The sequence below is a fragment of the Myxine glutinosa genome, unplaced genomic scaffold (assembly GCF_964187855.1).
Source record: "Myxine glutinosa unplaced genomic scaffold, kmMyxGlut1.1 SCAFFOLD_2372, whole genome shotgun sequence".
NCBI lineage: Eukaryota > Metazoa > Chordata > Myxini > Myxiniformes > Myxinidae > Myxine > Myxine glutinosa.
The window spans coordinates 1-71,995 of NW_027618466.1; the positions used below are offsets into that span (position 1 = coordinate 1).

Here is a 71,995-nt window from a genome sequence, read left to right on the forward strand (position 1 = left end):
ACACAAAAGTCAACTCTCTCTCTCTCACTCTCACTCTCACTCTCACTCTCACTCTCACTCTCTAACTCTAACTCTAACTCTATCATGGCTATGACTTCATGAAGGCAGGGGTACACTATCCTGGATGTGGGGAATATCTGGGTCGCTCCTGGGAGATTGATCGGCTGTCTACGTGCTGCAGGCTTGTTCGAGAGAACTGTCTGGGCTATACAACAACAACAACAACTTCCAACTCCTTTTACTCTGACAAGTTGAAAGTAGATTTTTCTCAAAGCATTCGCCATGCGCTGGATGATGTCACGGCATTCCAGTTGGTGGGCTTCTGCGCCATTCGATCATTGGATTGCTGTTATTGCTGTATTTCCCCACTCCCCATCCAGCCCCCTCTATCTTATAAAACAAGAAAGAGCAATCAGAGATTGCAGACCTCTGCCTAGATGTGTTTTTAGTGGTTTTAAGGCTTTTGTGTTTAAACAAATACCGCTGCCGAACCACGTGACCGATGGCGTCATCATTATGTTTTTTCCTTCACCAATTTATCCCCAGATGACGCTCAATAAATTTCATCTTGATCGGATGAAATTTTGTACTTGTCGAATTATGACGTCATAATGGAGGCACCTATGACATCATTAACAAATGTTATTCCACATGGAGACTTCTTTACAATGAGCCATGTCTCATTTTTTTCTATGCAGCGCTTCCAGAGATATAGAGGTGCAACGTTTTTCGGTTTTTCCAAAATGGCGCCCATACTACGTGACCTATGATGTCATAATTATCATGAAAATTTATACAGGAGGAGGTGCGCCTATGGTGAAAATTTCCTGTCAATTGGACCAAGGGTGGCAGAGAAAATCATTTTAATTCTGTGCAGACAAACAGACAAACAAACAGACTCAAATGCAATACCCTCTCCACTGTCGAGGGTAAAAATCTTATATCGACTAAATGAACATGAATCCAGGTGATGAAACACAAAACACGTTTTATTTTCGAATTAACAAAATAGTGCACACAACTTCACAGCCACAAGTATAATATTGTACAATACCAAAAATCGCTTTTACAATCAATCGCGAAAGCAGCATCAATCCATTTAAAAATCATTCCTTTCAAAAATGGATCCTTCATTTATCAAATGTACATTTATGTCAGAATTGAATTTTGCACCTTCAAAGGGCAACAAAATTGAAGCAATTCTTTCTTAGCAAAGTTTCCCTTTCACGTTTCACTCTCAGGTAGTTAAAAGTCTTAAAACAAGTCAGCCATGCTTACGCAAAACACGGGATGCACTACATTAAAGTATGTTTCCAGTGTTAACATGAAAAAACATCAACATAATATCAATAATAGTAATAATACCGTCGTCGTAATTACACACTTATACCAAGAGCAAAAACATCATGTTCACTGCATCCCACAAAGAATTTCCAGTGACCTAGAAATTTGATGCAAAGATTAAAAATGGAAATGAAATGCTGTTGTTTTTTTTACATAAAGTGCATTATATGCAAGTATTACAAGTATCAAATATATTCATTGTTAAGATAGCACGGTGTGACGTAGCAGACCAATCGAGTTAAATTCATAACTCATTGGGGAAAGTTTTATCAGGGTATAAATACCTGGTGAGAGGTTGCACCAGAATGTACATCTTGTGTTGTTTGAATGTGATTCAACTAGAAATTGTAATTAATTGTATCGACCGCCCTCCTGGTCACACGTTAAAATTCTTCTTTGCCCACATTATGACCATATACAGTCAGTCCTCGCTTAACGTTGTGGTTACGTTCTTGAAAAGTGCGACTTTAATAACGTTAAGTGAATCCAATTTCCCCATAAAGAATTCATGTAAATACTGGGGGTTGGGTTCCAGGGAAAATGTTTTTTATCGTCAGACAATGGACATTATTTACATATAGAGTGAGTATACGTTTTAAATAATTTTAAACAAACAATTGAATATCATCTACTCGTGTTGCTTTTTCTCTCGTAATTTCTAGTTGCTTCAGATCTCTATTGGTTAGCTCTTCTCCGTGTGATTGCAGAAGTTGCGTAACGTCGGCTTCTTCCACCTCATGAAAACCCGCTTTATTGGCCAGGCCGAGGATATCTTTCTTCTTAGCGGGGAAAACATCTTTAAATCCTTTTAAGTCATTGACACATTCAGTCCACAACTTCCTCCACACACTATTCATGCACATCTGAGTAACTTCAGCCCAGGACCACCGATGTTATCAATGCACAGCTCGGTGTATATGAGGCCTATACTGTACATACTCTGGGTGGGCTTATGACTTTAGAACGGAACGGTGAATTACTTTAAACGAGTATGTTCTCTAATACACCAGCGACTTGATAATGAAACAATGCTAACCGGGACGACGTTAAGCGAGAACTTATTCTATATATATATATATATATATATACAGTATATGCATGTTGTTTACATGCATATATGAAGCATGAACCCATCTAATTTGTAAACATCTCATAAGAATAGTTTCTAAAAGTATGCTAATATATTGCACTGAGTTAGTTGTTGTTCAAATAACTTACAAACTCAACACTCTGTAATTGGACCAGTCGATTCAAAATCCATGCCTACTACATGTGTGATCCATGCCTGATAATCCTATTGTTTGACAAATTGCATACAATACCAAAAGACAGATACTTTCACTTTATAAACACTGTGTATTATGCTTGGAACAAGGGATTAACTGGATAGCCTTAATACTGGTCAGAAAACACAACTTTGGATGCAATGCCAATGAAGCCACAGAACGTAGCGTATATATAGGTAAAACGACTTTATAACGGAACGGTGAATGACTTTAAACGAGTATGTTCTCTAATAGACCAGTGACTTGATAATGAAACAATGCTAACTGGGACGACGTTAAGCGAGAACTTATTATATATATATATGCAAACACCGATAATACTATGCAGGTCACATAAGGCAAAACAAGTGAGAAAAGTTTGATGTCTTTTGCAAGTGAATTTTTTAAACCAAAATATAGATGCCAATTTGTAAACCTATTTCCCCAATCGAATAAAACTGGTTTCATTTCAATTATTTACCACCGTGGCCAAAAAATTAGTAAAAGCAAATAAATATTGGAACATGCGTGCTAAGAAGTGATGACGTCATCAGTGCCTTCTGCCAATAACAATAAAAATAGGTTTCAGTCTGCAAGCAGGATGTATTCAAAAACGTTTGTCAACCTTAAACCAGAATTGTTTCTACATTGTGACCACCTAAGACATTCTCACTCAACGAGCAAGGTTTCCGGTTAAAAAGGGAGTTGGAAAACATTTTCATTTTCAGGAAAAGAGAGTTAAATGTGTATAAATTTTAAGACGTATTTTGTTTCGTGAACATACCTTGTATCCAGATTTTGTCGAAAAAGTTCCTTTCGGTAATCGAGCTTCTGAAAGAGCAAGATATCATATAAAAACAAAACCATATGTCCATCGGTAACAATACGTCACTCATGCGCATGCGCATGCATCTTGCTCGATGCATTAACCGACCTACAGAATATTGCTTCTACAGTGCTCTACAGTATTATACAGTATTCTACAGTACATATCATAAAAATACCATAACTTCACATGAGAACTGCTTTTCCTTTTTTCATTAATACATTTTGCCACGGGTGTGATTCAACGGTGATTTGACTGTGAAATGTTTAAATATTTTACATGTATCCACGACTGGGAATGCCAAAAGTTTCTTCCTCAATGCCCAGGTAGAGCATGTTCTACGTATGTACTCAAGTCCACAGGAACGAAACGCTATACGCCATATATGAAGATGTTCTGTGCTCGTGTATACAAAACTAAGTGCGGATTGTCGAGGTACGCCTTTGCTGTACATTTCTTGGCACAACATTCTCTCGGGTGGTGTTGATTTTAGGTAGCTGCAGGTATATACACTTTATGCATGCCCAGTCCCTGAAATGGAAACATCCGGCCTCATAACCGTCTCCAAGTCACTGTCCTCAGGACGTCACAACGTTAAAGAGATCTGGTATATTAGTAAAGTTCATAACATACAGATTCAGAGATTCATTCAGAAGTTTTGGAGATGCGCAAATATGTATACATTTGTCTTATATTTATAATGTTCTACTGAATTTGGAAAATCAATGTTTCCATTCTTCTCGATTATTACGTGGTGGCCATCTTGGAATTCAAAATGGCCACCAATCCTCTGGCACAGTTTAGTAAAGCACTTGCACGATGCCACGTGTATCTTGAAAAATTCAAGTCATATCCACAGCTGACTTGTAATACCCTCTCCCACCACCGGTAGCGCTATACGGTACACATTTACATGGAGAATTGGCGTCCTCCACCCCTTCACTTTCCGAACCCCAGTGACTACAATTTTTTTTTAATGCTGAAAACCTCCCCAGGCTCACCCCAAGTACAGCCAAATTTTTTTTGCTGATTCCATCTAGCAGTTTAGAAGCCCATACATGTCAAACACAGCCACAAACACACACACATAAACACACAAACAGAATTATGTATCTTATGATGTTGAGCATTGTCCCTCAAAATTGCCATCATGGGTTGAACTCACCATGACATTACATTTTCTATCATATATTTAGGCTGTTCATGCAGTGCTGTTACCCCATGCATGCGAAGCGAAAAGCAGGATTAACCAATTGGTTCATGTCTGTTTGTATGTCTGTAAACAGGATATCTCAAAACGTTGTGGATGGATTCGGAGAAAAATTTGTGGAGAGGTTGGGTGTTTGACAAGAACAAAATTATAAGATCTATAATTTTCTGGGATCCCCTGGAGTAAAATAGGCCATATTGTTTTTCCAATTTTTCCAATTTTCCAGTTTTTCCAAACACGATGAAATAATATTTACCGATATGAACAGTGATGTGGCTTTTATTGAAATTCTACAAATACTGTTTAGATTTTGATGATTTGTGTGTGATATGATTTAACGGATGCTTACATATATCGTTTAAAATTTAAAAGCCTTCAATTTCTGATAATTTGCCTTTTCATTTGGGCCTCCCAATTGAAGCCCCGCCCGTAGGGCGGATACCTTTGCTAGTACAGAAAAATATGAAAACACTGGTTTCAAAAACGAATGATGCATCGTAAGATTAACAAGACAGGATTGTGCAGAGGCTGCTGCACACTTACCTCTGATTCAGAGCTGTCTAGTTTTGGTTTGATTCTCCCTCCGACTACAAACTGTCGGAATGGTGTTTCACAAGCAGCATGTTGCAGCAATGAGTGCAATGTCCATTGGATGAGAGTTAGGTATCTTGTGGTGTCTTTCAACAAATAGAAGGTAAGTTATCACTGGCAAAACCCCAATTTTCTGCCCTAATGTGCAGGGATCAGTGATCAGTGAATAGATACAGTAAAGATGGTTAAAAAAAAAAAAAAAACCAGAGTATGTGCACTATAATCAACAGTTATGATGTAATCTATAATAATAATAAAAGGCAGTGCGTGTGTGTATGTGTCTCCTCCATAACTCCGAAACCATGAAAGATAGAGGCCTCAAACTTTGTGTGCATACTTGTCGACCCCCAAATGAGTGCATGAATGAAAACTGGGTGTTTGGGTTTGTTAAAACACCCTTTTTGAAGATGATTAGCGAGGTGTTCATTTTAAAAAACGTAAAAAGCCTTCCCAAAATGGCAGTTCGCCATCTTCGTCATGCCACTGTCATATCGTTGGGTTCTTAAACTGCCATTTTGTTTTGGCCTGTTGTGATTGTTCACCCACTAACAGGGAACCTGAGCTGGGTTTAGACGATTGCAACACAGGTTTCCTGCATCGTAGCTGCGGATACGGGCATGGCTATTTGGAAAAACAAGGGTGTCCAGAGAACAATAAGGGAAGGCTTGTGTTTGTAGCACTTATGGTGTTGGATTTATTGATGTTTTAAAAGATGGGCAAAAGGCCTCGCGCCTCAGCTTGGTATTGGCTAGATATTAGGCCGCGTGGTTATTGGCGTGAATCAAGTTGTCCAACTGAAAGGTTTTGTTAAGGTTATGACTTACTGCATGCCCAATGTTATACGCTTTCGGATTTTATTAGGATGGCCGGTGGATGGCTTATAAATCAGGAATTATGACTTTGTAGAGGAACTCCTTTGGGGAAAACACAGTTTTTCCTTTGAGTGGCCTCACAGGTTTATTTTAACTCGGATTCTATTTTTGTTTTTGGTTTTAGTAGCAAGTTATGGTCGATAAAATCCCTGGTAAAACAAATTTGGTGAAAATATGATGAATTTTGAAGAACTTACAGTTTTTAAGGACAACATGGGGATTGATGGGTCAGATCTCAAATGTTCTTCAAGACCTTGAAGGTTCATTCTAACTCCGATTCAATTTCTGTTTTCAGTTTTGGTGGTCACTGGAGTGGTTGACACTTGACTACAATAAATTTGGTGGAAATACGATAAATTTTGACCATCTTACAAACTTTAAGGTTTTAACATGGGAAATGATGACTATTACAACGTTAAGTACAACCCTCTCCCCTCCTTCCTCCTATCCTCCCCTCCCCTCCTTCCCCTCACCTACCTCTCCCCACCTCCCTTTCTTCCCCCTCACTCCCCATCCATATCCCTTACCCCTGCCCCCTCCCTCCCCCCCTCTCCCACTCCACTCCACTCCCCTCTCCTTCTTCCCTTCCCTCCTGTTCCCCATCCTTTCCGAAATCCTTTCCCTACCCCCCCCCCCTCCTCTCCACCATCCCCTCACCCTTTTCCTCTTCCCACCCTTTCCCTTCCCCTCCCCTCTTTTCTTCCCCCCCCCCCCTCCCTTCATATTGTGCCCGAAAAAGGCTAACCCCTGCTCTGCGGGGAAAAATGGCCTCTAAAGGTGGTTCCTCCCTTCATATTCCCGGCAAGTAGCAACTCTGCATTGCCCTGCAACGCGGAGTACTTTTGCTAGTCATCCAATATATAAAGCTCAATTTGTTTGTTTATATATCCTTCAAAAACTACCAAACCAAATCCAACCAAATTTTGCATGTTGCCTAAGGATACCCCCATTATGGTTTCTGTCAGGGCAGCATATTTGGGGTAGAGGTTTCCGGGTGTGGGGGAGGGGCAGACCCCAATTCTGTCTATGTAATTATGTATCATATAGCGCCACATAGTAGTATCCGGTATTACAAATCATCTTTTCATACAAAGAAAGTTTAAACAACTTAACAATATGCAATACGGTAATGTTGCAATCTGAGCGAGAATAATTCGAAATTTTCAAAATGTTTCATTTCATTCATTTTAAGCAGAGATTCAAACCAATGCATCCAATACAGAGCTTCACAGCAAAGCAGAAGTGCTTTTTGCTCATATAAAAGCAGCAAGGATGGCTGACGAAGGTGATGTTGGCTGACTCCCAAGCAGATGGAAGATGACCTCAGACAAATTATAGAGGGACTAAAGTAGAATATTTGTGAAGTATAACATGCAGTCTTTCTATTAAATATGTCAGTGAAGCGACGGGTACTTTTGTTAGTAGCACAGTGTTGATGTCACCATTGGGCTGAATTCATGATAGGATCCTAGCCCAATGTGCAGTTGCTAACGATGATTGACGACTAAAATTTGTTGCAAATCTCCAAAAATTCTGAAAGAAATTTCAGAAGACACTGGAAAACACACACACACACACACACACACACACACACACACACACACCTCAGTGGTATATACACTCTCATGTGACAGCATGTCAACTCTATCTGTGGGCATCCACTCCATGCTGATGATGAGCAGAGAGGCAGAAACGCATCTGTGGATTGATTCAGTTCTCAAGTCGGTAGGTAATGTCCTTCCAAAAAGTCTCCTAAAGCCACGTAGGCTGACTAATGCTATAAGTAGCAGCGGAGATGCTGATACTGCATAATGCAACAGGTGGTTCTCTTTTTCACAGACTGCAACTGAGTCGGTTTGTCCATATTATGTTGATATATATATATATATATAACAGGAAATACACTTTGCAGTCTTGAGCCCAATACAATGTGCATACAAGCAAGCGGAAACTCTTCAATGATGCAATGATAGCGCTTACAGATCTATGGAAATCCCTTCCAACACTTCAGAAGATCGCTTGGTGAATTTGCCGGTCAATATAATCGACAAATTAATGGAGTATAGGAGTCATCTCGTTCATTCAGCTCAATCCTCCATTCACAAAATGACCTGAATGATGGAGCATATCCAAAATGAACTGATCCCAGTGGATCTCCACATATTTTATTACTGTTTCCAGATTGGCAGGAGAGCCTAGAAGGATGCACACTCACCTCTGAGCTGTCTGGTTTCAAATCTCAGTTAAATAAGTTATAAACTGTCATCCTTGTGTTTCACAGTTGAGGCAATTCTTCAATGCGTGAGCCCTCTGTTGAATGTTCCTTCACGAAGAGTAGGCAAGATGTCGCCGACATCCTGAAACAAACTCCAATTTCCTGCCTGGACTGGGGATAACAAATGGTCTGGTCTTCTTGCAGGGTCTTGACACCAGGTTACGCTACTTCCTTTAACAGTGCGGTTGATGTTTGGGCAGGAGCATCTGCATCATTAATAAATTGACCGGTAAGTTTCCATGATTCATGTGAACAGTCTTCTTCATAAATGAAGGGAAAACTCAATAATGAGTCTTTCCTCTGCACTTGTTGCAAACAATCTAAGGAGAAGGTGAAACCCATAGATTTATCAATCGCACTGAAAGAGCAAGGCATATAAGCTACGGGTTGGTTATAACCCATAAAGTGAAAGATTATAGTGCTATGCCTGGTAAACTGTTTCATAAATTGAAAGAGAATCCTGATACTGATGCTTATTCAAAATTGAGACAAAGTGACCAAAACAGAATCTGAGAGTGAAAGTTTTGATGGTACGCGTGATTCGAGTAGTTGAAGGTAACGCAGGGCCTCATTTATCACCTACCAATTTTTAAAGGAATTGAATGTGTACAAGAGATTGGTATTGATATTACACTTTAAATAAGACTAACACGTTTTAGAGCGTTTGTTTGGGTCTAATTTGGTCAAAGGGAAACCTCAAGGTCGATAATGATGATTTTGGGGGAGGGAAGGGGGGGTTCATCAGTGCTGTTCCGTCCACTCAAAATGTATGTTTGTTTTCAGTAGTATACTTCATTTTCTAAAGGATGTGTCAGAAATCCGTAGTTTCAGTAAATATTCGGATCACAAGATGAATGAAACTTTTCACAGGTTCCGCAGCTCACTGAAAACCACCTGTTTGCAAACCTCTTCTTTCAAGTTTTCCTTCATGATAAATGAATGATCATGTAAGCAAGTTCTCTCCATCAGATCTATGTCAAAGCAGGAATGAGAATGCATTTCCCAGGTACGTTTTCTCCTGTTGTAATAACACCTGGGGAGCGGCATCTGGCACCTAGTTGAATAGTGCGCGCGTGAAGCTCGTCGATGATGTTGGCACACAGCACCAGGTATGTTGATCGGCTTGTCCGGGTCGTGGGTACAAAAACGATGGATTCAGGACCTCCCAGCAGTGACGTCATAATGTATACTTCATGGCAGCAAAATCTGCCAAAGTGTTGGTTTATAAGACTATAAGGCACTGGATTGACCAGCACCCTGCATGGACCGAAGATGGTGTTTGTAAGCTTATCTTGAGCACCAAACATATTGAAAGTTGAGAAGAATCTTTTACTGGGATGTTAAGAGGTCCACTGCACCTTTGCTTTTGCCAAAACATGTTTGCACCACATGCAGAAAAGCTCTCCTTGGTTCTCCTCCGACCGGCAGACTTAACAAAACACCCCACCAGAAAAGCAGCATCCGTTTAGGTCTACAATCCTGTAGTGAAGGTTAGCTCGGAAGTGGTGTCCTCTCCGATGCCAGCCGGAGAAGAGAGCGGGGAGAGCTGCATCGCTAGTCAGGCCGGCGGGTGCGTTTCACGATCAAGTCCCGTGTAGGGAACATCATGGAGTAGAGCTTGCCCAAACACGTCGGCGCTCATGGCACCTGCTCCACCACTCCCACTGCAAGCACCTCCGGTACCCCCGCCCCTCCAGGTTCCTCCGGCGGCCCTGGTTGCCCGCTGGTACGAGGACAAAGACTGCCGTTCCCGCACAGCGGCACCAGGGAAGCAGAACTCTTTGAAGCATCGTTTGAAGTTCTCATCGAGGAACGCGTACAGGAGAGGGTTCAGGCAGCTGTTGGTGTAGCCGAGGGCCACGCAGAAGTGCCAAGCGGTGGAGAATGCTGGAGTACTTTCCACGGTGCTCACAGCCTTGACAATGACGAGCAACTGGATTGGTGTCCAGCAGATGATGAAAACGGTCACCACGATGAGTACCATGCGTGTGATGCGCTGCAGATTCCGGTCCTTATCGCGTGAGCCTGAAAAGAGGCGTACGGTACGCAGGCGTAGGACCATGAGACCATAGCAGATGGTGATGATGATGACGGGTAAGATGAAGGCGATGATGAAAATGCAGATGTAAAACAGCGTTTCCCAGTACCACGACGGATTTGGGAAGTCCAGCCTACAATCTATGTAATCTGTAGGGATGACAAAAACAACAAATAAAAACAAATTTGAAAAATAGAAAACATTCTACCAAAGACTTTCCACTGTATTTGGGGAATCAATCGCAATTCCGAGCTAACACACAGACGTTGGCCCAACATTGGCAAATCAACATCGCTTTTTACACAATATTGGCAATGTCGGACCAACGTTGAAAGTCCACTTGCGACCTTTCCAGCCTTTGCCTATCTATTGCCAACACTGGCCCAACGTTGGTGAGTTACCTGGGTTGTTTGTTGACCTCACAGATCTGGAAGAATATTTCCAGCAAGATTGCTGGAGTGACCTTTTGGAGCAGTACCATGGTTAAACCAGATAATATATCTACCACAACCATCTTGTCAAAACTTCATACACACGCCTTTTAGATAGTGTATTGATACAGTGGAAGGTTAATGCATGCGCAAGGTTCGATACAAAATGGATTGTTTATTACAGACAACTGTGTAATGTTTTTTGAAGAGATGTTTATTCTAAAAGATGAGAAATGTAAAAAGGTAACAAGTCATAATGTTTTAGTTTCATCTTTAACTGGTGTAGAATAACCGTCAGGGTGCGAGAAACTTCCGGTTACTTTTGGATATAGACTCGTCTAGTAAGTTTGTAGCGGGAGGGAATTTCATGAAGGTTCTCTCTTGAGACAGCGAGAGAGGAAGAAGAAAAGCTAGTCAACAGGAAGGGTTATGGGAAGAGGAAGAAGAACAGCCAGTCAAAAGCAAGAGATATGGGAAGAGGAAGAAGAACAGCCAGGCAAAAGGAAGGGACACGGGGAGAGGAAGAAGAACAGCCAGGCAAAAGGAAGGGACATGGGGAGAGGAAGAAGAACAGCCAGGCAAAAGGAAGAGATATGGGAAGAGGAAAAAGAACAGCCAGTCAAAAGCAAGAGATATGGGAAGAGGAAGAAGAACAGCCAGCCAACAGGAAGGGATATGGAGAGAGGAGGAAGAACAGCCAGTCAACAGGAAGGGATATGGGGAGAGGAAGAAGAACAGCCAGGCAAAAAGAAGAGATATGTGAAGAGGAAGAGGAACAGCCAGTCAACAGGAAGGGATATGGGGGAGAGGAGAAAGAATAGCCAGGCAAAAGGAAGGGATATGGGGAGAGGAGGAAGAACAGCCAGGCAAAAGGAAGGGATATGAGGAGAGGAGGAAGAACAGCCAGGCAAAAGGAAGGGATATGGGGAGAGGAGGAAGAACAGCCAGTCAAAAGGAAGGGATATGGGGAGAGGATGAAGAACAGCCAGGCAAAAGGAAGGGATATGAGGAGAGGAGGAAGAACAGCCAGCCAACAGGAAGGGATATGGGGAGAGGAGGAAGAACAGCCAGGCAAAAGGAAGGGATATGAGGAGAGGAGGAAGAACAGCCAGGCAAAAGGAAGGGATATGGGGAGAGGAGGAAGAACAGCCAGTCAAAAGGAAGGGATATGGGGAGAGGATGAAGAACAGCCAGGCAAAAGGAAGGGATATGAGGAGAGGAGGAAGAACAGCCAGGCAACAGGAAGGGATATGGAGAGAGGAGGAAGAACAGCCAGGCAAAAGGAAGGGCTATGTGAAGATGAAGAGGAACAGCCAGGCAAAAGGAAGGGATATGTGAAGATGAAGAGGAACAGCCAGGCAAAAGGAAGGGATATGAGGAGAGGAGGAAGAACAGCCAGTCAAAAGGAAGGGATATGGGGAGAGGATGAAGAACAGCCAGGCAAAAGGAAGGGATATGTGAAGATGAAGAGGAACAGCCAGGCAAAAGGAAGGGATATGGGGAGAGGAAGAAGAACAGCCAGGCAAAAGGAAGGGATATGTGAAGATGAAGAGGAACAGCCAGGCAAAAGGAAGGGATATGTGAAGATGAAGAGGAACAGCTAGGCAAAAGGAAGGGATATGGGGAGAGGAAGAAGAACAGCCAGGCAAAAGGAAGGGATATGTGAAGATGAAGAGGAACAGCCAGGCAAAAGGAAGGGATATGTGAAGATGAAGAGGAACAGCCAGGCAAAAGGAAGGGATATGGCGAGAGGAAGAAGAACAGCAGGTCAACAGGAGGGGATATGGGAGGAAGGAGAAGAACAGCCAGGCAAAAGGAAGGGATATGGCGAGAGGAAGAAGAACAGCCAGTCAACAGGAGGGGATATGGGAGGAGGGAGAAGAACAGCCAGGCAAAAGGAAGGGATATGGCGAGAGGAAGAAGAACAGCCAGTCAACAGGAGGGGATATGGGAGGAGGGAGAAGAACAGCCAGGCAAAAGGGAGGGATATGGGGGAGAGGAGGAAGAACAGCCAGTCAACAGGAGGGGATATGGGAGGAGGGAGAAGAACAGCCAGGCAAAAGGAAGGGATATGGCGAGAGGAAGAAGAACAGCCAGTCAACAGGAGGGGATATGGGAGGAGGGAGAAGAACAGCCAGGCAAAAGGGAGGGATATGGGGGAGAGGAGGAAGAACAGCCAGTCAACAGGAGGGGATATGGGAGGAGGGAGAAGAACAGCCAGGCAAAAGGGAGGGATATGGGGGAGAGGAGGAAGAACAGCCAGTCAACAGGAGGGGATTTGGGGAGAGGAGGAAGAACAGCCAGGCAAAAGGGAGGGATATGGGGGAGAGGAGGAAGAACAGCCAGTCAACAGGAGGGGATTTGGGGAGAGGAGGAAGAACAGCCAGTCAAGAAGTGCTTAATTGTGTACCGAGTCACATCAGAGATTTGAGTTTACTGCTTTGCTTGGACTTTGAAATAATAAAAAAGTCCATATGTTTTATACCTCTCCCACCGCCCCCTTCCCATGCCCCCCCCCCCAAAGCCCTCGCCCTCTCTCAGATCTCTCGATGTCTCCATGTCTCTCGGTCCCTGCTCTCAAATGTTGTGTTTGTGTCCTTCCCCCTCTCTCCCCATCTTGTCTACCGCTCCCGATGTTATATGTTTTATGTGTCTGTTTGTCTTTCTGTGTGATTAATGTTCGCTCTTTCACGAGCCTCGATCTTGTATACAAAAAAACCAAAAAAAAAAAACCCTCATATTTAGAGTTCACCGACCTATCATTTTAGATTAATCGGGTAAAGAACTTTAGGGCCTTGTGACATGTCTTGACTCATGAGTCTCATGACTAATGAGGTGAAGAGGAACCGGTCCAAAATGACCTAGAAAGCTGTTATGTTTATTACATCGATCCAAGGTTCGGTGGCGTAATTGCTACAGAGTGTTCGATCCAAGTCTGTGAGATCGCCGGTTTGAATCCCATCCAGACCAAGTTATACCAAAGACTTAAAAATGGTCGGACTGCTTCCTTGCTTGATGATCAGCATTGAAAAAAAAGAGGATATTAGCACAGATAAGCAATAGGTTGACAGCCATCGCATGGGCCTAATGGCTTCCTCTTCTATTGAATTTCCTTGTTTTAAAATGCTCATGGAGGAGATTGTACATAAATCACATGCAGGACAAAGACATTAGGACACACGAGTGTACTTACGCATGAATTACTAAGATATTAGTTGGCAATAAGCAGACACATTCAGTACTTGTATATACGTATTTGAAACTGCGATCCCAGCATCATGAGGGAGTGATTCATATGGGAACATAAAACAAGCCATCCCAAGATGCTGTTTGCATGTCTCCAATCTCACATCAAGATGCATCTCCAGCATAGGACCAATGGTGATCAATAATGAGAGCGTTCAGGAAAATTCTGGTTACTGCCGGATAGTGAACTATCTTGGGTGAACGAGCAATTTCTTAGCAGCATCTGGCTACAGAACAGCTTAGTACTGGTGGGTAGGCTGCAGAGGGTGGTAAAGGTCTTCCTCCTGTAAAATTTAAATAGTAGGAGAGACAGAGAGAGAGAGAGAGATAGAGAGAGATAGAGATAGAGAGAGATAGAGAGAGATAGAGAGAGATAGAGATAGAGATAGAGATAGAGATAGAGATAGAGAGAGAGAGAGAGAGATAGAGATAGAGATAGAGATAGAGAGAGAGAGAGAGAGAGAGAGAGAGAGAGAGAGAGAGAGAGAGAGAGAGAGAGAGAGAGATGGAGGGGCAAAGATAAGCCAATCATCAGTTGTCTTGTGCACAACGCGGTGCTGGAGTGCTGCGTGCATCGCTTGTGCTTTCCACATTTGGACCTCATCCGTCTGTCAGTTGGACATTGATTGTATGAATAAAGAACGTTAGGATTTTTTGACAATTGGGGGCTCATGATGGGTTTGGTCGGTCCACTAGCGATGTCGAGTGTGCCTGCAATGGTGGAGATGGAGCGGGTTTCTTTCACCTGTCGTTGGTGGTGCAACTCTTCGGAGTGCGCATCTCAAAGGCTGGGAGAAACTTCCGCAGGGTTCATCCTCAAGCAAAAGGGGCCCAGTGTGTTCAGAAGAGAGGGCGAGAAAAATATTCTCGAAAAGCTGGGAAGAACATTTTCACATTTTGCGACTAACAACGGGTGGAACAGGGCATGATGGACCACTTCCCTCTGTGCTTTGTTAACCGAATGATGTGTACTTCAGGTCGTTAGATGTGGCAGCTGTTAATTTCGAGCAGTTGGTAGGAGTGATTTTGAAGCAGTACCATTTAACCGAGGGTCGCTAAAGGACCAGATTCCAGTGTGACAAGCCAGAGTTGGGTAGGGGGGGGGGGGGGGGGAGCCTTGAGCAATTTATAATTATTTAAATTGATATATGTGGGAATTATTACACGCCCAGACCAAGAATCGAACCCAGGTCCTCTGGTGAATCATACCATTGCTCTGCCATCTGAGCTATCTGGGCGAACCTGACTGAGCATGCAATTTTCCCACACAGAATTGCCACTCTCCTTCTGTCAATGCTTCCAGGGCACTCGCCGCCAACCATAGGAGCACGAAGGGGCTGCTCACAAGAGGGTCTTCCTCCAAAAGGGGGACAAAGCCATGTTATGGATTTTGATACGACAGGACATTGTCATAGGTGCCGAAAGATGCAATGCTGTCAGTCTTCATCGACTGCAGAAACAGGTGATCTTCCGGGTTTGTGACCAGCTGCTCAACATTGGCTGGCCACAACCGGAAGGTCACATCCAGTCGTTGCTACATGGCCTGCAGCTTGGCGAGCATGGCCGGGGTTGATCTACACATGGTCGGGATTTCCATCATATTGCAGTTGGCGTGCGGAAGCTCAATCACCACATTAATTTCTCCAGGATTTTGTGGAATCTAAAGCTCTCAAAACTATTGGAATCTCCCGTAACGAGGCCGAAGCAAAACACCTGCAACTCTCACATCAAAAGCAGGTCAGTGGTCTCTGTTTCCGACTGTCTATTCTCTAACATTGGTCGCTCTGTTGTCAGTTCCTGACCCTCCACAACAACAAGAGGATGCAGTGTTGTTCCAGCAACTCCCTCCTGGTTAACCTTCCAAAACCCAGGTTGACCACACACCTCAACTCCTTAATTCTTCATTGTTCCCATCTATGGAACTACCTTCCAGAGGTTGTTCTGTCTCATGCTTCCCTCCAGAGGACTACCTTCCAGAGGTTGTTCTGTCTCAGGCTTCCCTTCAGCGCTTCAAGTAGGCAGTGCACTGCCATTTCGTGTCACCCTCCATCCTGACCCATGGTCTTTATTACACCAATTAACCCTCTCCTATCCGATGCTCTTATTTACAGATTCCAGGGTTTCCTCTCTTTCTCTCGCCTTTCCTTTCCTATTCGTTCATTGTTTCCAGCTGTTACCCTGGTACCACACTATCAACCTAACCTTGCCTTTCCATGAGCCTCACTATTGTAGAGTTGTTATTTTAAGCTGTGGAAAGATCGTCAGAGATCAGGAAATGTCTGCTCACTGCCATATAGTGAGCTATCTCAGGTGAACAAGCAGTTTCCACTTATTGAACTGCCTCGTAATTGTGAGTCTAAGTAGAGGAAGGGGCTTTCACACAGTCTCTTGGTCCGATTACATAAAATTATAAGTGACTAGCAGAAGTACCCGGCATTGCCGGGCGGGGGAGGGGGGGGGAGGGGAACGGGGGGGAGGGGAGAAGAGGGGGGGAAGGGAGAAGAGGGGGAGGGGGAGGGGAGAGGGGAGAAGAGGGGGAGGGGGAGAAGAGGGGGAGGGGGAGAAGAGGTGGAGGGGGAGAAGAGGGGGAGGGGGAGAAGAGGGGGAGGGGGGAGGGGGAGGGGGAGAGGGGAAAAGAGGAGGGGATGGGGAGGGGGAGAGGGGAGAAGAGGGGGGGATGAGGAGGGGGAAGGGAAGGGGGTGGGGTGGGAGGGGGGAGGGGAGCGGAGGGAACGGGGGGGAGAGGGGGGAGGGGAGAAGAGGGGGAGGGGGGAGGGGGAAAGGGAGGGAGAGGGGAGGGGGAGGGGAAGGGAGGGGAGGGGAGGGGAGGGGAGGGGGGAAGGGGAGAGGGTATGGTGGAGGGGGAAGGGAGGGGGAAGGGTAGGGGGAGGGAGGGGAGAAAAGGGAGGGGGAGCGGGAGGGAGGGGGAGGAGGGAAGGGGAGGGGAGGGATATAGATGGTTACTGGCAATTGATCACATCCACAAATGATGTAATCCACACAATTTATGTACTTTACATAACGTTAATAGGAATACATGGCCGTGTAGATGGGAAATACAGTTTGTTTGAAATAAATCACAAATATCAGATGAAAGTGAAAAAAAACCTATGTGGTGTGAATGGCAATGTTCCTCGCTGAAATGTGAAAAAACTGAATTACGTGCGAACGCATAACTGTAAGATTATGGCGGCAAAGTTGGAACATCACGTGATCGCTCTGAGCGAATCAGCACGCTGCTCTGCCATTCCGGTCATAATATTCCTCGCTGAAATGCGCGGAGGTAAAAATATGGTTTAAAAATATTATGAAATCAATTTTTAGGTCGGCCATGTTCTTACCAGGCTCAATGGCCATGTTTGTGCCAAATATCAAGTTCGTGAGCCTCTCCGTTTAGGAGTCTATCGGTAACATTACACACACACACACACACAAACTGTGTTTTATCTATCTATAATTCCATTAATCTCTGTGTGTATGTGTGTATGTGTGTTTGTATGTGTGTTTGTATGTGTGTTTGTATGTGTGTATGTTTGTCTGTGACCGCTGTTTCTCGACAACTACCGGTCCGATATACTTGAAACTTGCCAGGTATATTGCTGGGGACCCGAGGATGTGCCTTTTCAAGGTTTCATATTAATCGGAGAAGTAGTTACCGAGCTATGGCGATTTCTTTACCAAACACTGCAAGCCGTTCGCTTTGGACCAAACCATTGCATGTAAATAGAGGGGGGGGTTCTGTGGTCGTTGCGAATGGACCAAACCATTCATGTAAATAGAGGGGGGGGGGGGGGTTCTGTGGTCGTTACTGCCACGTGGTTTCAAAGTTTTTTTTTGTTGTTGTTGTTTGCACGCATGTTTTTTTGCACCCACGTACGGGCACGCCCTAGGATGTTTACACACACACACCCCTACACAAATTTTTTTTTTTTTTTTTTTTTGGCAAGGAACGGGCACCCACGTACGGGCACGTCCTAGCTTATATATAGTACGGGCATGCCCTAGTCTATCTATAATTCCATTAATCTCTGTGTGTATGTGTGTATGTGTGTATGTGTGTATGTGTGTTTGTATGTTTGTCTGTGACCGCTGTTTCTCGACAACCACGGGTCCGATATACTTTAAACTTGCCAGGTATATTGCTGGGGACCCGAGGATGTGCCTTTTCAAGGTTTGAAATTAATCGGACAAGTACTTACCGAGCTATGGCGATTTAGCCGTTCGCCGTTCGCTTTGGCGTTGCGAATGGACCAAACCATTGCATGTAAATAGAGGGGGGTGGTTCTGTGGTCGTTGCGAATGGACCAAACCATTCATGTAAATAGAGGGGGGGGGGGGGTTCTGTGGTCGTTACTGCCACGTGGTTTCAAAGTTTTTTTTTGTTGTTGTTGTTTGCACGCATGTTTTTTTGCACCCACGTACGGGCACGCCCTAGGATGTTTACACACACACACCCCTACACAAATTTTTTTTTTTTTTTTTTTTGGCAAGGAACGGGCACCCACGTACGGGCACGTCCTAGCTTATATATAGTACGGGCATGCCCTAGTCTATCTATAATTCCATTAATCTCTGTGTGTATGTGTGTATGTGTGTTTGTATGTTTGTCTGTGACCGCTGTTTCTCGACAACCACGGGTCCGATATACTTTAAACTTGCCAGGTATATTGCTGGGGACCCGAGGATGTGCCTTTTCAAGGTTTGAAATTAATCGGACAAGTACTTACCGAGCTATGGCGATTTAGCCGTTCGCCGTTCGCTTTGGCGTTGCGAATGGACCAAACCATTGCATGTAAATAGAGGGGGGGGGTTCTGTGGTCGTTGCGAATGGACCAAACCATTCATGTAAATAGAGGGGGGGGGGGGTTCTGTGGTCGTTACTGCCACGTGGTTTCAAAGTTTTTTTTTGTTGTTGTTTTCACGCATGTTTTTTTGCACCCACGTACGGGCACGCCCTAGGATGTTTACACACACACACCCCGACACAAATTTTTTTTTTTTTTTTTTTTGGCAAGGAACGGGCACCCACGTACGGGCACGTCCTAGCTTATATATAGTACGGGCATGCCCTAGTCTATCTATAATTCCATTAATCTCTGTGTGTATGTGTGTATGTGTGTATGTGTGTTTGTATGTTTGTCTGTGACCGCTGTTTCTCGACAACCACGGGTCCGATATACTTTAAACTTGCCAGGTATATTGCTGGGGACCCGAGGATGTGCCTTTTCAAGGTTTGAAATTAATCGGACAAGTACTTACCGAGCTATGGCGATTTAGCCGTTCGCCGTTCGCTTTGGCGTTGCGAATGGACCAAACCATTGCATGTAAATAGAGGGGGGGGGGGGGGGGTTCTGTGGTCGTTGCGAATGGACCAAACCATTCATGTAAATAGAGGGGGGGGGGGGTTCTGTGGTCGTTACTGCCACGTGGTTTCAAAGTTTTTTTTTGTTGTTGTTGTTTGCACGCATGTTTTTTTGCACCCACGTACGGGCACGCCCTAGGATGTTTACACACACACACCCCGACACAAATTTTTTTTTTTTTTTTTTTTGGCAAGGAACGGGCACCCACGTACGGGCACGTCCTAGCTTATATATAGTACGGGCATGCCCTAGTATATATAGATGGGGACAAGGGGAAGGAGATGGAAGGTGAGTAGTCCAGTTGCCAGGACATGAAACCCGGAAATTGTCAGTACTATAAGGTTTTTTGGTGGATTAGTAATGGTTAAGGGGTATATATGACAGAACCACCTCTTGCCGCTGCAGCAACTTTGGGGAATTTCCGTTATTTGCATAAATCCAAGATGGCCACCACCGACCTTGGTTCAAATAGAAAATCAGCAATAACTTTTGATCGAATCAAACTAGAAGGATGATTTTGGTACCTACACATAGGTTTTCACACATGGCGGATGCAATGAAAGTGTCAAAAAAGTTTTTTGACGTTGCTAGACAACCATAATCCAAGATGGCCACTGGTTTGATGTGGCTAAATAGCTTATCGGCCATCTTTTGATAGCATCATGCTAGAAGTTTGATTTTGGTATCTACCCATAGGTTTTCCCAGATGGCAGAGGCAATGGAAGGCTCAAATTATGGTTTTCATGTTGCTAGGCCCTTGCTAGTCAACTCAAATCCAAGATGGTCGCAATTGACACTTGGTAGGAATCAGATTTCGAAACACGAAAACAATATGACATCCAAAATGTTTATTACATTTTTAAATAATAACCTTGTTGGGTCCACGAACACATATTAATTACAATAAAATAATTCACAACATCTCAATAAACCATTTTAAACACACAACCTTGCACTCCCACTATCAACTATACTTATACATCAATCATCTTTGTGCATATCAGGGTACATTTGTATCTGTAACAATGCGCTAATATGTAGCACACCGCACGTCTTTCTAAAACTAGCACATCATGTCATCTTGAGTATATTTGTCTAGTACTCGAGACGACCAAGACCAGGATCCACTAGCCCTATATCGTTGTCATCATTGGTGTCATCCTCTTCTTCACCATTCATTGTGGCATCTTCCTCATGTTTCGTCATTGGGTTATGGCACGAATCTATTGAACCCTCACAATGACAGTAGGTTGTGCAGGACAGGCCTGCCCCAAAGCAGCTGCAGTTTGCTTGTGCGCAAGCATTTCCTGTGGCTTTGCACTGACAGCTTATGACTTTCATTAACTCAGGAGGTGCTGGTGGTCCTTTGGCGATTACTGGAGACGGTATGCTGTTGAGAATCTCCCAACCGAAGTTAGTTATACAGAGCGAAGGGGCGTTCTGCTTGTCTGCTGCTTTCCATAGTATCGTTTGATGGTGCGATCTGAGCATATGAAGGAGCAAGTTTTCATCTGTGGGAGGGAGGGATTTCACTAGGGGTGGCTTACCCTTATTCTTTGTGTAGATGGCATGTCGGGCGGCGTTCATGCTGGTGCATTTTGGCTGACCATATAGTACAGCGAAGAACTCTTGACCCGTTTTCAGCAGGTCTTCATGTGTAGCCGTCTCCTCTCCGATGACAGAGTAAAGCCCTGGAAAGTCTCCTTCTTGGAGTTTGCTGAGGGCGGTGATCTTTCCCTTGTTGAAGGGATACGACACTGTGTCACACCCTGTCACCACATGTATTCCAAGGAGCTGGAGGCTCTTATCTCTGAGAGCAGTTGCAATTTGGTTGATGTGCAACACACTCCCGTCCCACTTCTCCATCTGCACCAAAGCAGTGATCCCCAGCTTCCAAACCCAGAATATCAGAATGATGAAAACGTCTGTGTCATCACTGATTATGCGAATCACCCTTTTCCCTCCATGAACAGCCTGAAGCATGTAGCTGACCATCAACACATCTGCCTGATCATGGCTGAACGGTCCTTCCTCCTCTCCAACCATCAGAACATCCACGCCCAGTGTGTATGTGCAAAGTAGACATGAGATAAGTCTTGTGTTAGCCTTGCTATTAAGGATGACATCTCGCTAAGGAAGAGGAGACATGAGTGTGAGGTTGTAAGTACCAGCACCAGCACCACCAGCACGGCATGACCTTTCATGATCCTTAGCTGACATATTGCCATCGCGGTCAAAGATCACTTTCGTTGGGATTCCACTGTAGGGCTGCAGTCTGATCCCCATGCTTGTAGCTACTGTAGATACTGTACCACCACAGGGCCAGACGATGTGGTACAGTAGCTGTCCTGCATCAACAATCATTTCTTCTGGGGGACTTGGCTCGGTCGACAGGATCGCAAGTGTTTTCACAAGGTTGGCCTTATTACCTTTGCGGAGAAGACCATAACTTGAGCCTTCCATTGCCTCTGCCATATGGGAAAACCTATGGGTAGATACCAAAATCAACCTTCTAGCATGATTCTATCAAAAGTTATGGCCGATTAGCTATTTCGCCAAATCAAAACAGCGGCCATCTTGGATTATGTTTGTCTAGCAACATCAAAAACTTTTATGGACACTTTCATTGCATCCGCCATGTGTGAAAACCTATGTGTAGGTACCAAAATCATCCTTCTAGCTTGATTCTATCAAAAGTTATTGCTGATTTTCTATTTGAACCAAGGTCGGTGGTGGCCATCTTGGATTTATGCAAATTACGGAAGTTCCCCAAAGTTTCTGCAGCGGCAAGAGGTGGTTCTGTCATATATACCCCCTAACCTTTACAAATCCACCAAAAAAAACATAGTACCAACAATTTCCGGGTTCACATAGGGTTTATCATAGGTGGCAACTGGACTAGAGGAGAAGGAAGTGGAGGCGGAGGACAGAAGAAAAGCCAGGCTTAATTTGCTTGAACACATCAATTAAAGGACCTTAAGGTTTTTTGGCAGCAAATATGGCAGAATTTTTGATAAATTGTACATTTAAAAATAGAGTCAAGCTGTCCTGGGTTAAGTTTAGCTAAAAAAAGAAGATTGATAACTTTCTTAAAGATAAGTAGACAAAATGTCCAAAAAGGATGTGCTCACCTCCGTGCTCAAATGTTGCAGTTCCCATAACCATGACGGGAGTGCAAATAGTCGAAGAGAGGAGCCAGATGGCTACATTGATGAGCTTTGCTTTTACGGGTGTGCGGAAGTCCAAGGCCTTGACCGGATGGCAGATAGCTATGTAACGGTCGACACTCATCATGGTCAGAGTGAAAATACTGGTGAACATGTTGTAGTAGTCAATGGAGACGACCACTTTGCACAGGAGACCTCCGAATGGCCACGATCCCAGGAGGTAATTGGCACTTTGAAAGGGTAGTGTGATCGTAGCAAGGGCATCGGCCAGGGCGAGGTTAAAAATGTAGATATTGGTCGCAGTTTTCATCTTGGTGTACCTATCAGGTAAAGGATAACCAAAGGATTAACTTCTAAATGTTGCCTTCATTATCATGTAAACAATAACCATCAATAAAGTACACATTCACAATCAGTGTTTGAATTAACCGCTTCTTCTTTTGTTTGGGTACGCAGCACAAGGTTGCGGAGTAGCAACATTGGCTGAGGGCAAGGCTGTGCGACTGATGCAATGCCCTCTGTAGGTTAGGGCAAGAATTTGGAGTCTGTTCATGGTACCGGCGAAAGCTTGGCTACTCCTCCCGAAGGACCCCGTGGGATCTTTAACATCCACCAACTAATACGGGCAGATGGGACACCCGTTCAACGTCCCCACCTGAGGGGCGGCACACACATTGATGAATCACCCTGCCAGTAAAAGACCAGGAAAGTCAGTGGTGGCACCAATTTATGCATCACTGAGCAGCATCTGCAGACAGCTGTGTCCACTTTGGACATCAAGAGAAGCCATCGTCATATTGACAACCTGGCCTGGCCAGTGCATCAGAATTCACGTTGCATTTACTGCACCTGCAGCCAACGATGCTCATCGGAATAGAATGGTAGAGGGACAGCACACACCTCTATCATTTTAATCGCTTCTCTGTGCAGGTTTTTCCCCTTTACTGACACCTGCTCACAACCCATTTTTACCTCTACAGACATTGCACGACGCACAACGCTTAGTGAGCCAATCAAGGGAAGCGATTTGTCGAAAGTGATGGCTCGCACCATCATCAAAACACCGGGATGACAATTTCTAGCTGGGTATGGATTCAAACCCAGGCTAGAGAGGTTAGAGGCGAGTCTGTGTACCTCTAGGCCTTCCCATCAGCCCAGTTAACTGCTGAAAACATAAAAACTAGAAACCTCCGCCAGGCTGAACAGTTTATGTTTTGTATCCCACTGATAGGCCGGATCTGGATTTGAACGTGAACCAAAATTGAATCGGCTTGTTCTTCTCACTTAACCAACTCATCCACCAAGTTTTGTCATAATCTATTCACAACATTTTGAAACATCATGCTAAATATCGTTTTGGCCCTATCTTTCAATGGTGAAGAATCACTTGAAAGGTGAGAGTATCCGGATTCGGATCTTCACCAAAATCTAATCATTTGGTCCTTGTCACAAACTCAATCTGCCCACAAAATTTCGTAAAAATCCGTCGACAACATTTTGAGATACCCCCCTTTAACCTTTGGTGGCGGAAGTAACAACACCATTTCATGAGGTTCTTGCTGACATCACTCGATAACTACCAGTGGTATGAGCAATTCTGTGGATAAAACATGCAAGTGGTGCACAGTTAAAGTATTGATGACATCATTTGAAAACGTATGCAGGATCACATGGCAAAGCATCCCATAGGAAATAAGCAGACTTCGAAACACAGCAACAGGAATAATGTTCTAATTACTCGTAATATTCCATTTCTCCATCCATTTTTAGAGATGGAATATGTTTTATTTACATTTCCATTTGTTCCTTCATTTCCATTGTCCATATTAATCAAAGTACTAAATCAATTGTACCACCAGGTTCTTGACACGAGAACAGAATACTCCTTTATGACATGGTAGATATATATATATATAGGAGTGTATGCTGAATCAGCACGTCGCTGCATCCTTCCGCGACTCCTCAGCACCATCCCGACACACACCACTGTGTGTGCTAAGGAATGAGATGTTTTTACGGTGGCCGGAATACAAATCCTGCCACCAACCTCCTCGAGAGAGGACCCAGTACCCTGGTACTACATTTCGCCGACTCGGAAGGTATGTATGTTCACCTGTAATCACAGGCTGAGTCAACCCCACCTGGTATAAATTCAACAGCTGAACGGGATTCGAACTCAGAACCTTAGGATCGCAAGCCCACTGCCCTAACCATTAGGCTAACACCAGGTATCAGGTACAGTGAAAAGTCTTCCCTGGAGATTCCCTCACATGAGGAACCAGGTGCAAGTTACATGGAGCTGAGCAAAGCAAAAGCTCCCGCTACCAGCACTCCAACACTTATCTCTATTCATCCTGGGAAAAGAAATTATGCGGAATGTATTGATGGTTTTGCCTTTTTCATCGGCTACAGAGATAGCCTCTTCCGTCATTTTGAACATGGATTGCTTTCCATCTTGTCATTTGGACATGAGGCTACATCATTGATAACACGGATTGTGAATCATAATGGTAAACCGTAATGCTTAATTTGAAGAGACAATTGGGGGAGAGTGGGATTTCCAAATCTCTTGTGATATCCATCATTATTAATTTACTTTTTTTTAGTCCTCTATAACAGTCCCTAGAGTTTTGACCTTGCCATAATTTATGGATGAGATGTGAAAATGTGTGAAATGTAGATTGAAGAAGGGTGTAGTTTATGGCAAGGTTTCAAAGAAGAGGTTTTGTTGTGTGAGGAAGAGTTTTTCGCATAGGAAACCATTTCAGGTTTGATCGTTTGCACTAAAGTAGGACATCCTTATTTTCTTATAGACGCCGGACAGCTCAGACGCAGTGGTCTGTGTTTTGGAAGAGATCACTTATCTTACTATAATTCACCAAATGTCCGTCCGTCTGTCTGTCTGTCCGTCCGTTCGTTCGTCCGTCCGTCCGTCCGTTCCCAGGTACCGCAAAAACTGCTGAACCGATCGCAACGAAATTTTGGGTGGGTAATCTTGTGACCCCCTGGAGTAAAATAGGCTATATTGTTTTTCCAATTTCAGCTTTGGTCTCCAGCATTTTCAAGCTTTTGGACTCCTAACGCCTAACGTTATTGTCCCGGGTACCGCAAAAACGGCTGCGGTACGGCTGCATCGCCATACCGCAGCCGGATCAAAACGGATCGGCTGCACCGATCGCAACGATACACCTCCATGTCCGTGGGATTCCCACGGGTGACCCCACTCGTATACTATCTAAATCTATCTATAATTCCAGTAATCTCTGTGTGTATGTTTGTTTGTACGTTTGTTTGTTTGTATGTCTGTGACCGCTGTTTCTCGACAACTACCGGTCCGATATACTTGAAACTTGCCAGGTATATTGCTGGGGACCCGAGGATGTGCCTTTTCAAGGTTTTAAATTAATCGCAGAAGTACTTACCGAGCTATGTCCAAAAAACGATTCAACCAATCAGAGAGCAGCGAGCTATCACGTGTGCCGAACGTGGCGAACACACTCTGCCTCGGATGGCACATTTGAGAGCGTATTCATTTATTTCCCGTCGGCAAACTATGTTGCCGTTAAACTATGTTTTAAAACTAATTATAAAACTAATAAAAACTAATTTGCGATTCATCGTAACTGCGATATACGACCTTCCGGACAGTGAGGACTGCACTTCCGGCATCCAATCACAGAACGCGTTATTGCGTAGGCGTGGCCGATGTGAGAGCGAGCTGATGCTGAGCCCAGCGCGTGCGCCATTACGGTACGTAATTCGATTTCTTCCGGAGAAAATAATAATTTCTCGATTTCTTATGCGCATTATTTCTCCCAATTCAGTCAGAGCGAAGGGCGGAAGCGAAGAGCGTTGTTTTTTTTGTTTACGGGCGTACGGGCGGGGTAGAGCGTACGGGTAGCGTTTTTTTTTTTTTTTGGCACATTTGAGAGCGTATTCATTTATTTCACGTTGGCAAACTATGTTGCCGCTATGTTGCCGTTAAACTATGTTTTAAAACTAATTAAAACTAATTTGCGATTCTTTCGCTTTCCTGCGCATTTGTGCACGCTATGGTGATTTCTTTACCAAACTCCGCTAGCCGTTAGCTTTGGACCAAACCATTTCATGTAAATAGAGGGGGGGGGGTTGTCACCGTACTCGCAAGCCGTTAGCTTTGGACCAAACCATTGCATGTAAATAGAGGGGGGGGGGGGGGGGGATATACTTTTAGATATATATATAGTACGGGCATGCCCTAGTATCTATAAAGCTCAGTTGACTTTTTGCTCCACCAAATAACAGCGAAACGGAGTTGAGTAAAAGGGTGAAACTTCTACAGATGCTGTGATAAATAACTACCTCTGTCGGTTTGAATGTTTGAAAGAGAATAGACGTCTGGATCAATTTCTGAATTAAATTTAAATCCCGATTTATATATATATATAAACGCGAGTTGTCTGGGTGTGTCCGCGTTTTATTCAGAGATGGCTGAACGGATCTTCATCAAACTTTCAGAGGTTCATCAGTGAGTGCCTGGGAGTGTTTTAGGCAAAATAATAATAATAAATTGAAAAAAAAAGTTCGTTTTTTGGAGTTAAAAAAAAAAATCGCTCGATAGTGCCGAAGCCTTTTTAAATGAATGACAGTTATATACAAGTACACATTCGCATAAATAAATACAAAACAATTACCAGACATTTGAATACAAATAAATCAAACAATTCCGGAAGTGTACGAATTTGGTGGTATGGCTTCTTCTTCTTCCTGATCGGCATCACACTTAACTCAGAAACGTGAGCCACTCCCCTTCCTCTCCTGCCTCCCCCCTCCCCTCCCCTTCTCCCCTCCCCCCTTCCCCCTCTCCCCACCTTCCCCCCTCCTTACCCCTCCCCTCCCCCTCCCCCCGTTCCCTTCCCCTCCCCTCTCCTCCCTCTCCTCCCCCTGCCCCCCCCCCCGTTCCCCTCCCTTCCCCCGCCCGGCAACGCCGGGTACTTCTGCTAGTAAAATGATAAAGTCATTCATTTTAATGAAGTTTTATATACTAGGGCATGCGCGAACGGCTTGCGAGTACGGTGACAATCCCCCCCCCCCTCTATTTACATGCAATGGTTTGGTCCAAAGCGAACGGCTTGCGGAGTTTGGTAAAGAAATCGCCATAGCTCGGTAACTACTTGTCCGATTAATATGAAACCTTGAAAAGGCACATCCTCGGGTCCCCAGCAATATACCTGGCAAGTTTCAAGTATATCGGACCCGTGGTTGTCGAGAAACAGCAGTCACAGACAAACATACAAACATACAAACATACAAACATACAAACATACACACAGAGATTACTGGAATTATAGATAGATAAAACTAAAAGAAGTAGTCGTGCGTGCATCCATTCGAGTTCCACCCATTGGTTACACAGTTCGCCTGACTCCGCCCACAATCATTATACGACGGCCGCCATTTTAGCAACCCTGTAGAACTTTAGAATGTACCGTTTACAACCCTTTCTCTCAAGCAGGGCTTTTACTGCGGCGGTTAGCCGGTTATGCAAGTTTGCTCAAGTAGCGGCTACGCAGGTTTGCTATTATTTCTGACTATTTTCTCTTGAAATTGTGAGTGAAACAGGCGGGAAACTGACAGGTTTCTGTGAAGACGATGATAGAATATGTCAGGGGAGCAGAAAGCATTCAATATTCTGCTGCTTTGACGTGGGAATGACCATTTGCCTTTACGAGCCGGAGGAGGGTGAGAGTAGAGGTGGGATAGCTTGGAAGGGGGAGGTTGAGGCTTTGGGGTTTAGGTGTTAAGGACTTTTGGTGGGTGCAGGCAGGGGGTTTAAGACTTGAGCATGTGGAGGGGATTGATGCCTTAGGGTTGGGAGGGGAAGGGTGAAGCCTTGGGGTTTGAGAGCAGGGAGGATGAAGGAGTTTTTGTTGAGGAGTTGTCAGAATTGCATGTGTGTTGTACCGTCCACCAAACAGTGATGACTCCATCTACATCTCGCTGTCTGATAATATGGACCAACTTCTATCAACTCATCCCAACTCTCTCTTCCTCATATGTGGTGATTTCAATTGTCACCATGCCAGTTGGCTGGGTGTGGGTACCTCTCTCTGCGACTCACTGGGACTGACACAATCTGTCAATTTCCCGACCCGGATCTCAGTCAACGGAGCATCTTCTCTTCTGGACTTGGTTATGACTAACTTCCCTGAAAATGTCTGCTGCTCTTTTTCTGCTCCAATTGGCTCATCTGATCATGTGCTTGTTAAAGTGGACATCTCTCTGACCATTCTCAGGGAGCCTGCTCAGCGTCGACGAGTCTGGCATTTCACTCGGGCCAACTGGCACGGTCTTCAAGCAGCCATCAATCATCAGGACTGGTCTCCCATCTCTACCACCTCTGACATCAACTCATCCTGGGAATTCTTCCAAAGTAAATTGCTCTCTCTCATGCACAGATTTATCCCATCTCGTCTTCAATTGCCATACCCCTCCTCCCGTCCATGGTACACGGAATCTTGTGGTGAGGCTGTTGCCCAGAAACAACTTGCCTTCCTCTCCTGGAAAGCAAATCCAATGGAAGGAAGTCTCATTTCCTTTCACAAAGCCCGAAACAAGTGTCCACCCTCAGGAGAGCCAGGAAACAATATCTATCCGTTCTCAAGACCGAACTCTCTTATCTGTCTCCCTCTTCCAAATCGTGGTGGCGCCTGGTCAAATCTGTTTCTGGTGTTTGTTCCCCCTCCATCCCCTCCCTTACCTCAAACGGCTACACAGCTGACTCCGCACATGAAAAAGCTGAATGCCTCAACTCTGTGTTTGCCTGTAAATCTTGTGTCCCAAACCCATCCCTCTCTGTACCCACCATACCCAGTCGTACCCAGCTGCTCCTGGACTCCGTTTCCTTTCCTCCTGACAAGGTGGAAAAGTTTCTGTCAACCCTCGACTCTGATTCTGCAACTGGACCTGACGGCATCAGCCCAAGGGTCCTAAAATCCTGTTCTTCCGCTCTTTCACTCCCTCTCTCTGTTCTCTTCACCCTCTCTTTTGCTCAAGGTCAACTGCCATCTGCTTGGAAATCAGCCAACATCACCGCTTTACACAAAAAAGGTGCAAAAACAGATCCTAGCAACTACAGACCAATCAGCGTTCTCCCAATTATCAGCAAAGTCCTGGAATCCATCATTGCTTCGGATATGAAATCTTTCCTCTTCTCCAATGGCTTGATCTCTGATCATCAATTTGGTTTCAGACCAGGTCACTCTACTGTGGACGTGCTGCTTCTGCTGTCTCAACAATGGATGGAGGTCCTCAATGCCAAACAGGAAATTAGAGCTGTCTCCCTCGACATATCACGTGCCTTCGATATGGTCTGGCACCCCGCTCTGCTCACCAAACTCTCCTCCTTTGGTATCCATGGAAATCTCCACGCATGGCTGGCGGACCTCCTCTCTAGTCGTAGTCAACGTGTGGCCCTGAATGGGTTTCTCTCATCTCCTCTTCCTGCTCAGGCTGGAGTTCCCCAAGGCAGTGTTCTGGGCCCTGTGCTTTTTCTGGTCTTCATCAATGATCTCTCTGACTCTCTTGAAAATCCTCTCTATCTCTTTGCTGCTGACTCCAATCTCTGCCGCTCCATTCCTCATCCCTCAGATCGGCAGTCTGCAGCCTCCTCACTCTCTGCAGACCTGGACAAAATCACAGACTGGGTAAACAAGTGGAACATGTCTTTCAATCCTGACAATTCTCACACTCTTACGATGTCTCTCCGGAAAGACCGACTGGACAACCCTCCCATCTACTTTCTGAATAATCCTCTCCAAGAAGTTCTGTCACTCAAGCTTTTGGGTCTCACGATGTGCCATGATCTTTCCTGGGAAAACCACATTAGCAAGCTGGCCTCCAAAAGCCAGTCGCCGGCTGGGCATCCTCCGTCGTGCGAAGTCCTTCCTTGGCACACTTGAGCTCCTCACCACATACAAGGCTTTCATCCGCAGCTCAATGGAGTACTGCTCTCTCCTCTGGGCTGGTGCTCCTGCCTCACACCTAGCTCGTCTTCACGCTGTTTTAACCAAAGCGTTCAGAATCATTGGAATCTCCCGCGATGACGCTATCTCCGAGGGCCTTTCACTTAATCACCGCAGGCAGGTTGGTGGTCTTTCCGTCTTCTACCGACTCCTCTCCGGCCTTGCTCCCCCAGCTCTCTCTGGGCTCTGTCCCCCAAATATTCCTACAGGTCGCACAAGATCTGCCTGCAACCCTCTTATGGTTAAACTGCCAAAATCAAGACTCTCTGCTCACCTTCACTCCTTCATTCCGCTTTTCTCCCACCTCTGGAACAAACTCCCTCACTCTCTTCAATCCCACTCTTCCCTCCAGGTCTTTAAAACAGCTGTTCACCACCATCTCTTATCTTCTCCAATCCAAAGCCTCGATCTTTTGTACCCCCGTTAACTCACCCCAGATCCACTTTTTTGAAATGCCGACTTCTTTCCTGAAATACCTAGTAGTGTTCATTTGCTTTACTAGGGCATGCCCGTACTATATATATATCTAAAATTATATCCCCCCCCCCTCTATTTACATGAAATGGTTTGGTCCATTCGCAAAGCCAAAGCGAACGGCTTGCGAGTACGGTGGCAATCCCCCCCCCCCCCTCTATTTACATGAAATGGTTTGGTCCATTCGCAAAGCCAAAGCGAACGGCTTGCGAGTACGGTGACAATCCCCCCCCTCTATTTACATGAAATGGTTTGGTCCAAAGCGAACGGCTTGCGAGTACGGTGACAATCCCCCCCCCCCCCCCCCCCCTCTATTTACATGAAATGGTTTGGTCCAAAGCGAACGGCTTGCGGAGTTTGGTAAAGAAATCGCCATAGCTCGGTAACTACTTCTCCGATTAATATGAAACCTTGAAAAGGCACATCCTCAGGTCCCCAGCAATATACCTGGCAAGTTTCAAGTATATCGGACCCGTGGTTGTCGAGAAACAGCGGTCACAGACACACAGACACACACACATACACACACACACACATACACACACACATACACACACACACACATACACACACACATACACACAGAGATTACTGGAATTATAGATAGATACCGTGTACTCCTTCCTCCTCCCCAGCCCTCCCCCTTCCACAGATCTACTGACGTCCTTGTTCTCTTCTGTTGTTGTGCTTGTGTGCTTCCTTCTCTCGCTCCCTCTTTTCTCCCGCTCCCTTCATTGTTTGTTTTATGTATCTGTGCATGTTTTCATGTTCAATTGTTAGCTCTTACACGAGCCTCGATTCTGTATACAAAAAATAATAACAATAATAATAATAATAAATTAAAAAAACCCACGCAGTCTTGATATAAAGGACATGCCAAGGGTCTTTTCTACTCTAGCTTTGCGTTTCCAAGCACGATCTACATTTGCATTACATGAACTTTGAATAACTGTTGCGATGGTAACTAACCACACAAAGCCGACAAGTCAAAGGGAACAGTCCAAAGCTGAACCTCCTGCCATATCTAATTAGAGAAACTGCCACGATTTTGGAGCAATCTTTGAGAAAAAGATGCACTAAACAGAGATCTCCATCGTTGCATCACGAAGAGCCGCCATTTTTGCCTCAATAAATTTAATTGGTCAAGATGGAATATCATTTTGCCCAAGTAAAGCTAAACTGAAGGTTTTTGGAAAGTGCAAGCAAGGCTATTTGAGTTCTACTGTGTTCGAATATATCATTCAATTGAAATGAAAGGTTTTTTAAAGGCTGTAAAAACAACTAGAGCAATGTGACTGTTTCGCCAATATGTCTCCGCACGTAGTCCCTGCCCATGACAACGGGTAGATACCCTCGTTCACTGTCCTAAAAATAAACACGCCTGATTTAAATCCCTTCAGCTGTGTGAAGCGGTTTTCAGAGAAGGGATTTTTTTTTAAATATCGACTTTCAAGCTTATATGGCTGCCAAACCACATGACATGTGACATCAAAAATGTGCACGCTGCATATGTATGGGTAGGGGATCACGTTTGTGAAGTTTCGTGTTGATTGGATAAGGTTCGTTTTTCTATCCAAGATGGCTGCCAAATCACGTGACCTACGACATCATCATTTTCAAACTATATGCCACAATGCCGTCAGATGACTGGTAAACTTTCGCATCAATAGGGTAAGCGGTTTCAGAGATATAATTATTTAATATTTTCCTTCAATCCAATATGGCTGCCACACCATGTGACCAATGATGTTTTCGTGATCATCTTTTAATCACCATGCCTAGTCAACGACACACAAAGTTTCGAGTCAATCGATTTGGTGGTTTGGGAGAAGACGATTTTTAAAGGTTTTAGGTTAAATCCAATATGGCTGCCAAACCATGTGACCTATGATGTCATAAATTTAAGATTTTAAAACATTTTTGGCTGGTATACCACTTCACCTATGATGTCATCATTATCATGCTTTTGTTCCCCATGGGGATTACTTGACAATTTGCCAAGTTTCAAATTTTTCCATTCAGCGGTTTCTTTGAATTTTTTTTATTATTATTTGTGTTTAATCAAAGACTTATGACGGCCACGTGACCTATGACGTCACAATTGTCATTAAAAAAACATTCTGCATGGATGTCACTCCTACCCTGAAAGTTTTGTCTCAATCGGGCATGGTGTTGCTGAGAAAAACGAGGTTTAGCCCGTACGGACGGACGGACAACCCAAAAACATAATTCCTCCGGCCACCTTCGGTGGCGGAGGCATAAAAGAGCATTGAATCGGAAGTTCAGCACCGATGACGTACCCACTTTTACACCACCTTATTTAACACGTGAAATTACTTTGTGCCTGTCGTTTGTGTCCTTTATGACATCCCCAAAATCAGTACGTTTCCTGTTTGCAATGGTTTAAAATTTTGTTTGACTGCCAGACATACTGAAGCAATTGCTCGGCCGCGAATGTGCGTGTGCACTTGGGACGAGATGCCATACAATTTTCCAACTCCAAATCCAGGGCCAATCTACTGCTAAGCCGCGGGGTCCTGTTCCGATTCATGTTCCGACTGATGTTATACAGTGTTCAAATTTATATAATTCAATTGAAATTAAATAGTTATTCGATCATATAAATAAAATGTAGTGATTGCCAGTGTGCAATCTTGAACGATTGTCCATTTTGTTAAAGTGTGGAAGATCAGGTCTTCATGTGAAGTATCATGGAGTATGGGTACCCACTCTGGGCTGGTGCAGCAGTTTTCCATCTTGCTCCCCTGGAGGTGCCCACATGTAAGGGTGTTTGGTGTCGCCCTTTCTCGGCAGCCGGCTTGAGGCCTTGACCAAATGTCTGCTTTTCGCCCGCTGCAGGTTGGAGGAGTCAAGTTGCAAAGATTCCGCAAAGCTCCGAAACAAAAGGTCACACAAAACAAAACAGACCGCCAGAGACAAAAGTGACCGAGAGAGAGACTCTTCTTCCTCCTGCTCGAACCTTCTCGCCCTCACGTCACACTCTGTCCACTGCAGGATTATTATACTTTTCTTTCTCCTCAATTCTGGCTTCGCTCTTCCCACCTCAGCTTGCCAGGGTCACACACGTTCTCCCTAAATCCCATGCCAGGTCCCCTCCCTTCCAGCCCCCCGATTTAAGCTCTATTCCTCCATCCCTCTACTCTTTCATCTGTGGAACCGACTTCTCTGCGTCTGGTATCTTGTGCCCATCCATCCAGTCCTCCAGGAGTTCTGTCCATCATCCCATTCTGCCACTCATCCACTCACGTGCAATGTCTTTATCCCTGTTTTTCCTTTCGATCCTCGACCGGTCTGTGAAACTGCTGCCTTTTGTTGTTTAGCTCCTCGATGGACCTAGATTTATGCACAAAAATATGAGAGAAGCAGATGCAAATGGAGCAAACGTTACTCCTTCCAGGGTGTCTGAACACCAATGAGCAGATCCCAATTGTCTCAGGGGGCATTCGGTGAGGGTCACATGACATGGGATCTTTGGTCTCTCAGCAACTGAATTGCATCGACTGGTGACATGAGGCAGAACAACTGCGTGTCTTTGCGAATTGCGATTTGAGTTGTTCGACATGACGGAACTGCAACAAACGACATGGTCAGTCGTAAAAACAGAAAATCGAAATTTTTCAATCGGGTCATTTCAAAAATCATTACCCAATAATTACCAATACGCTGTCTTGGAGGCAGTGACTAAGTTACCCACAATGCACCTTGGTCGTCAGTCTTCAATGCAGCAGGTTTATTGTTAATAGTGTCTTAGGAAGACCACGTGACCTTCAATTTAACTCTTTGTGGTGGCTGATATTGATGTAAAACCCTGAGAATGTGCATTGGTAATAATGATTACCTCCGTCGCCAAAGGTAGACGGAGTGTCTGCTTGTCTGTCTGATTATATTGCGTGTGTGACAATGACGGATTGATTACATTTTAGTGAAGATCCAGATCCAGATACTGAAATATTAAATGATTCTTCGTCATTTTTTTTAATTTATATACTGAATCGAGGCTCGTGAAAGAGCTGACAACCGCGAGGGAAAGACAGTACAGGGGGACCGCGAGGGAAAGACAGCACAGGGGGGCCACGAGGGAAAGACAGCACAGGGGGACCATGAGGGAAAGACAGCACAGGGGGACCACGAGGGAAAGACAGCACAGGGGGACCACGAGGGAAAGACAGCACAGGGGGACCACGAGGGAAAGACAGCACAGGGGGACCACGAGGGAAAGACAGCACAGGGGGACCGCGAGGGAAAGACAGCACAGGGGGACCGCGAGGGAAAGACAGCACAGGGGGACCACGAGGGAAAGACAGTACAGGGGGACCACGAGGGAAAGACAGCACAGGGGGACCACGAGGGAAAGACAGCACAGGGGGACCACGAGGGAAAGACAGCACAGAGGGACCGCGAGGGAAAGACAGCACAGGGGGACCACAAGGGAAAGACAGCACAGGGGGACCACGAGGGAAAGACAGCACAGGGGGACCGCGAGGGAAAGACAGCACAGAGGGACCACGTGGGAAAGCTACCATTGAAAGATGGGGCCAAAAACAATACACGGTACACCAGGGTATTTCAAAAAGATATGGATTATTATAGTGGATGTGGATAGTAGCCGCCATATATCCATGAACCGCAACCTACCCATGAGCCACCAGCTATCCATGAGCCACCAGCTACCCATGAACTGCAAGCTAACCATGAACCGCCAGCTACCCATGAACCGCCAGCTACCCATGAGCCACCAGCTACCCATGAACTGCAAGCTACCCATGAGCCACCAGCTACCCATGAGCCACCAGCAACCCATGAGCCACCAGCTACACATGAGCCACCAGCTACCCATGAACCGCAAGCTACCCATGAACCGCAAGCTACCCATGAGTTGCCAGCTACCCATGATCCACCAGATACCCATGAGCCACCAGCTACCCATGAACTGCAAGCTGCCCATGAGTCACCTGCTACCCATGAGCCACCAGCTACCCATGAACCGTAAGCTACCCATGAGTCGCCAGCTACCCATGAACCGCAAGCTACCCATGAGCCGTAAGCTACACATGAGCCACCAGCTACCCATGAACCACAAGCTACCCATGAGTCGCCAGCTACCCATGATCCACCAGATACCCATGAGCCACCAGCTACCCATGAACCGCAAGCTACCCATGAGCCGCCAGCTACCCATGAGTCACCAGCTACCCATGAGCCGCCAGATATTCCATGAGTCACCTGCTACCCATGAGCCGCCAGATATCCATGAGTCACCTGCTACCCATGAGCCGCCAGATACCCATGAACCGCAAGCTACCCATGAGTCACCTGCTACCCATGAGCCGCCAGATATCCATGAGTCACCTGCTACCCATGAGCCGCCAGATACCCATGAACCGCAAGCGACCCATGAGCCGCCAGGTATTCATGAACCGCAAGCTACCCATGAGTCACCTGCTACCCATGAACCGCAAGCTACCCATGAATCGCCATTTACCCTTGAGTCGCCAGCTACCCATGATCCGCCAGCTACCCATAAGTCATATACCTATGTAAAATTGTTACATGCCCATTGTTACCTCCACCACCAAAGGTGGATGGAGGTTGTGTTTTCACCCCTGTCTGTCTGTCTGTTTGTTTGTGAACAAAATATCTCAAAAAGTTGTGGACGGATTCGGACGAAATTTGGCAGAGATGTAGCGTATCTGACAAGCACGAAATGATTCGATTTTGGTGAAGATCTGGACCCGGCTACTAGAATTTTTAAAGTGATTCTTCACCATTGAGAGATAGGGCCAAAAACGATACATAGCAGGATATCTCAAAAAGTTGTGGACAGATTGTGACAAAATTTGGTGCACGAGTTGGTTATGTGTCAAGAACAAGCCGATTAGATTTTCGTTCGGATCAGGACCCAGATCCGGCCTATCAGTGGATACAAAACGTAACTGTTCAGCCACCCTCAAACCACCCACCCTCAAACTGTTCAGCCTGGCGGAGGTATGTGCTCTGGCGGAGGTATGTGCTCTACCGAGTGCCGTTCATGTTTAAATATGACATTATTGGGTTTATCGATCAATAAAACAACAACTCAATTTATGATTGGTGCCAAGTTTATATCAGCTATGCTAATCTACCAGAGACAATTAAGCACCAACATCATCGCACCAAACTCTTGACAGAGCGTCGTTGGTACAGAAGCAGTCTCTTGACAAGGGGTTTGATAGGTGGTTTGCCATTACCTTACTAGAAGAGACAATTATATGAGTTATAATTATTGTCAAGTCCGTAAGCTGATGAATACCAATAGCCAGACGGTCCTTAATTCCGAGGCGCGTAGCCGAAATTGGCGGTTGGTCCGTCACGCGTTGGTGAAGGAAACAAAGCTCTTACCTGAACGGAAGCCACATGGGTTTATTCTCGGACCCACAAACAAATAAACACACATGACAAATAAAATGCAACAATAATGAATTTAATGAAAGTAAATGTAAGAATAAAATAAATGCGGAGGTGAATCTAATATTTCCTACTTGAGGATCCTCCAATCAGACACAAAGACAAACAAAGGGGAAAGATAAAATAAAATAAACTGTTTTATGGAGTCGACCGGTACTCAGCTCTGGTCCAAAATGCGCTTGGGAGCTGGAAGGCCACCGCAACCCGCACAGCTACCCGCACAAGAAACACCCTGACAATGGTGCCAAAAATGCCCAGGCGTGAAAAAGCAGTCAAATGGCCCTTCCTCACTTCCACTGCCAAGCGCAACGCGACTCCAGCACCGCCAAAAAACACCACAGTCCAACACACCCCCCAACCCTCCAACGTTGCAAAGGTTCAACAAAGCTCCGAAACGTCTTCTCACAAGATCACACAAAACAAAAGCGACCGCCAGAGACAAAAGTGACCGAGAAAGAGAGACTCTTCTTCCTCCTGCTCGAACCTTCTCGCCCTCATGTCACACTCTGTCCAATGCCCGAGCTCCATCAAATCTCCCCATGTCTCCACGACCAATAACGAGGCTTGGGGCATGGCCCGCCGGTTACGAACCTTTGGAGGCGGGGTTTAGCCGTCGATCGAGAATGTTCGGGCTTCTGTCGGAAATTATGCTGGTTATGGTTGGTTAATGGACGGTTGTTATTATTGTTGTTGTTGTTGTGCAAGGGTTTTAATTGCCAGCCTTGTTATAATTGTAAAAACATAGGGAAAAACCACAGAGGGCAGTCACACACTGGGGGAAAACTAGTCTTAACCCCTATCTAATTACCATAGCTTCACCCCTCTTGTGAAGACATGTAAACAGCTCCGATTTCCCTGCTTAAATACATCGAGATGCCTCCTACGTGTTCATGGTCCATGCTATACTAGTACCCGACTGCAAAGCCGCAATGAGCCGGCGAAGCCAAAGCCTCTTGCCACTATTTTACCCATCACTATGGCATCAGTAGTTTCGGTAGTTGGTAGTAGGTAGTTGGTAGTTGGTACCGTACCTGGTAAGACTTGGTAAAAGAGAAGAGCAGCCAGTCCTCCCCAATACCTACATACAATAAATGTCTCAAGAAGCTTAAGGAAGTAACTATACGATGTGCTAGCTTAAGGCCTATTTTAAGAAATTTTAACTGGGCTTAACATACGTTTTCACAGTATGTGTGTAGTCTTCTACCTTCAGTCGCTGTCAGGACTGGTTCTCTCTGGGCACTGCGGCTTCCCCCACCATAACAAGTTAGCTTGCAGTAAGATCAGTGCCGACAGGTCAGCCGATAGCGCCGTTTCAATGGCAATGTGTGACTGTCGTTAATCAAACCGTGTCGATGGCGCTGATTGGCTGACCTAAGCTGATCGCTGATTGGTCAGCTCACAAAATTTCGCAAATTCAGACCTAAAATGACACCATTTGCATTCTGGATGAGATTAAAATTGATAAAATTTACTTCTTCATTAATTCCGTGAATTCCGTCTCAACGTCGGATATTTCCGGCCGTGAAAAACTATCCCCTATGGCCGCGAGATTTCTAAAAAATAATTCTTCATCAATTTTAGAATATTTGACGCCGTTTTCACCCTCCAAAACGCGTAATAAGCTTTTTTAAAATAATTTTTGAAATTCTCGAATCTCATTGGTTCCGGTGTTTGGTGACGATTTTCGTTGAAGATAACGAGGTTGGTCTTAAAGTATTTTAATTACACATTAGAGGTGCATCAGATTGTGAATCAAACAAAGACGGGTGAAACAAACTCCTATTGAACTTTTTCTCAATTTTTTTATGCATACTTCTGCATCCGGATGATGGCGGCCTCCATTGAGTGATTTGGTTTTAGAAATATTTTTTCAAATGCTCGAATCTCATTGGTTCCGGTGTTTGGTGACGAATTTCGTTGAAGATAACCAGGCCCGTGCGGGCCGAGGTTGGTCTTAAAGTATTTTAATTACAAATTAGAGGTGCATACGATTGTGAATCAAACAAAGACGGGTGAAACAAACTCCTATTGAACTTTTTTCAATTTGTTATGCATACTTCCGCATCCACAAGATGGCGGCCTCCATTGAGCGATTTGGTGCGTCACAGCTTCGGAATTCTCAAGCCAAGGGATCCAGCATAATCTGTTTTTTCAACATAATACGTACGCGTTTATTCACAACACCGGCTTCGCCGGCTACAATCGGTCCGTCCACGGTCTATACAATCCTGCCTCCACTATGGTATTTCATCTTCTACCCCCACAAACGTAACATTATTTAATCTCGTGATGATAATGTTACCCAGGTCGAAAATCCCATTGAAACCAATAGAGACCAGTAGGACTTTTCTATGGGTGTCTATTGGAAATCACGGTTTATATTGGTTTCTACAGGAACCAGTAGAGTTTCCGTCATCCAGGTGTTTCATAGTCAGGGTGATTCATCGATGTGTGTGCAGTCCCTTGGATGGATGTTGGATTACACGTCCCGTCTGCCGGCATTAGTTGGTGGCAATGCACCAGGTGTTTATTTACTAATTTAAAAACAAAGTCTAGGCTCAGGACAGGTACTAAACGATAGTGGATGAGGAAGTTTTCCACAAAACAAAAGGGCAAAAAGCCATAAGCTGACATTGAATAAATAGGTAAACATGGCTGCCCTGTAAGAAATGATGGGTTATGACCGGAATGAAAAAGATCATCAATATAAATGAGAAGACCTGACATGGTGGTGAGCTGCAAACCTTGAACAAAAGGTAAAGAGCAACATGATTGAATACGCATAGGCAGGTGATTATATAGGTGCGAACAGAGAGGGACAAAATAATGCAGGTGAGAAATAAACCTGAACTTTGAAATGTTCACAAGGAGGGAGTTGCTGGTTGCCCTGGTAGAGCTGGAGCACGTGACGAAAAATAAAGGGCAGGAGAAGCAAGACCGGACAAGAGATAGTAGAAGATCAAACAAACAATTCGAAGGTGAGCATAATAACTAGATACCTGCGATCACAAAGCGATCAAAAAGAAAGGGTAAGTCTCCCAGGGTTTCAACAACGGACATATTATTTTCAGATCTCCACATGACCTTCACCTTCAACATTAATGGATAGAGTGGAAATTTAAAAGGTGCAAGATAAAATGCCAGCTCGATACGAGGTGCAGTGGAGGGTTCAGCGGGGCGGGTGCGTTTCATCCTTAGTCCTGTGGACTCGGCTCGGTTTTCCTTTGTGGGCGCTGACAGCAGGGAATGGCGGACTGAGAGTCTGAGACTTAGTAGATATTGTGAACAAGGAGGTTTGCGCAAGGGAGACGAGGAGGATTGCATGAGGAAGGTGATGAGGATTGCATGCGGGAGGTGAGGAGGATTGCATGCGGGAAGTGATGAGGATTGCATGAGGAAGGTGAGGAGGATTGCATGCGGGAGGTGAGGAGGATTGCATGAGGGAGGTGAGGAGGATTGCATGAGGAAGGTGAGGAGGATTGCATGCGGGAGGTGAGGAGGATTGCATGACGGAGGTGAGGAGGATTGCATGCGGGAGGTGATGAGGATTGCATGCGGGAGGTGAGGAGGATTGCATGAGGGAGGTGATGAGGATTGCATGCGGGAGGTGAGGAGGATTGCATGCGGGAGGTGAGGAGGATTGCATGCGGGAGGTGAGGAGGATTGCATGAGGGAGGTGATGAGGATTGCATGAGGAAGGTGAGGAGGATTGCATGAGGGAGGTGAGTAAGATTGCATGAGGAAGGTGAGGAGGATTGCGCAAGGGAGACGAGGAGGATTGCATGAGGGAGGTGAGGAGGATTGCATGAGGGAAGTGAGGAGGGTTGCATGCGGGAGGTGAGGAGGATTGCATGCGGGAGGTGAGGAGGATTGCTTGAGGGAAGTGATGAGGATTGCATGAGGAAGGTGAGGAGAATTGCATGCGGGACGTGCGGAGGATTGCATGAGGGAGGTGAGTAAGATTGCATGAGGAAGGTGAGGAGGATTGCGCAAGGGAGATGAGGAGGATTGCATGAGGGAGGTGAGGAGGATTGCATGCGGGATGTGAGGAGGATTGCATGCGGGAGGTGATGAGGATTGCATGAGGGAGGTGAGTAAGATTGCATGAGGGAGGTGAGGAGGATTGCATGAGGGAGGTGAGTAAGATTGCATGAGGGAGGTGATGAGGATTGCATGCGGGAGGTGAGGAGGATTGCATGCGGGAGGTGAGGAGGATTGCATGCGGGAGGTGAGGAGGATTGCATGAGGGAGGTGATGAGGATTGCATGAGGAAGGTGAGGAGGATTGCATGAGGGAGGTGAGTAAGATTGCATGAGGAAGGTGAGGAGGATTGCGCAAGGGAGACGAGGAGGATTGCATGAGGGAGGTGAGGAGGATTGCATGAGGGAAGTGAGGAGGGTTGCATGCGGGAGGTGAGGAGGATTGCATGCGGGAGGTGAGGAGGATTGCTTGAGGGAAGTGATGAGGATTGCATGAGGAAGGTGAGGAGAATTGCATGCGGGACGTGCGGAGGATTGCATGAGGGAGGTGAGTAAGATTGCATGAGGAAGGTGAGGAGGATTGCGCAAGGGAGATGAGGAGGATTGCATGAGGGAGGTGAGGAGGATTGCATGCGGGATGTGAGGAGGATTGCATGCGGGAGGTGATGAGGATTGCATGAGGGAGGTGAGTAAGATTGCATGAGGGAGGTGAGGAGGATTGCATGAGGGAGGTGAGTAAGATTGCATGAGGGAGGTGATGAGGATTGCATGCGGGAGGTGAGGAGGATTGCATGCGGGAGGTGAGGAGGATTGCATGCGGGAGGTGAGGAGGATTGCATGAGGGAGGTGATGAGGATTGCATGAGGAAGGTGAGGAGGATTGCATGAGGGAGGTGAGTAAGATTGCATGAGGAAGGTGAGGAGGATTGCGCAAGGGAGACGAGGAGGATTGCATGAGGGAGGTGAGGAGGATTGCATGAGGGAAGTGAGGAGGGTTGCATGCGGGAGGTGAGGAGGATTGCATGCGGGAGGTGAGGAGGATTGCATGAGGGAAGTGATGAGGATTGCATGAGGAAGGTGAGGAGAATTGCATGCGGGACGTGAGGAGGATTGCATGAGGGAGGTGAGTAAGATTGCATGAGGAAGGTGAGGAGGATTGCGCAAGGGAGACGAGGAGGATTGCATGAGGGAGGTGAGGAGGATTGTATGCGGGATGTGAGGAGGATTGCATGCGGGAGGTGAGGAGGATTGCATGCGGGAGGTGATGAGGATTGCATGAGGGAGGTGAGTAAGATTGCATGAGGGAGGTGAGGAGGATTGCATGAGGGAGGTGAGTAAGATTGCAAGAGGAAGGTGAGGAGGATTGCATGAGGAAGGTGAGGAGGATTGCGCAAGGGAGACTAGGAGGATGGCATGAGGGAGGTGAGGAGGATTGCATGAGGGAAGTGAGGAGGGTTGCATGAGGGAGGTGAGGAGGATTGCATGAGGGAGGTCAGGAGGATTTGCATGAGGGAGGTGATGAGGATTTCATGAGGGAGGTGATGAGGATTGCATGAGGGAGGTGAGGAGGATTGCATGAGGGAGGTGAGGAAGATTGCATGAGGAAGGTGATGAGGATTGCATGAGGGAGGTGATGAGGATTGCATGAGGGATGTGAGGAGGATTGCATGAGGGAGGTGATGAGGATTGCATGAGGTAGGTGAGGAGGATTGCATGAGGGAGGTGAGGCGGATTGCATGAGGGAGGTGAGGAGGATTGAATGAGGGAGGAGAGGAGGATTGCATGAGGGAGGTAATGAGGATTGCATGAGGAAGGTGAGGAGGATTGCATGAGGAAGGTGAGGAGGATTGCATGAGGGAGGTGAGGAGGATTGCATGAGGGAGGTGAGTAAGATTGCAAGAGGAAGGTGAGGAGGATTGCATGAGGAAGGTGAGGAGGATTGCGCAAGGGAGACTAGGAGGATGGCATGAGGGAGGTGAGGAGGATTGCATGAGGGAAGTGAGGAGGGTTGCATGAGGGAGGTGAGGAGGATTGCATGAGGGAGGTCAGGAGGATTTGCATGAGGGAGGTGATGAGGATTTCATGAGGGAGGTGATGAGGATTTCATGAGGGAGGTGATGAGGATTGCATGAGGGAGGTGAGGAAGATTGCATGAGGAAGGTGATGAGGATTGCATGAGGGAGGTGATGAGGATTGCATGAGGGATGTGAGGAGGATTGCATGAGGGAGGTGATGAGGATTGCATGAGGTAGGTGAGGAGGATTGCATGAGGGAGGTGAGGCGGATTGCATGAGGGAGGTGAGGAGGATTGAATGAGGGAGGTGAGGAGGATTACATGAGGGATGTTATTACATGAGGGAGGTGAGGGGGATTACATGAGGGAGGTGAGGAGGATTACATGAGGGATGTGATTACATGAGGGAGGTGAGGAGGATTGCATGACGGAGTCGAGAGTTGAACTGAGTGGTGGAATTGAGTGTGAGAAGCATTTACTGTATAATTTACTTTAAAATTTCGCCTTTTTTTTTTTTTACTTTAGTACACTACATGACCAAAAGTATGTGGACACCCGAACATCTCATTCCAAAATCATGGGTATTAATATGGAGTTGGTCCTCCCTTTGCTGCTATAACAGCCTCCACTCTTCTGAGAAGGCTTCTACTAGATGTTGGAACATTGCTGCGTGGATTTGCTTCCATTCAGCCACAAGAGCATCCGTGAGGTCGGGCACTGATGTTGGGCGATTCGTCCTGGCTCGCAGTCGGCGTTCCAATTCATCCCAAAGGTGTACAATGGGGTTGAGGTCAGGGTTCTGTGCAGTCCAGTCAAGTTCTTCCACACCGATCTCGACAAATTATTTCTGTATGGACCTCGCTTTGTGCATGGGGGCGTTGTCATGCTGAAACAGGAAAGGGCCTTCCCCAAACTGCTGCCACAAAGTTGGAAGCACACAATCGTCCAGAATGTCATTTTATGCTGTAGCGTTAACATTTCCCTTCACTGAAACTAAGGGACCGAGCCCGAACCATGATAAACAGCCACACTCCATGATTCCTCCTCCACCAAACTTTACAGTTGGTGCTATGCATTCGGGCAGGTAGCGGTCTCCTGGCATCCGCCAAACCCAGATTAGTCCGTCGGATTGCCAGATGTTGAAGCGTGATTCATCACTCCAGACAATGCGTTACCACTGCTCCAGAGTCAAATGGTGGCGAGCTTTACACCACTCCAGCCAATGCCTGGCATTGCACAAGGTGATCTTAGGCTTGTGTGCGGCTGCTCAGCCATGGAAACCCATTTCATGAAGCTCCCGACAAACAGTTGTGCTGACGTTGCTTCCAGAGGCAGTTTGGAACTTTGTAGTGAGTGTTGCAACTGAGGACAGACGATTTTTATGCTCTACGTGCTTCAGCACTTGGCGGTCCCATTCTGTGAGTTTGTGTGGCCTACCACTTCACGTCTGAGCTGTTGTTGCTCCTAGACGTTTCCACTTCACAATAACAGCACTTACAGTTGACCGGGGCAGCTCTAGCAGGGCAGAAATTTGATCAACTGACTTGTTGGAAAGGTGGCATCCTATCACGGTGCCACGTTGAAAGTCACTGAGTTCTTCAGTTTGGCCCATTCTACTGCCAATGTTTGTCTATGGAGATTGCATGGCCGTGTGCTTGATTATATATACCTGTCAGCAATAGGTGTGGCTGAAACAGCCGAATCCCTTAATTAAAAGGGGTGTCCACATACTTTTGGTAATGTAGTGTAAGGGAGGTGTGTGTCAGGTAAGGGAAGAGTGAGTCAGTGAGGGAAAGGTGAGGTGGGAAGGGGAGAGGAGTCGAGGGTTGAGAATGAGAACAAGGGGGGAGGCGAGCGGTGAAAGATGTGTGTGTGTTGTGTGTGTGTTGGTGTGTGTGTGTGTGTGTGTGTGTGTGTGCAGATAGGATGGGGACAGCAGGCTAGTCTAGCAGGTCCAGAAGGTCAGCCAGGGCAGCACTGCTGATTGATGACCTGAACGTCCCAAACTATTCAAGATGGTACTATCTCTGTCAGGCAGGCAGTTCATAAGCGAATTCCGGCTAAGCAGTTTGAATGTGGGATCAATTGGAGTGGGGGGGGGGGGGATGGAGGGGGGAGCGGAAGCGGAGTCGGGGTGGTGGAGATGGAAGTGTTGTCGTCGTGTCTACAAGCCCGCGGCACAGAGACAGCCAATCAATCTTGCAGGAGCGACCCAGAGATCCCCCACATCCAAAATGGTGTACCCCTGTCTTCACACAGTCAGGGCTACGACAGAGTTAAAGAGCAAGAGAGAGAGAAAGAAAGAGAGAGAGCGAGAGAGAGAAAAGAAGGAAAGGGCTGGTCGAGGGGGACCGATCAGAACTCTGACCGTGACCGCGCTGCCCTGACGAATCCGGGAAGCAGGGAAGAATAGGGAGGATTTGGCCCCCGATTGCATTGGAGGGTACAACCACCATGAAGAGGTGTCCCCGAGAGTTGTGGATGGAAGTGTTGTGTGTGCATGAGACCACATGGAAAGGAGACAGGGCGTGGAGATCTGTAGGACGGTACAGCTGTTGCACGTGGATGGGGATGGAAGGAGCAATGGCATTGGAATAATAGTATAAGAAGAGATCAACAAGCAGGTGGTCAGAGTGGAAAGATGGGAGGGACGGATAGTTATGGCATAGTTGGTGATGCGGAGGCAAATGGTGTGTGTTATGTTGGTATTTGGGCCACCAACGGGAAGGACTGGAGTGGAGAAGCAGGAATTCAGGGACACACTGGAGAGGATGATGGGAATGGTTGAGCTGGAGGTGATGCTGTGCATTGCGGGGGACTCTAACACACATGTGCGAACAGCAGAGCCGGGTGAAGAGGAATGTGTTTGTAAATTTGGTTAGGTAACGAGGAATAGAGAGGTTCAAGAGCTGGTTTAGCTGGTGGCGAGCAATAGGATGGCCATAACTGGTTCATTCTTTCAAAAGCGGGACAGCCACAAGATTTAATACCTATGGGTGGACAGCACAGAACTAGATTTGGTGGTGGTAAGGTAGCAAACAGTTGTGGAGGGTTAGGGATTGTGAGGCAGTGGTGAAAAAGCAGGTTACCATCCAGCACAAGTTTGTGGTGTTTGTGGAATGGATGAAGAAAAGGAGGGAGGTTAACAGCAGGGGTCGGAAGGTTATTAGGTTGGAAAGGTATAGGGGAAACATCGCCGTAGACAACAAGGAGACCACGAGGGCCAGGTATGAGTAACTTAGCGAAGAAGCAGAAGCTTTGGAGGAGTGGAAGAAGTATGGAGAGGCATTGAGGAGAATTGCAGAAGTGTGTGGAAGGACTTCAGGAAAGGGTGCATCGTCGAAGGGTAGAAACCAGGTATAGTGGACGGAAAAAAGTAGCGAAGACAGTTGGCGAAAAGGAGGTTTGGAAGAGGATAGAGAAGAACAAGGATAGAGGAAGGCATTAGGATGAGGGATTGCTGCACCTGTATGGGCAGAAGAAGAAAGCATCATGGAGAGCTGTGGATAAGGTGAGGAATGATATGGAAGAGGAGGTGTACAACAAGTTGGAAGAGGATGCTGGGAGGAATATTCTCTGTAAATTGGCTCGTGACAGAGATGAGGATAGGAAGGATATGAAAGGGGGTGGGGGAGGTGATTAAGGATAGTGACGGGAGGCTAGTGGCAGAGAGGGTGCAGTATTGAAGGTGTGAGAAGGATTTTTCAAAGAGCTGTTGAACCAGGAAGGAAGAAAGGGAAAGCTGGAGCTACCGAGTTATGCGGAGGGGAAAGTGGAGTTGGTGGAGATCACGGAAGAGAAAGTATGGACGGCATTGAAAAGAATAAAGAAGGGAAGAGTGCCAGGCATTGATGAGGTGTGTACAGAGATGATCATTGCAGCAGGAGAAGTTGAGGTCAGGTGGATGAAGAGGCTGTTGAACGTATGTATGAGAGAGGGTTCAATTCCAAAGGATTGGAGGACAGGATTAATTGTGCCGACATCGAAAGGGAAGGTGGATGTTCGAGATCTGGAGAAGTACACTCCAAAGTCATGTCAGAGGAGTCGCGGTAAGATGGGAGGAGAAGGAAGAGTGTGGAGATGGAGATTGGAGAAGAGCAGCAGGGCTTTGGAAATGGTAGGGGAATGACACATGGGATGGTCATGCTGAGACAGCTGGTGGAGAAGAGGTTGGAGGTGCAAAGTGAAATGGCATTGGGATTTCCGGACATGGAGAAGGCCGACGACACTTTCCTGAGAGAGATGGTTATGGCGACACTGAGATGGATGGGACTGCCGGAAGCAGAAGTAAGGTTGGTGGAAGGGATGTACAAGGAAGCAAAGGGAAGAGTTTTGGTTGATCCTGGTATGTCGGAGGAGTGCAGAGCAAACATCGGTTTGAGGCAAGGAAGCGCTCTCAGCCCACTCATGTTTATCATGGTGATTGAGCTGGTAAGCAGGAACCTGAACATGAGGGATATTCTGGGGAGGATATTGTATGGGGACCATCTGGTTGTTGTGGTGGAGAGTAGGCAGGAGATGCAGGAAGTACTGGGGGAGTAGAAAGAGATATTTGAGAAAAATGGGCTAAAAATGAGCATGGAGAAGACTGAGGTGATGTGGGTTGGGCAGCAGAGAGAAGAAATGAATATCAGGTTAAAGGGGAAGGAGATCAGACAGGGAAATAGGTTTGAGTATATGGGGGGGAACAGTGACTGACTGGGGATGGTAATTTGGAGGCAGAGGTGCGGAGGTGGATTCAGGTGGATGCGAATGTGTGGAGGAGGGTGGAGAGAGTAATGGCAGACAGAAAGATTTCAAGGAAATTGAAAGGGAAGGTTCTGATGCTGTGTGTAACACCGGCCTACCTTTACGGTTTGGAGACGGTGGCAGTGACAGAGAGACAACAACAGACTGCAGGTTTGCAAGAACAATTGTATCAGGAGGATAGTGGAAGTGAAGTGGGTGGATAGAAGGAGAATGGATGAACTGAGAGAGGAGATTGGTGCGCAGGTGAGCTTGACAGGAAGATTGGTGAAATTTTGGCTGAGATGGGCTGGACACTTGTTGTGGATGGGGGAAGAGAGAATATCAAAGAGAGCCTATATGTTGACGGAGCAAGGTAGAAGGAAAATAGGTAGACCTCAGTTGAGATGGGAGAATTGTGTGAAGATTCCACATTTCAAATTTTTCCACAATTCCACCACATTTCAAATCTGACCTCCAAAGCCAGTCGCCGACTGGGCATCCTCCATCGTGCGAAGTCCTTCCTTGGCACACCTGAGCTCCTCACCACATACAAGGCTTTCATCCGCAGCTCAATGGAATACTGCTCTCCCCTCTGGGCTGGTGCTCCTGCCTCACACCTAGCTCGTCTTCACACTGTTGAAACCAAAGCATTCAGAATCATTGGAATCTCCCGCGATGAAGCTAACTCCAAGGGCCTCTCACTCACTCAACGCAGGTAGGTTGGTGGTCTTTCCGTCTTCTACCGACTCCTCTCTGGCCTTGCCCCCCCCCCCCCCAGCTCTCTCTGGGCTCTGTCCCGCAAATATTCCTACAGGTCGCACAAGATCTGCCTGCAACCCTCTTATGGTTAAACTGCCAAAATCAAGACTCTCTGCTCACCTTCACTCCTTCATTCCTCTTTTCTCCCGCCTCTGGAACAAACTCCCTCACTCTCTTGAATCCCACTCCACCCTCCAGGTCTTTAAAACAGCTGTTCACCACCATCTCTTATCTCCCCCCATCCAAAACCTTGATCTTTTCTACCCCCGCTAATTTCACCCCAATTCCACTTTTTTGAAATACCAACTTCTGTCCTGGAAGTCCTTGGTGTCCTTGTGTTTTATACTTCTCCCACCCCCACCCCCCCCCTTCCCACGCCCCCTTCCCCCAAGCCCTCTCCCTCCCACACATCTCCCTGCTCTCAAATGTTGTGTTTGTGTGCTTCCCCTTCTCTCCCCATCTTGTCTTCCGCTCCCTCTTTTTATATATTTTGTTTGTCTGGTTGATTTGTTTGTGAAGTAAATGTTAGCTCTTTCACGAGCCTCGATTCAGTATACAAAAAAAAAGAAAAAAAAAGATGGATATCAGTAAGGTAAGATGGGGATGGTTGGAGAGTGGAGAGATTTGGCTGAGGACAGAGGGGAGTAGAGGAGTATAGTGGTCAAGGCAGGGCAGAAGCTTGGTACCATTGGTCCTCACCTCTTATAAAGGTAAGAGAAGAAGAAGAAGAATATGAAGAAGAAGAATAAGGTCTCCATCTACAATCTATCCATAAAATTCAACATCATGCAAATCGTAGCAAAATTATTCAAGTTGTGATAAAATGTGTTTCAGTTAATTAGGTCACAATTCAAAAAAGTAGGTCAAGGACACGAAACAAATATCAGGTGCTCAACATCAGTCCAGGTACACCATTATAACGCAAGAACATCTTGGAAGCTTAAGCAGTCTTTGATATTGAGTATGTCTTTGGCAAAATTGAACGATGAGAAAAAAAGGCGTTATTTTTTTCAGACCACCATTTGACCTTGACCTTTAACTCAGAGGGGTATGATGTAAATTAAGCATAAATGCGGCTTACTCTTGGACATCTAGGCTATCCATAGAGGGCACTTCCGTTCCGATTGGGCAGGCCGTAGTCGATTTATGGCGAAAAATGTCAAATTTATCTATAATTAGGTCTTGACCTTAAAAATTAGGTGAAGGTCTAAAAAATTATGTTAAGCCCACATATTTTTATTCCCATTATTGATGCAATGTAGTTTGCTGCTCCTGAGGGTCTAAGAAACTGTGGTGGAATTAAAAACTAGGGGGAAATAATTGTAGGAACAAACCCTACAACAGGTATAAGCCTTGCTGATGGCGGGTCCTACAAGGGCAGTTTTCCCCTAAATATTCCTACAGGTCGCACAAGATCTGCCAGCAACCCTTTTATGGTTAAACTGCCAAAATCAAGACTCTCTATTCATCTTCACTCATTCATTCCTCTTTTCTCCCGCCTCTGGAACAAACTCCCTCACTCTTTTCAATCCCTCTCCTCCCTCCAGGTCTTTAAAACAGCTGTTCACCACCATCTCTTATCTTCCCCCATCCAAAACCTTGATCTTTTCTACCCCCGTTAATTCACCCCAGATCCACTTTTTTTAAATACCGACTTTTTTCCTGGAAGTCCTAGCAGTGTCCATGTGTTTTATTCCTCTTCACTCCCTCCCCCCACCCCTTCCCATGCCTCCTCCCCCCAAGCCCTCTCCCTCCTACAGATCTCCCGATGTCCCTGTTCTCTGCTGTTGTGCTTGTGTGGTTCCCCCTCTCTCCCCATCTTGTCTCCCGCTCCCTTTATTGTATGTTTTGTGTGTCCGTTTATGTTTTTTTGTGATTGATGTTATCTCTTACACGAGCCTCGATCTTGTATACAAAAAAGAAGCCTCCCAATATCCTATAGGGTGAGGCTTAAGAATTTTTGGAACATCATGGCATGCTTGGAAAGATTACGGCAACATGATAACAACGGTGCTACCAACACAAAAGGCACCATTTAGGAAGGAAAGGGAGTGAGATGGCCCACCTGAGAATGACGTACATAACCAGGACATTTCCCACAAGGCCCGTGATGCAGACGATGGTGTACACGGCTGTAATGATGCTCGCCACGGCCACCGACGTCCCGTATTCGTAATCATCGTAGTCAGGTAGGTAGTTATCGGTCGAACCGTTACACGACGCGTTCCAAAGACCACCACCATCGGTGTCCCCGAATTCGCCGTGGCTCGGGTTGGTCAGACAGCCCGGATCGTTCATCGACCCTGAAGGCTCCATCAGTGGCCAAGCCGAGGCGAGCGGTCTTACTGGTGCCTGGCGAGCCATACGCAGGCCGGTCATCTCCATGGATGCCGCGTTAAACACCTGCACACCTGAGAATAAAGTGCATTCGAAATTGTGAAGGAATTAATCTTTTCTACCCCCGCTAATTTCGGTCCCCTTGTGTTTTATACCTCTCCCCCCCCCGCCCTCCCCCTCCCACCTCTCCTGCCCCCAAGCCCTCTCCCTCCCACACTTCTCTCTGCTCTCAAATGTTGTGGTTGTGTGCTTCCCCTTCTCTCCCCAGCTTGTCTTCCGCTCCCTCTTTTTATATATTTTGTTTGTCTGGTTGATTTGTTTGTGAAATAAATGTTAGCTCTTTCACGAGCCTCGATTCAGTATACAAAAAAAATAAAAAAATTCAACCTCTTCATGCGCATCTGTTGAAAATCTCATCTATATATATATACGAGCTGAGGTACCCGGCTTCGCCCGGGTTGAATAAGAATAATACAAATATATGATGAAAAGAACATGTATATTTTAGAGCAATATCACAGTACATTTCCTACATGACGTTTTGTCAATTTTCAATTTCTCAAAACCTCTGGGTATACATTTCTGGTTTTCTTACTTGGTGCCAAGACATAAAGATTGCTTGGTTTTCCAACCCTCGAGCAGCCCACGTACAGCTGGCCATGGGAAGTACCCGGCATTGCCGGGCGGGGGAAGGGAGGGGAGGGGGAAGGGGAAGGGAGGGGAACGGGGGGGGCGGGGAGGAGAGGGGGGGAGGGGAGAAGAGGTGGGGAGGGGAGAAGAGGGGGGGAGGGGAGAAGAGGGGGGAGGGGAGAAGAGGGGGGAGGGGAGAAGAGGAGGAGAGGGGAGAAAAGGAGGGGAGGGGAGAAGAGGGGGGAGGGGGAGGGGGAGGGGGGAGTCAAGTCGGAAGTCATTGTCGTCGCATTTAATGTCGCATTTATTTTTTATTCCCTGTCAAATGGCATTGGTCCCGCATTCCGAACCCGGAAGTCGGAAGTCATTGTCGGCAAAGTTGAAAAATTAACGTTACGAAATACGCTGATGACGTCATAATTTTAAAACCCGAAGGTTTTTTAAACATTTAAGGTGTGCTGTAGTTGCTCTGGGACGTACTGATTCCGAATATGAAGTTGAAAAATTAACGTTCCGAAATACGCTGATGACGTCATAATTTTAAAACGCGACGTTTTTTTTTTAGTTGAGATTTTATTCAAATTCGAATTCCATTAAATTTCAACTGTTGGAAACAATAATTATTTCAATTTCCAACAGTTGAAATAATTATTGTTTCCAACAGTTGAAATTTAATGGAATTCGAATTCGAATAAAATCTCAACTACCGTTTATTCGTTCTTGGCGCGAAAAAATGGCGCGCATTTTGTCATTATGTGCGACTTTACGTCACTCCTATGGACGTGAAAACATTTGTTTTCCTTAAAAATATATTTAAAATAAATACAATAGTACATAAATTAACAATAAAATAAGCTAAAAAACAATTTAAAATACAATAAAAAGCACATTGAAAATATATAAATATGTACTTACGTACGTACCCCGGGCACCACGTACGTACGCGCAACCACGGGATCGGAAAGGGGCAATACCGCCGCCACAAACTACACCATGGAATTGCAGCTGGCGCGGTTTTTTAAACCATTGATATTAAAATAAAACGTAGCCTATAACCACCAGGATTTTATGCTGATTCCGAATCTGTGTCTAAAACTTTTCTCCGATGTGTAGTTCTTGAGTTATAAGCGGACATCCAGACACACACACACACACACACACACACACACACACACACACACACACACACACACACACACACACAGACACTCCTCCTTTATATATGGAGATAAAGTTTTTGTTTGTTTGTCTGCACGCGCTAATCTCCTGAACGGTGAAAGATAGGAGGAAACCTCTGAAACAAAAAATGTAGGGACGGGCCCAGGAAGGTTATAGGCTAGGTGGCGAGGCCGGTCGAGACCGCTTCAGCCAGGCTGGACCCATTTCGCAATTAAAAACGGAGCTGAATTATAGTAGTCAACCTTCTACGGCCACGAGTAAAAGCTGAATTATAGTAGTAAATTCATTCAAAAAGATTGTGAAATTGTGAAAATTGTGAAATTTCACAAAAAAATTGTGAAAAGAGGTGAAAAATATCATGCCACCGATCCGTCCAAACACTCATACTCTCAAAAAAGACCATGATGGTCAGTTATCTTACTATAATTCACCAAATGTTCATCTGTCTGTCTGTCTACCTGTCCGTTCGAAGGTACCGCAAAAACGGCTAAACCGTTCGCAACGATATTTTGGGTGGGTATTCCTGGGACCCCTGGGAGTAAAATAGTCTATATTGTTTTTCCAATTTTTCCATTTTTCCAGTTTTTCCAAACATGATGGAATAATATTTACCGATATGAACAGTGATGTGGCTTTTGTTGAAATTCTACGTATCAGGAGAGAGTAGATCGACTCCTGATGAACTTCTCCGATATAAACGTGCGGCTCCGAGGTAACACGGCAGCATGTGCAAAGCGACTGAGAAACAGGTGCAGCGGCCGCTTCCGTGTTACAGATTCGGCACGCACTCTTCACACATAAACGTGCGACTGAGAAAGACGTGTAGCGGCTGCTTCCGTTTTGCAGAATTCAATCTTTTTTCAAAATGGGCGCCATGTACTGTTTAGATTTTGATGATTTGCGTGTTATATGATTCAACGGATGTTTATATGAATCGTTTAAAGTTTAAAAAGCCTTAAATTTCTGATATTTTGCCTTTTCATTTGGGCCTCCCAATTGAAGCCCCGCCCATAGGGCGGGTACCATTGCTAGTATAGTATAATGTACCATAATAAACAGAATGTCAGTTTGTGTGTTTGTACAGATGTCTGTCCCCCTTCATAATGGTAGGTTTTGAAGGCCAATCTTTTAACTCAAATGTGTGTTCAATATGGTCTATTTTTGAGGATAAAACAAACTCGAAAAACATTTTCCATAAAAGAGTAATTATGTCTCTTCCATTAGAAATGAAGACGGTGGCTTGCAAACCGAGCCTCAAGGGCGGTGTACAGAAACGTTTTTTTAAAATAACAATAAATACAAGGTACAGGAAGGTGAAATTCGCTGCATGTGATGTGCAACGCACGCAGAGTAAAACGAGTATTCATTTATATCCCTATGATGTCCAATAAATAAAGAAGATATAAGCACACCCGACACTCGGCCAAGGCTTCAGACTTTAGCATGCTCAAGCGACTGCACCGTCGAATAAACTGTTCCAACCCACCAAATTTCACGGGCTTTGTACTAGTAGTATATAATTGTGCAAGCACAGGATTTCCTATCCGTTGGGATCGGGAGGAGCGCTTGTCATGCTCCTCACATTTTGATTATCATATATTCACCCAATCACCAGTGCCTTCTGGTTTCTAGTGCGGAATTAAAGGCTGTCAGTCGGCCATCTTTGGTCGAATGGCAAAACAAAATCTTCTGCATATGTATACTCATTACTCATGTATTGTCTTTGTGCCAAGTTTGAAGAAAACCGGTCCATGCATGTCCAATAAATGGATGGGGGACATGTTTAAGTAACAAAATGGCCGCCAGTCAGCTATCTTGGATCTGATCTCGAAAAAAAATAAGGTGCATATGTAACCCTTCATTCGTTATCTGTTATGCCAAGTTTGAACAAAATCGGTAAATGCATGTCCGAGAAAAGGTTGAGGACATGTTCAACATCAGGGTTTTTGTAGAACTAAAATGGCCGCCAGTCAGCCATCTTTGATTGTATCACGAAACAAAATCATGTGCTTATGTATGCTGTCATGTTTTGGCTTTGTGCCAAGTATGAACAAAATTGGTGCTTACAAAATTGCACTAAGTCCAACGGGGGCTAATAATGAGCCATTCGAGTATCCTGCGTCAGATTGACAACCCATCCAGGATTGTGCCCAATATCCTAAAGCCTAGGAAACTTCTTAGGCAGCCCTATGCATCTGAAAATGTAAAAGGAGTGGTTATCTTCTTCTAATAAAGCCACAATTAAGCTAGCTAGTTGGCAAGCTAACAAGTGCTGTAATTCCACATGCTCCTAAATGTGAGGATGGTGTGGACTTCCTGAATATGGCTGCAACGGGCAACCGTAGGCCTACATACTGCTGTACAGCACATGTACAGTCATGGCCAAAAATATTGGCACCCTTGCACTTTTTTCAAATAATTCACAATTTTCTCCAAAAAGAAGTTGATATTGACAAAAGTATTTGGTCTCCACAATTCCTTATTTCACTGTTAATATTACAGAACTTTTGTTTTTGATTCAGAAATTAATATACAGTCACGTGAAAAAGTAAGTACACCCCTACATTTATCACTACTTCAAACACCTAAAATTAGAATCAGGTGCACCAGCTCAGGTGCAAATGATTAGAACATCGTTAGAGAGGATCTTGGAGGAACCTGTCTTATTTAAACCTCAGACATTTAGTTTGGTTTGCTCTTTGTTGTTGAAGTGTGCGGTGTCACCATGCCTAGATCAAAAGAGATCTCTGAGGCCTTCAGAAAGAAGGTTATAGATGCCGACAAGTCTGGGAAGGGATTTAAAAATATCTCCAAACAATTTGAAATCAATCATTCGACTGTCCGGAAGATCATCTTCAAGTGGAGAAGATTCCAAACAACTGCCAACTTGTTCAGGCCAGGCCGCCCCAGCAAGTTCAGCCCGAGAGCAGACCGCAAGATGCTGAAAGAAGTCTCTAAGAACCCCAGAATGTCGTCATGGGACCTACAGGTAGCTCTTGCCACTGTTGATGTCAAAGTGCACGAGTCTACCATTAGAAAGAGGCTGCACAAATTTGATCTAGATGGGAGGTGTGCCATGAGGTAACCTTTGCTGTCCAGGAAGAACATCAGGACAAGACTAAAGTTTGCCAATGAACACCGAGGCAAAGACCAACACTTCTGGAACAATGTGCTCTGGACAGATGACTCAAAGGTAGAGCTTTTTGGCCACAGTACCAGAAGACATGTTTGGCGAAAACCAAAGACAGCATTTGACCACAAGAACCTGATACCAACTGTAAAGCATGGTGGTGGAAATATTATGGTTTGGGGCCGCTTTGCTGCATCAGGGCCTGGGCAGCTCACCATCATAGAATCCACTATGAATTCTTCATTGTACCAGAGGGTGCTTGAGGATAATGTGAGGCCATCTGTCGGGAAGTTGAAGCTCAACCGAAGGTGGACCTTGCAACATGACAATGACCCGAAACATACCAGTAAATCCACCAAGGAATGGCTGAAAAGAAAGAAATGGAGGGTTCTGGAATGGCCAAATCAAAGCCCGGATCTAAATCCCATCGAGATGTTGTGGGGGGATTTGAAACGTCATGTGCATGCAAGAAACCCATGAAACATCGCACAGCTGAAAGAATTCTGCATGGAGGAGTGGGCAAAAATTTCTCCCAGTCGATGTCAGAGACTGGTAGACAGTTATAAGAAACGCCTACTTGAGGTTGTTTCTGCCAAAGGGGTCAATACCACCTATTAGAGCCAAGGGTGTACTTACTTTTTCCACATGCGAAATTTGCATTTATATTTATTTAAATTATACAATGGTCTACAAAATGTAAATGTTTCATCAAATTTGTTATATTATATCACCTTTATCTATCAATATTGTTGAAATGAAGATCAAATATCTGTATGTTGAAATATGTTGAAAAAGTCAAAACTTTACATGGGGTGTACTTACTTTTTCACGTGACTGTATCCTTTTAAATCAGAAGGTAAAAAGACATGGGATTGACAAAATTATTGACACCCTCGACTTAATATTTGGTAGCACAGACTTTGGACAAAATAACTCAAGCTTTTGGTCTCACTATCTGCCATGATCTTTCCTGGGAAAACCAGATTTCAAATCTGGCCTCCAAAGCCAGTCGCCGACTGGGCATCCTCCGTCGTGCAAAGTCCTTCCTTGGCACACCTGAGATCCTCACCACATACAAGGCTTTCATCCGCAGCTCAATGGAATACTGCTCTCCCCTCTGGGCCGGTGCTCCTGCCTCACACCTAGCTCAGCTTCACGCAGTTGAAACCAAAGCTTTCAGAATCGTTGGAATCTCCCTTAATGAAGCTAACTCAGAAGGCCTTTCATTCACCAACTGCAGGCAGGTTGGTGGTCTTTCAGTCTTCCACCGTCTCCTCTCCGGCCTTGCTCCCCTAGCTCTGTCTGTGATCTGTCCCCCAAATATTCCTGCAGGTCGCACAATATCTGCCAGCAACCCACTTCTAGTTAAACTGCCAAAATCAAGACTCTCTATTTCCCTTCACCCTTTTATTCCTCTTTTCTCCCGCCTCTGGAACAAACTCCCTCACTCTCTTCAATCCCACTCCTCCCTCCAGGTCTTTAAAACAGCTGTTCGCCACCATCTCTTATCTTCCCCCATCGAAAACCTTGATCTTTTCTACCCCTGTGAATGCACCCCTGATCCACTTTTTTGAAATACCGACTTCTTTCCTGGAAGTCCTAGCAGTGTCCATGTGTTTTATACCTCTCCCACCCCCTCCCCCCCCCCCCCCAAGCCCTCTGCCTCCCACAGATCTCCCGATGTCCCTGTCCTCCATCTCGTCTCCCGCTCCCTTTATCATGTGTTTTATGTGTCAGTTTGTCTTTTTGTGATCAAGATTAGTTCTTACACGAGCCTCGATCTTGTATACAAAAAGAAAAAAAACTGTAGTCAAGCACTTCCTATAGCCATGAATGATGTTCCTGCACCTCTCTACTGGCAGTTTGGCCCACTCTTCTTGTGCAAACTGCTCCACTTCTCCCAGATTTGAAGGATGCCTTCTTCCCACCTGCTGTTTTCATATCTCCCCACAGGTGTTCAATGGGATTTAGATCTGGACTCATTGCTGACCACTTCAGAACAGTCCAACGTTTTGTCTTGAACCATTCCTGGGTGCTTTTTGAAGTGTGTTTGGGCTGCAAGACCCATGACCTTCGACGGAGACCCAGCATTCTGACACCGGGTTGAACATTGTGCTCCAAAATGCCTTGGTAATCTCCTGATCTCATGATGCCATGCACACATTCAAGGTAACCAGTGCCAGAGGCAGCACAGCAACTCCAAAACATCACTGAACCTCCTCCATGTTTGACTGTAGGGAAGGTGTTCTTTTCTTTGAACACATCATTTTGTTTTCTGTAAACACAGAGATGATGTGCTTTACCAAGAAGCTCTAATTTGGTCTCATCTATCCACAGCACATTCTCCCAGAAGGATTTTGGCTTGTTCAGGTATGTTTTGGAAAACTCCAGTCGGGCTTTCTCAGTAGTGGGGTCATCCTGGGTCTCCTTCCATAGATCCCCCTTGCATTGAGTTGGCGACAGATGGTGCGCGTTGAAACTCCTGTACCTTGTGTCTGAAGGTCAGGTTGAATCTGTTTGGCAGTTGATCGAGGTGCTTTCTCCACCATTCGAACAATCCTTCGCTGCAATCTTCGATCAAGTTTTCTCTTGTGGCCACGTCCAGGGATGTTGGCTAAAGTGCCATGGGCCTTAAACTTCCTGATAACATTGCGTACGGTGGACAAAGGAACATCAAGGTCTCTGGAGATGGACTTGTAGCCTTGAAATTGTCCATGCTTGGCCTCAATCTTGTGTCTGACCTCTTCAGACAATTCTCTGGTTTTCTTTCTTTTCTCCATGCTCATTGCGGAACACACAGTGATACAAAACAGCAGAATGACTCCTTTTGTCTATTCAAACTGGTTGAATGAGTGATTTTTATATTGCAGGCACCTGCAACTCACCGCAGGTGAGTTCAATTCCAAAGTAAAGGAGAATCACCTGCTTGAAATCGAATTATTTCTAACAACTTCTAAAAGGTGCCAATAATATTGTCCGGGCCATTTTAGGATTTCTGTGTGGAATAAGCTAAGATTTAGTAGTTTTTTCAGCTTTTTTGTTTTGTTCCACTGCAAACCAAAGAAATACATATGTGGATACCAAAATATATTTTAATTTCAACAATTTTCTGGAAGAAATGGTGCATTATTTGAAAAAAGTGCAAGGGTGCCAATATTTTTGGCCACAACTGTGCATAATATGATGCTATTATATCATGGGCAGCATTAATAGCATGTATGCTATTATTGCTATCCATTATACGATAATAGCATCAATATTTTGCGCAAAGTGTTTTCACACATAATCATGTTCCCTCCAGAGGTTATCCGAAACTATGTGAAATGGACAACCATTAGGCATTCATACCAGTAATTCATTCGGCTTATATTAGAATAAAAATGTACTCTTTGACTAGATAATTTAAGTTTCATGAACGATTTTAATGATTTTATTACTAAAATGACCTCATTTTGACCTCTCAAGGCTTTCAGAGGTCAAATATTAGGTCACCAAATGAAAGAGGATATAGCATTTCTTATACATGTTTCAAAACAGCTGGTTCTCTTCATGTATTACATTGCCTTCTGAAAGGTAAATTGAAAATTTTAACTACCTCTTATCAATAAATATGTCGTTCTGTAATATCGTATTGATACTCGTACATCCTAAATGAAATATTTAACAGTTTAAGGCACATTTGATCAATTTTGATGGCCATTTTGAAAAAGAAATGGCTGCCATGTTGAATTTCGAGTTGCCTAATCAACTGGATTTAAAGTGTATATAGAAGAGGATATCTGCCAAATTTTATGCTTGTATCACAATATGAAAGATTCACCCTAATAATGGGAGTTAGCTGCCTAACTATGAGTAAATACTTCATAGAAACGCCTTTGGCGGTGATTACAGTTTTGAGTCTTCTTGGGTATGTCTGTATTAGCTTTGCACATCTGGATTTGAGGAGTTTCTCCAATTCGTCCTTGCAGATTTGCTCAAGCTCTGTCAAATTGGATGGAGAGCGTCGGTGAACAGCAATCTTCAAGTCTTTCCCACAGATTCTTCATGGGATTCAAGTTTAGGCTTTGGCTGGGCCATTCAAGGACTTTCACATTCTTGTTCTGCAGCCATTCCAGTGTTTCTTTGGGTGTATGCTTGGGGTCATTGTCCTGTTGGAACATAAATCCTCACCACAGCCTAAGGTCTTTTGCACTCTGAAGCAGGTTCTCCTCAAGGATTTTTCTGTATTTTACTGCATTATTTGTTCCCTCGATCCTTACAAGTCTCCCATTCCCTGCTGCTGAAAAGCATCCCCATAGCATGATTCTGCCACCACCATGCTTCACGGTAGGGATGATGTTGGATGGGCGATGAGCTGTGCTCAGTTTCCGCCAGACGTAGCGCTTTGCATTCAGGCCAAAGAGTTAAATGTTCGTCTCATCAGACCACAGAATATTCTTTCCCGTGCCCTTTTACAAACTCCAGGCGTGCTGCCATGTGCCTTTTTGCGGAGTAACTTCCGTCTGGCCACTCTCCGATAAAGCCTAGATTTTTGAAGCGCAGCGCAGACTGTTGTCCTTCTGGCAGGCTCCCATCTCAGCCAAGGAACTCTAGTTCTATCAGAGTGGTCATTGGGTTCGTGGTCACCTCCCTGATCAAGGTACTTCTTGCCTGGTTGCTCAGTTTGGTCAGACAACAGCTCTAGAAAGAGTCTGGGTAGTTCCATAATATTTCCATTTCCTAATGATTGAGCTCACTGTGCTCTTGGAAATTGTCAACTTTCAACACTCTAGAAATTGTTTTATACCCTTACCCAGATCTATGTCTCCTCACAATTCTATGTCGGAGCTCTACAAACAGTCCCTTGTATGTCATGGTGGAGTTTCTGCTCTGACATCCACTGTCGACTGTGGGACCTTATATAGAAAGGTGTGTTTCTTCATAAATCATGTCCAATCAATTGAATTGGCCACAGGTGGATTCCAATAGAGTTGTAGAGACATCACATGGATGGACAAAATAAAATGGATGCACCTGAGCTCAATTTGGAGTGTCATCGCAAAGGGGTTGAATGCTATTGACTCAAGACTTTCCAGCTTTTCATTTTTTATTATTCTGTAAAAATTTCGAATGCAAAATTCCCACATTGACATTATGGGGTATTACGCGTAGATCAGTGACAAAACATCTCAATTTAATCCATTCTAAATTCAGGCTGTAAAAACAAAATGTGAAGAAAAATCAAAGGGTGTGAATACTTTCCGAAGGTACGGTACGTAGTTATTATGCCTCCACCGAGGAACTGGCTGGAGGCATTACGTTTTCAGGTTGTCCGTCCGGCTGTCCGTCCGTCCAGCTGTCCGTCCGGCTGTCCGTCTGGCTGTCCGTCCGTCCGGCTGTCTGTCTGTCTGACCCTCCGTCCGTGACAGGTTTTCGTTACCGTGATAACTTGAGAACGGCTGAAGGAATCTCAATCAAACTTTGTGCAGGCTTGGATAAAGAGGTAAAGATGAACTGATTAGATTTTGGGGTCAAGAGGTCAAAGGTCAAAGTCTGTTATATGTCTATAACTTGAGAACGGCTAAAGAGATCTAATTCAAACTTGGTACAGGTATGTACTGTATAATGATGTAAAGATGAGGTGATTATAATTTGGGGTCAAGAGGTCAAAGGTCAAAGTCTGTTATATGTCTATAACTTGAGAACGGCTAAAGAGATCTAATTCAAACTTGGTACACATATGTAAAATGAGGTAAAGATTAAGTGATTAGATTTTGGGGTCCCAAGGTCAAAGGTCATAAGTCATGTCAGGTATAAATGTGATAACTTGTGAACAGCTGAAGGGATTTAAATTTAAACTTGGTACAGGTTTGTATAATGATGTAAACATGAACCGATTAAGTTTTGGGGTCAAGAGTTCAAAGGTTAGAGGTCATATCAGGTAAAAACGTGATAACTTGAGAATAGCTGAATGGATTTAAAGCAAACTTGGTACAAGTATTATAATGATGTAATAATGTCGCAACGTCGAAGAGTAGACATTATTTGGTGAACAGCAACGTTTAGGTTACCGAAAGATCGCACCTATTTTACAATGGGGTACCTACCTTCAAAGTCCTATTCTGGTGATTTTGCAACATATGTGGCTGAGCAGGCCTGCTGATTCTGAATCTATGGACATTAAACTTGTAAAAAAAAATTGAGGCCGCAAGGTAGAGGAAGAGGTTTACGTTCCATCCCAAAATAAAGCCTTTTTTGCCATGTGGATCTCTGACTATCGGGATCTCCCAGGAATCCTTTTTTGTTCTTGCTCCGCAGATTATCCATCGCAGCTTTGCCGAGGGAATGGAAAGCCCAGTTTGTTTTTAGCAATTACGCAAAGACCGGAGATGAGGAGACCTCAGAGCTTGTTTCCGCCATGGCCCATGCCCATTTTACGTTCCCCAGACACTTTGGTCAAAGGAAAAAAGAGAAGGGGACAGGGCGAGAAATGATTGATATTTTCATCTTCCTCTTGGTGTGTTGTACATTATTCGCAATTCAGCATCTAAAAAGGCCATGATGGATGTTCTATTAACACCTCCTCGTTCCCTGAGTGTAAAGTTAATTTTATTTCCCCATTAACAACCGTTTTTTTTTAGCAATTACGCAAAAATTGGTATTCCCATCAGCGAAGTGATGGATATTATATGCTCGTGTCTCTCAATCCTAACAAGTCTCACACTCTCACTATCTCTCCGAAAGGACTACGTGCCTGGAAAAGCCTCCCATGGACTTTCTTAACAATCCTCTTGAGGAAGATCATTCATTCAAATTCCTGGGTATCACTGTCGGCCATGATGTTCCTTGGGCAAACCACATTTCAAAGTTGGCTTCCAAAGCCAGCCGCCGACTGGCATCCTCCATCATGCAAAGACCTTCCTTCTCACAACTGAGCTCCTATCCACCTACAAGGCCTTCGTCCGCAGCTTGAAGGAGTACTGCTCTCCCATCTGGTCTGGTCCCCCTGCCTCACATCTTGCTCAGCCTGATGCCGTGGAAACCAAGGCCCTTAAGATCATTGGAATCTCTCACGATGAAGCTGACCGTTCCCGTAGCAATGTGCCTATCACTTTCCCATCGCAGACAGGTCGGTGGTTTCTCTGTGTTTTAGCACTTTCTTTCTGGTCTTGCACCCTCTGCTCTTTCCCAGCTTTGTCCTCCCCCAGGTGTCTGCAGGGCACACACGGTCCACCATCAACGTTCTTTCCTTCAGGTCTTCAAGACAGCAGTTTACCACAATTTCAGATGCCCCAATCCAAAACCATAATATTTTATGCCATCGTTATCTTCCCTCAAATCCCTCCTCCTTCCAATTTTTCTGTTCTCTCTCCTTGGAGTTTCCTTCTGCATTCGCATGCAGGGCAAGGGATCAATATATGCGCCATCCATCGAATAAACGTTAAGGTGGGTGTTTCGTCTGTGAGCTTCCGTGGAGGTTAGTCCTTCACCATCCATTGGTGTCCTTCACGAACGGTAGGTGAGTTATTGCCAGCAACCTGGCTAAACAAGCTTCCTCTTGCTATCTCAAATTGGCTCCATTCATTGTTCCCTCTATCCTTACAGGTTTCCCGGTCCATGACGCTGAAAAGCATCCCCATAGCATGATGCTGCCAAATCATGTTATGGTTGCTGTCTGAGCAGCAGCTTCTGCACTACAAACAAATTTACCGAGCAATCTGCATGCTTCATCTGAACGACTTTCTTCGAGAACAATGAGCCACCACAATCATCATCAAACGGTCATGCGGCTTGTCATCCTTCCTATGTACTGTGCTTCCATTGATGTGGAGTTCCTCACTGCGTCGAGATTCAAACCCAGAGTAGATAGGTCGACTGCGATTGCACATACTCCTAGGCTCCCATATCGACAAAGTATATACAATATTTATTGATTTTGGATAACGGTTGGGGCTGTACAGTAAACTAGTAACATCGATGTCTCATAGATTGTTTTTTTCATGCATCATTGCAAAAAATAAATAAATCACAATGACAGTGTTGTGTCAAATGAAGCTTGTATAAATGACATGCTCGTCAATAACATTACTGAAAAAAATAATAGAATAAAGAATCCCCACAAACCTGTTATATAAATATGATATCAAAACAGCTTCTTGGCAAGGGTTATACTAGATGGTTTGCCTTTGCCTTCACAGCGTTGTTTGTCCGTGCTCTATCCATTTCAATGTTGAGCTTCAATCAAAGAAGCAGCACGTACCATTTTAAAAAATCTTTCGTATGACCTTGATGTGGATTGAACCACCGACCTCCCACGCTCGAACCATGACACCAGCGATTCTGGTTTACTATTTTGTTTGCAGCCTTTGCCTGCTGGTTGCATCATTTCTGGAAATGCGACTGTGCTGCTGATGCAGTGCCCCTTGTTTTCAACGAGCTGGCACTCATTTTGCCGACCTCGGAAGGATGAAATGGCAGGTCACCCCACGTGGTGTTATTTAACGGGACAAAAGCATCGAACTCAAGACCCAAGATCTGAAGCCAGGGGGTTAAAAAAAGAAAAAAGAAAAAAAAGATATATAAATATTTTTTTGGCGCACCTCATCATATATACAGTCACGTGAAAAAGTAAGTACACCCCATGTAAAGTTTTGACATTTTCAACATATTTCAACATACAGCTATTTGATCTTCATTTCAACAATATTGATAAATAAAGGTGATATAATATAACAAATATCATGAAACATTTACATTTTGTAGTTCATTTAATAATTTAAATAAACATAAATGCAAATTTCGCATGTGGAAAAAGTAAGTACACCTTTGGCTCAAATAGGTGGTATTGCCCCCCTTTGGCAGAAACAACCTCAGGTAGGCGTTTCTTATAACTGTCTACCAGTCTCTGACATCGACTGGGAGAAATTTTTACCCACTCCTCCATGCAGAATTCTTTCAGCTGTGCGATGTTTGAGGGGTTTCTTGCATGCACAGCTCGTTTCAAATCCCCCCACATCATCTCGATGGGATTTAGATTCGGGCTTTGACTTGACCATTCCAGAACCCTCCATTTCTTATTTTCAGCCATTCCTTGTTGGATTTACTGGTATGTTTAGGGTCATTGTCATGTTGCAAGGTCCACCTTCAGTTGAGCTTCAACTTTCCGACAGATGGCCTCACATTATCCTCAAGCACCCTCTGGTACAATGAAGAATTCATAGTGGATTATATGATGGTGAGCTGCCCAGGCCCTGATGCAGCAAAGCTGCCCCAAACCATAATATTTCCACCTCCATGCTTTGCAGTTGGTATCAGGTTCTTGTGGTCAAATGCTGTCTTTGGTTTTTGCCAAACATGTCTTCTGGTACTGTGGCCAAATAGCTCTACCTTTGACTCATCTGTCCAGAGTACATTGTTCCAGAAGTGATGGTCTTTGCCTCGGTGTTCATTGGCAAACTTTAGTCTTGCCCTGATGTTCTTTCTGGACAGCAAAGGTTTCCTCCTGGCACACCACCCATGTCGATCAAATTTGTGCAGCCTCTTTCTAATGGTAGACTCGTGCACTTTGACATCAGCAGTGGCAAGAGCTACCTGTAGGTCCCGTGATGAAATTCTGGGGTTCTTAGAGACTTCTTTCAGCATCTTGCGGTCTGCTCTTGGGCTGAACTTGCTGGGGCGGCCTGGCCGGAACAAGTTCGCAGTTGTTTGGAATCTTCTCCACTTGGAGATGATCTTCTGGACAGTCGAACGATTGATATCAAATTGTTTGGAGATCTTTTAAAATCCCTTCGCAGACTCGTCGGCATCTATAACCTTCTTTCTGAAGGCCTCAGAGAGCACTTTTGATCTAGGCATGGTGATGCCGCACACTTCAACAACAAAGGGCAAACCAAACTAAATGTCTGAGGTTTAAATAAGACAGGTGCCTCCAAGATCCTCTCCAACGATGTTCTAATCATTTGCACCTGAGCTGGTGCACCTGATTCTAATTTTAGGTATTTGAAGTAGTGATAAATGTAGGGGTGTAGCGGTTACCTTATTCGCATGTCACGGTTAACTTATTTGCATGTCGCGGTTAACTTATTCGCATGTGACGGTTACCTTATGTTTGGTCATAATCCACGTGCACGGGCCTGTGGGGCTTTTGGTTTGTTGGATGTGACGCACGCGCGGTTGTCGGAGCCACGCCCTCCGAATAGGGTGTTGGCTTTATAAAAGCGGTACGACTTCCGTTCGCCTAGAGAGTCCTGGAGATTTCTGTACGAATAAACGAGCTTCGAACCCTACGAAATGGCCTCGTTCTCTCGCCTTCCACGACTCCTAAACTGGTGACCCCGGCTGCCCCCGAACGGATTCGGGGGCTGAAAACGAACACGGCAAGTGCGCCCTGGCCAGGGAAGCCACCTAAACTGGTGACCCCGGCTTCTCCCAAACGGATGCGGGCGGGGTTTCAAACGCAGTTTCGATCGAACTGCCGGAGTTTTGGAAACGACGAGCGGCCATGTGGTTTGCGCACCGTGCTCGGCTCCTCCTCTACGACCAGAGGGGTGAGCCTGCTCCAGGACCCTCCGAAAGAACGCAGTTACGAGATGTGGGTGGCACTGCTGCTCATCTCTTGCGCGCGCACTGACGTTGGCGGCACGGCTGCTTCGTTACCTTCGTGCGCACTGCTGCTCACAACTCGCAAAAACTCTACAACTACAGCTACAGCTCGTGTGTCGAAAGCTGCAACTCGCGCAACTACTACTCCGACTCTGCATCCTCGGGAGGCCCGCGAGGAACCTCGGCAGCCTCCCCCGAGGCGTTGACCAGCCCCTCGGTTGGCTGAACCCCTTTTCGCACACACCGAGGCCGAGCACTGCTCGAGCCTTGTCGGTACTGCCGAGCGCGCCCGCGAACTGCAACCTCGGGAGGCCCGCGAGGAACCTCGGCAGCCTCCCCCGAGGCCATGACCAGCCCCTCGGGAGGCTCAACCCCACGGCGGCGTTTTTTCGCGCGTACCGAGGCCGAGCACTGCTCGAGCCTTCTCAGCACTGCAGAGCGCGCCTGCGAACTACGTACATGCCCGTGGGAGTGCATTCTGGGGGGGCGTATGTAGCGGTTACCTTATTCGCATGTCGCGGTTAACTTATTCGCATGTCACGGTTAACTTATTCGCATGTGACGGTTACCTTATGTTTTGTCATAATCCACGTGCACGGGCCTGTGGGGCTTTTGGTTTGTTGGACGTGATGCACGCGCGGTTGTCGGAGCCACACCCTCCGAAGAGGGTTTTGGCTTTATAAAAGCGGTACGACTTCCGTTCACGTAGAGAGTGCTGGAGATTTCTGTACGAATAAACGAGCTTCGAACCCTATGAAATGGCCTCGTTCTCTCACCTTCCGGGACTCCTAAAGGGGTGTACTTACTTTTTCCACATGCGAAATTTGCATTTATGTTTATTTAAATTATACAATGGTCTACAAAATGAATGTAAATGTTTCATGATATTTGTTATATTATATCACCTTTATCTATCAATTTTGTTGAAATGAAGATCAAATAGCTGTATGTTGAAATATGTTGAAAAAGTCAAAACTTTCCATGGGGTGTACTTACTTTTTCACATTTTGTTGTGATGCAGCCTTTTGCTGAAATCGTTCAAATTCATTTTTTCCCACATCAATCTACACTCAACACCCTATAAAGACAAAGAGAAAACAGGATTTTAGAAAATTTTGCTAATTTATTAAAAAGCAAAAACTGAAATATCAGATTGACATAAGTATGCATACCCTTTGCTATGACACTTGAAATTTAGCTCAGGTGTCTCCCATTTCTCTTGATCATCTTTGAGATGTTTCTACACTTTGATTGGAGTCCACCTGTGGTAAATTCAATTGATTGGACATGATTTTGGAAAGGCATACACCTGTCTATTTTAGGTCTCACAGCTGACAATGCATATCAGAGCAAAAACCAAGCCAAGAGGTCGAAGGAACTGCCTGCAGAGCTCAGAGACAGGATTGTGTAGAGGCACAGATCTGGGAAAGCCGAAAAAAAATCTCTGCTGCATTGAAAGTTCCCAAGAGCACAGTGGCCTCCATAATTCTTAAATGAAAGAAGTTTGGAACAACCAGGACTCTTCCTAGAGCTGGCCGCCCGGCCAAACTGAGCAATCGGGGGAGAAGGGCCTTGGTAAGAGAGGTGACCAAGAACCCGATGGTCACTCTGGCTGAGCTCCAGAGATCCTGTGTGGAGATGGGAGAAACTTCCACAAGGACAACCATTACTGCAACAAGGCCACCGATCTGGGCTTTATGGCAGAGTGGCCAGACGGAAGCCTCTCCTCAGTGAAAGGCACATGAAAGCTCGCTTGGAGTTTCCAAAAAAGCACCGAAAGGACTCTCAGACTGTGAGAAACAAGATTCTGTGGTCTGATGAAACCAATATTGAACTGTTTGGCAATATGTATATATATGATGAAGAGGGGCGCACAAAAAGAAAAAGAATAATTATAATAATTAAAAACTTATATATATATTATTTTTTTTAATTTTTATTTTTTATTATTCTAATTTTTTAAATTTGAATGATTATTTTTTCTTTTTGTGCGCACCTCTTCATTACATATATATATATATATTCATTACATATATATATATATACATATATATATATATATATATATATATATATATATATCAGTCACTATGCGACCTTCATATCATCAGTGGAGAACCGCCAGCAAGGTGGCCCATACAGCTGCTGTGCACCTTGCTGGGAGCGATACGCACCGCCTGCCACGCGGTGACGTTATCTTTGGTATCCACTCATCATATGGAGTCGACCTGGTTGCGGTTGGGAGTTACTAATAATGGTATCTGTAATCTGGTTCTCCAACCTAATGAGCGGACAACATGACGTCATCGCCATGCACGTCCGCCTTGCCTGCAAAGTTCCAGAGGAACCATCTAGCAGTGCGTCATTACGGATTATAAATACAGATTATAACGTCACCGCGTGGCAGGCGGTGCGTATCGCTCCCAGCAAGGTGCAGCAGCAGCTGTATGGGACACCTTGCTGGCGGTTCTCCACTGATGATATGAAGGTCGCATAGTGACTGATATAAAAACCGAAAGGGTCACAGAGTTACAAGTGTATGGAAAGCCTCACTGCGTTGCCCTGATGAAGCCCCAACAAGGGCGAAACCAGGTCGGTAACTGTGAGTTTTGCATGCACTTGTGACAGTATCTGTATTTATAATCCGTAATGACGCATTGCTAGATGGTTCCTCTGGAACTTTGCAGGCAAGGCGGACGTGCATGGCGATGACGTCATGTTGTCCGCTCATTAGGTTGGAGAACCAGATTACAGATACCATTATATATATATATATCTTCTATATACAGACTTGGCATTTAATATGGAATATTTTTTTTTTTCTTGACTTGGGTTTACTTTCTGAACTCGGTATATCAATCTGGTGAGTTTCTTCTATGCTTCGGTGATTTCTTTGTTAAAAGAACCATGTCACTGATTGTCTGTCACAGCAAGAAGTCAATAACAGGATTATATCACAGGTGGCGTGACAAAATGTACGGACAGGTACATTTGACGATTGGCTTCACAATCGGGTATATAAGGGTTGTTGCGTTCTGTATTAGTGGAAAACAACTGCTGCACGTCTACAAAAGTTATTGCCGCTTCGCCTGGAGATGGTCCGTCAACTCGACAATGTTGTTTGTCATTTAGTGGTGGCTTTACGAAATTCCGGCATGAAACAGCGTGCTATTGCTCAGCAGTATGGCATCACTCAAGGTCAGGTGTCAAAGATCCTGAAACGAAATGCTCAGAGGGGTGTCCCTACTCCAATACCGAGGTCAGGACGTCTCCGCAGAACCACAAGGAGGGATGATCGCCAGCTGCACCGGTTAGTCCGCAATGGCCGTACCAAGTCAGCTAATCGGGTTAGGGCTGAGTGGCAGCAACTGACAAATGTGCCTGTATCCAGAAGGCTGGTCAACCAACGACTGGTTCAAGCAGGCTATCGTGCCAGGCGTCCCCTGAGAAAGCCACGTCTGACCAGACAACACCACCAGCGCCGATTGCAGTGGGCCAGAGAGCACCGTCAATGGCAGCCAGGACACTGGAATCACGTGATCTTCAGTGACGAGTCTAGATTTCTGGTCTATCGTCAATATGGTGGCGTCCGAGTGCGCAGACAAGTGCATGAAGCCCACAACGAAGATTGTATAGTGCCAAGAGTCCAAGCTGGAGGTGGTGGGGTGACCGTTTGGGCTGCTTTTCATGCAGGGGGCAAAACTGACCTGGTTGTTCTGAATGGGAACCTGAACCAGTTCAAGCACAGGGCCATTCTGGACGAAACATTGCTTCCATTTGTTCGTGCAGCCTTTCGAGAAAACTTTGTCTTCCAAGATGACAATGCATGGCCTCATCGTGCTCGCATGATCCAACACTTTCTTGCTGACCGTGGTGTAGAGCATATGGAGTGGCCTGCCATGTCCCCGGATATGAATCCGATAGAGAACTTGTGGGCAGAATAACGCGTCAAATCGACAACTTGGACCAGCAGCCTGCCTCTGTGCGTGAATTGCAGCAGGCTATTGTAACTGCATGGCAAGCGATTCCTGTCCAAACCTTGGCAAATCTCGTGAACAGCATGCCTCAACGGGTACGTGCTCTCCTGAATGCTCGTGGGGGTTACACGAAGTACTGAACTGTAATTTTACTGTCCGTAATCCCAGTCGTAATTTAACTTTTGGAAAATTTTTGGCTAATGTGCAAAATAAAGAGATACTTCTGGAAAACGCACAGAAGTTTAACACAGTACTGTCCGTGAATTGAGTTCGATATCAGTTTACATCACTTTCAAGGATCAATTTATTTGCTTCGAAATGTCAAATGTTGTTTTTGTTTCTTTTAAAGGTCACATTAACAAAATCTAGAATAATTTCAACATAATTCCAATGAACTTTTGGTTCTAAGTCATCTTGAAAAGTAAGTTCACCCCCACAAAAAAAATATTCCATATTAAATGCCAAGTCTGTATATAAAACACAGTTTGTGTGTGTGTGTGTGTGTGTGTGTGTGTGTGTGTGTGTGTGTGTGTGTGTGTGTAATGTTACCGATAGACTCCTAAACGGAGAGGCTCACATACTTGATATTTGGCACAAACATGGCCATTGAGCCTGGGAAGAACATGGCTGACCTAAAAATTTATTTCATAATATTTTTTTTCCCATATTTTTACCTCAGCGCATTTCAGCGAGGAATATTATGACCGGAATGGCAGAGCAGCGCGCTGATTCGCTCAGAGCGATCACGTGATGTTCCTTGCCGCCATTAACTCAGTTGCGCGTTCGCACGTATTTCAGAGCGAAAAGCGATTGCGTGTTTTCACATTTCAGCAAGGAACATTGCCATTCACACCACATAGGTTTTTTTTCTTTCATCTTTAGATCCATATTTTTTTTCAGCGAGGAATATTATACACGGATTCTGAATCGGTGACAGAGCAGCGCGCTGATTCGACGATTCGCGCACCCTCCCCCCTCCCCTCCCCCCCTCCCCCTCCCCTCCACCCTCCCCCTCTCCCCCCTCCCCCTCCCCCCTCTCCTCCCCTCCCCCTCCCCCCTCTTCTCCCTCACATTTATACACGGAATGCCGGGTACTTCCCCCCCCCCCTCT

At 45.3% G+C, this 71,995-nt stretch overlaps 1 protein-coding gene across 1 annotated transcript; it reads right to left on the reverse strand.

The window, feature by feature from the left end:
- Nucleotides 1-9,941: 9,941 nt before the first annotated feature.
- LOC137438399 (delta-type opioid receptor-like) lies at nt 9,942-51,261 on the reverse strand. The gene is made up of 3 exons (XM_078769405.1): nt 51,116-51,261; nt 22,593-22,948; nt 9,942-10,570 (listed from the first exon to the last, which is right to left on the reverse strand). The coding sequence occupies exons 1-3, from the start codon at nt 51,130-51,132 to the stop codon at nt 9,942-9,944; spliced, it is 1,002 nt and encodes a 333-aa protein (XP_078625531.1). The 5' UTR covers nt 51,133-51,261.
- Nucleotides 51,262-71,995: the final 20,734 nt, after the last annotated feature.

Excerpts from the sequence above, each read along its gene's own strand:
- LOC137438399 (XM_078769405.1), bottom strand. Across the intron at positions 10,571-22,592 it reads TGCAACATTTGAGCACGGAG|ATTACATAGATTGTAGGCTG; the intron begins GTGAGCACATCC and ends TCATCCCTACAG.